This window comes from Heterodontus francisci, chromosome 9 (genome assembly GCF_036365525.1).
Source record: "Heterodontus francisci isolate sHetFra1 chromosome 9, sHetFra1.hap1, whole genome shotgun sequence".
NCBI classification, from domain to species: Eukaryota; Metazoa; Chordata; class Chondrichthyes; order Heterodontiformes; family Heterodontidae; genus Heterodontus; species Heterodontus francisci.
Genome location: NC_090379.1, coordinates 27,355,063 through 27,427,151, shown reverse-complemented (window position 1 = coordinate 27,427,151; position 72,089 = coordinate 27,355,063). Strand labels below are relative to the sequence as shown.

General features: G+C 42.6%; 1 protein-coding gene across 2 annotated transcripts; it reads left to right on the top strand.

Moving 5' to 3' along the window:
* Positions 1–15,397: 15,397 nt before the first annotated feature.
* sel1l (SEL1L adaptor subunit of SYVN1 ubiquitin ligase) lies at positions 15,398–65,298 on the top strand. Of its 2 annotated transcripts, XM_068038716.1 has the most exons (21): positions 15,398–15,668; positions 23,375–23,412; positions 24,223–24,382; positions 26,136–26,303; positions 26,744–26,849; positions 27,545–27,707; positions 29,842–29,895; positions 30,024–30,083; positions 30,381–30,462; positions 35,845–35,999; positions 36,289–36,345; positions 40,934–41,002; positions 41,093–41,170; positions 42,040–42,102; positions 48,965–49,052; positions 50,017–50,165; positions 56,389–56,554; positions 58,209–58,283; positions 59,378–59,550; positions 60,845–60,973; positions 62,870–65,298. In XM_068038716.1, the coding sequence occupies exons 1-21, from the start codon at positions 15,578–15,580 to the stop codon at positions 63,053–63,055; spliced, it is 2,310 nt and encodes a 769-aa protein (XP_067894817.1). In that variant the 5' UTR covers positions 15,398–15,577; the 3' UTR covers positions 63,056–65,298. The 2 variants fall into 2 exon arrangements, with proteins under 2 accessions (XP_067894817.1, XP_067894818.1); XM_068038717.1 differs by lacking the exon at positions 42,040–42,102.
* Positions 65,299–72,089: the final 6,791 nt, after the last annotated feature.

The following is a 72,089-nucleotide window of genomic DNA, read 5'->3' as shown; positions in this document are numbered from 1 at the left end:
GTGAGGAACACAGAGCTGGGAATGCTGAGCGGGGAACACTGGAGACATGGGGGGTGGAGAGAGAGAGGGGGAGGAGAGGGAGACAGGGAGATGGACAGACAGTGGGGGGGAGAGATAGAGACTGAGAGACAGAGAGGGGAGAAACGGGGTGGGGGGGGGGAGAGAGTCAAAGAGTCATTTACTTACAGCACATAAGGAGGCCATTCTGTCCATCGAGCCCATGCCAGCTCTCCATGGAACTATGCAGTCAGTCCCACTCCATGGCTCGATCCCCATAGTCCTGCAAGTCTCAGGTGGCCATCTAACTTCCTCTTGAAGTCACTGATCATCTCCACTTCCACCATCCTTTGGGCAGCAAGTTCCACGTCATTACCACCCGCTGCATAAAAAAGTGCTTCTTCGTATTCCCCCTGCATCCTTTGCGCAAAAGTTTCGATCTGTGTCCCCTACTCCCAGAGTGGAGGGGGGAAGGGAAAAGAGAATGAGAGAAGCAGGGCTCCTGGCGCTGGCCCGCAAAGGTGAGGAAAAGCCCACCCCCCACCCCCCGCAGAGTGTTCCATCTTTTTAAATCTAAGTTTCATGAGCCAGGATCCCCGTTCCTTTAAATACAATGATCCTGCCTCGAAGTGCTGCTGGCCACTCACAGGGCTGACAGCTCAGCAGTATCAGCATGCCACCAGGAGCAGTGGCCACTGCTGGTACTGCAGAGCCCTTGGACACAGGCCCAGCACTGGAACCCTGGACCTCAGGTAAGTGAGGCAGGGTCGTCTGGGCCAGTCTGCAAGGTCCTGGTGAGGGGATGGTGCATAACAGGGGGAGGGTGTCTCGGGGGGGTAAAGTATTTTCCAGCAAGGGTCCTCCAGGGGCACAGATTGCCCACAGAGAGACCCCTGCCCTAAGCCTGCAGGGAGTGTTGTCCCGCTCCCAGTAAGATCATTTGGCGACGGGTCCTCCGCCTCCCACCAGCTGTCGCGATTCTCCATGCCCCCCTTGCCTCCAACCCCACCTCGGGGAGGGCCCATTAAATCCAGCCCGGTGTATGAGAATTCAAATGACAGTACTTCTTTTGTTTGGAGGTTTGATTAAAAAAAAAACTACGCTGTGTGTCAGCTTTACTGTTCTGTGCACAGACTAAAAGTCATTGAAACATTTGTAGTCTCATCTTTAATGTTAGTAGTATACAGAATGGTTTAAGTTTGTTACTTGTCCTCTCTATGTATGTGTACATGAGTTTACTTTTGTGAGAAATGTGAGGCATGTTTTGATTTTGAACTAAGTCGCATGAAAGTGTGTTTATTTCCATTTAAGATTATGCACTTTCAGAATTGGAAAATAATTGAAAACTGAATTACATTTTAAATTAAAGATGCTGATTTAGTTTTTTTATTTTTATTTAAAAGTTAGTTTTGCAATTGTGAAAAGGCACTGAATAGATTGTTTTGTAAGAGATAAGCTTCAGCCTTGAAGCCTTGAAAATGTCTGGCAGAAATCCAAGTTGATGTTTCAAAACAGTTTGCTTTAATTGGACGAGTGTTTTTTTTAAAAACTGCTTGTGCTTTTATTTGCAGTTTAAATTCAAGACATGTCTTACTGACTGTTTTTCTAAATGAGATTAAGTAGCAAACATCAGGGATTGAAAATTGGTTCAAGGGAGAAAAAGGATAAATAAAGGAGATATGGGAAAGAGTCTGTCTCTTTTTCTACAACCCAAGTGATGTATCAGACAACTGACAGTGTGTTGACGAAATCAAACCTTCACACCCAGTCTATCTCTCTGTGGAAAGGAACAGTTATGTTTTAAACATCTGCTGGATTCTGGAAAACTTAGAGTGCAAAATGTCGTGTTTTGTATGCAATTGCATCACAATGACCAAAATGGGTTTTATTAATCATGTAGGACTAAACTTATGTAGATAGGATGAAATGGGGACCATGATCCCAAGATTTGGAAGCTTGGGTAGCACAGGTGGTTCATGGTGTGTAAGCATTTAGGAGGGCATTCCGTAAGCCTCAAAGCAGGGGTATGGAAGCACTCGTAAGATGGGAGAAGTCACAGAATATGCCCCTCCCTAACACTGTAGCCTCAGTGAACACAGTGAGGTACAAGTGGAGAAACTTCACCAAGATACACAAGTTTCAACCTAAAATAATAAAATGCAAACCCACTTTTATTTAGAAATAACTACCACGGTGTGACTAATTTATTTTCAGGGCAGGGCCATGCAGTCACCAATCTGATTATTTCAGCATAACAGGCAACAAAGCACACTCTCTACACATTATTTACCTAAAATCATCATATCTGGTAGCAAAATAAAACAATAAAAACTACGTATCAAAAACAAAATCTCTTCAAAAAATGGCCGGCAGTATTCTAACGTCTTAAGTTTATGTAGATTGAAAAAGAATTGGCCTTGGAGTCAGGGCTGAGAGCCCTCCTGGTATTGAATCACATGGGCCAAAGGGCCTGTTTCTGTGCTGTATAACTCTATGACATGTCAAGAATGATTCAATCAGGTGAAAGCAGAAGAAAAAGGTTGAATATATATAGATAGATAATGTAAGTAGGTATGAAAAAAAGGCTGTTACAGAAAATGGTATGGAAAGTCCACTCATTCACAAAATGTATTTAGATATACAATTACACATATGTGCGAGCTTGAACTCAGTGCTCATATACTCTATTTAACTTGCAGAGCAACGACTGATCGTAAGGAGAATTTCATTGTGGGTTGCTAGGTAGTAGAGGACATTTTATTGCTCCCGGATTTGCAAAAATATAACTGACATTTACAAAGCGGGAAGTCAGGGGTGGTGGAGTGGGGGACAGGGTGCGGGGTGGTTATCGTGTTTTATGGGGGGTTAGCTCCACTGCAAGCACCATGGAATCAACTTGATATTGGTCTATGCACTGCAGTGAGGACATCTAGCCCTGGGAACTAGTGCTATGGTTTGAGAAATGTGCATTACCAGCTTGCAATGTTCTTTCCCAGGGCCAGACTGCTCCACTTCAGACAAATTGGATTAGTTTGCAACGGAACCACTCTATGATCGCTCTCATAATTTAAATCACTCGAGCAAGGAGAAAGGTCTTGTTCAAATGACTCCTGGGCTACATGAAAACTGATCTTTTTAGAAAGTGCAGTGGGACATTTTCCATTTAAACCTGCTGTACAAATGCTACTATGTGCAAAAATCTCCCAGAAAAAGGTATTTAATTCTGGATCGTTGTCTCTTGAAAAGCAAGATTAAGGTTTAAAGAGATTTTTATTCAGTAGGATTGCTTGATCTTTATTCAGGGAAGGAAATCAATGGGAGTCATTTACATCTGCACTGCTTTGGCAGTAAACTGGTGGAGCAAATCATCAGGCTGTTATAGAACCCGAAATGAAAATTGGGCACCTTCTATAATGAATCCACTTTGCCAGTTTACTGCTTATGTGTTGAAGGTAAAAATTACCTGCACCGTTTCCTAAAGTAGGGGATCAGCAGATTTTATGGGAGAGAAATCCCTCACCATTACCAATAATTACCACTGAGGTTTATAGTACTGGAGGCCATTCAGCCCCTCGTTGGGTGTGCCAGCTCTTTGCTAAAACAATCCAAAACTAATCCTACTACCTGGCGCTCTCCTCATAGCCCTGCACCTTCCTCTGCTTCAAACCTATCCAAAAGCATCTATCTCAACCACTCCACCATAAAACATTTCATGCTCCAACCTCTGCATAGAGAAATTTCTACTAACATCTCTCCACACTCTCTCAGTGATAATCCTGAATTCACCAACTCCAAAACCAGAGGAGATAGTCTTTCTCTCTTGACTGAAAGAATTTCTTCATAATTTCACACTTCTATTAACTCTCCTCATAGCCTTCTTTATTCCTATGGAAATATCCCAATTTCCAAAGGTATGCATGGAGTGTGGACGAAGCAGGCTTACTGCTTACAGAGCTTTTATTGCTCTGATTTTTCTTACATTCTCTCTCAACCAACCTAAGATAGAAGCAAATTTCAGCTAGTTGTGTAGTGGAAGAGCAATCAGCACATTGGCATGGTTTAAATTAGAATTTGAATTACCACTGGCAAGCTCGCGGAACATGTTGTGACCAGCATTTACTGTAACAAGTGCTCTTAAAGCCAGCACACCAATTACTCTCGGAGATGGCTTCCAGATTATTTTACATAAAAATTGATCAGTATTGTTCAAATGTTTAGGTGGTGATTTTTATTTTCATTTGGGTTCAATCCTCAGTATATCTACAATTAATTTCTTGCAACAAAAAACTTTGATTCTCCTTAATTTTTACATGTACTCTGTAACACCTTAATTCAGACAAATTTTGAACAGTGTGAGCTGAGCTCTTGGCAACTGTATAAGCAACTGTTACAATAACTAGTTGGAAGCCAGCTTCACGCTTGGAAAAGTTGAAATAGGCCCAACAGCACTGAAATTAAACTGATGATGAAAATTAAATTGCCAGCAAAGGAAAAAAAACTGGGGATGGTCATAGTTGTGCTGGATGAAAATCACCACATCCTGACAAATCATTTGCTCTAATGTCACTCCTTTAAATAAATACAGAGAAGTAGTTTTACCTTGAAAATACTTTCTTCCATAATTACCTTTTCCTGTAATAAAACATGGATGCACCCTATTCTCCCTCTTGCCTTCTTATACATAACTAGTTTGCTTTCCTTTCTGCATATATTGTATTTCTTTTATGAACACCTTGGGATCTGTGTATGAGGAAGATTTTATTCAAAGCATGACAACAACAATTTGCATTCATATAGCATCTTTCATGCAGTAAAACATCTTAAGGCACTGCACAGGAGTGTCATCAAGCAAACTTTGACACTGAGCTACATAAGGAGATATTTGGACAGATAGTTAAAAACTTGACTGAAGAGCTAGGTTTTAAAGAACAGTATAAAGTATCAGTGAGCCAAGAAATGAATGAAGCCCAGATTAGTTCATTTTTAAAATATTTATTCTTGAGATATGGATAATGCTGGCTAAGCCACATTTATTGCCTACCCCTAGGTGCTCTGAGGTGGTAAGGAGGCTCCTTGAAACATTGCAATCCTTGTGGTATGCATGCAGCCAATGGTGTTAGGTAAATGTCAAGAAAACCTGCTATGGCAAAGGAGGATTTTATAATTCATCGACTGGAAACCTACATTAAACTTAAAAAAAGGAAAGCTGTAATATTACATTCAACTTTTACAAAGGTTTTGCCACCAGCTAAAAATGGCTGCTAGCATTGGCATTTGAACACCTTTCACATTCCAAGACATCAAAGGAAGATGCATGTCTGATTAGCCTTTACCCAACATAATAGCTTGCCCTAGTGATTGAACGACCTGAGATTGCTTTCATTAGCAAGACATTCAAAGCCAACTTGAGGCATTCATGAGTGGAGACGTCCTTCCAGGGTACAAACAATAACAATAACCCCTGAGAGAGGTTTTGGGCTTTAGACTTTGGACCTCAATAAAAACAAAGGGAATTGAGAAAACCATATGACAGTCCCTGTTGCTCCAATGTGCTTTCTTGAATAATAATTTTCTTTAATCCACTGACTGAAGATCTGAATTTGTATTTTTTAGAAGATTTAAAAGACAAGCTGCCAGCAAAGTCATCCTTTCAGCTTAAGATGATCACTTAGTTTGCTATACTGTATCCTAATTTGCAAAGGACTGTGAGGAAAGAGACAAAATGTCTGCTAATATCCCAGCAAGAACCAAGACCCAGGAAGTTTAAAGGAACTACCTGTTCTCTCAGCAAGCAGAGAAATACTGCTAACTGCTATGTTTGAATGACTGAGTTACTGTCATGTGGCAAGCCCCTCACCAGCAGTGCTTTTAAGCTGTTTTTTTCTCTGCAGCAGAGGAAAAGCAACTGGACTCTGACATAAGCAGACCCTAAGTGGGGGTCTCTCTCTCTCTCTCTCTCCCCAATCCAGCTCGAAAGCTTTCAAGTCCTGCTTGTTGACTGACCACCTTTGCATACTCTGGCTACAATCAGAAAACCCGTTGCAGGAAATCATCTGCAGTCGCCAAGAGACCCACCAAACCAGTTAACAATCTCTTCAAACTAAAAGCCTCAGGACGACTGAATTCAGCCAGAAGCCAGCCAAATAACCAAACACCATAGACTGTATACCCCCTTTTTTTATGAACTCTAACTCAACCAAACTACCTTTCACCATTCTGTAACCTATTTGTGTGTGTAAACCACTAGTGTGTGTGTGAGAGTGAAAGTTGGCATGTTGTTTATTATTTTTATTATTTCGGTTTAGGTACAATAAAGTTAACCTCTTTCTTTGTTAACTCAAGAAAATCTGTCCAATTGGTTCTTGTTATGATCATAGCAAGTAAGTAATCAAAAACCTACTGAATTGGCCAGTACATCCACTTTAAGAAAGAATTAAACCTGTTGTGGTCAAACAAGGAGGGAAAAGAAGGAAGACCTTTGACCCCTCCTCACCTGACCATAACAGTCCGCCACCAGGCTGTGTAAAACTGGGAGTTTTGTCACAGACGGGAGTCACGCCAATCTGTGCAGAAGCCAAAAGAGGCTTCTCTCTCTGGCTGCTAAATCCAAGACAAAGACCCAGGGAAGAAAACCCTCTGCTCAACTGTCTCAAAGATCAACTCATGTCTTTCTTGTTTAAACTCAAGAAAACCTGTCCGATTGGTTCTTTTATAATCGCAATAAAAGAAAAAGGTAAAACACTCACTGAGGTGGTCGGCATAACCACTGTTCTTTAAAAAGAATAAACCCTGTTGCAGTCAAACAAGGAGGAGGACAAGAGGGGAGCCTGGTGGCCCCTCTTCACCTGATCGTAACAAAGAATTCCAAAGTACTGACCAGGCAACAATAAGGAAATATGATATATGCCCAAATCAGAATGTTGCATGACAAAGAGGGGAACTTGGAAGCCATAATTGTCCCTCAACATTTCTGTTCTTATCTTCTTGGCAGTACAAGACAGGTGCCATCAAAGTAAGCTTGGTGAGATGTTATCGTACATCCTGTAGGTAATGCATACTGCATCCACAGTGCACAGTGGCAAAGAGGGTGGATATTGAGTCCTGGAGGGCCAATCAACTGGTCTGCTTTCCTGGATGGTGTTTGAGCTTCTTGAATGTTGTTGTAATTGTACCCAACCACGCAAATGGTAAGTATTCACCTTACACTGGGAGAACTCCTTTACTCTTCTTTGAAGTGTTACAGGATGTTTTATGCCCACCTGAGAGAAGAGATGGGGCCTCGATTTAATATCTCATCCGAAAGACGGATACACTATGGCTGGTCTCCTGGCTTGATATGATGTAGGAGTGAGGGGTGTGTCAGGCCACAAGGATACAAATCTGCCACTTTTCATGGCCCACAGTATCTCATTGATGCCTCGTTATGGGCTACTAGATCTGTCTTTACTCTGTTCCCCTTAGCAGAGCGATGGAGCCATGTAGGATACCTCTGTTAGTTAATTAGTGAACATTGAATCTTGCTGTTTACTAGGAAAATATACAGATAGAATGAAGCGAGCAAATAAGAGAAGCAAAGCGAGAGCATGAGAAAAGACTGGCAGCTAACATAAAAGAGAATCCAAAAGTCTTCTATAGGCATATAAATAATAAAAGGCTTGGCCATGTGAGCCGCATGGAAGATGGCAGGATCCCCAAAGACACATTGTACAGCGAGCTCGCCACTGGTATCAGACCCACCGGCCGTCTATGTCTCCGCTATAAAGACGTCTGCAAACGCGACATGAAATCCTGTGACATTGATCACAAGTCGTGGGAGTCAGTTGCCAGCGTTCGCCAGAGCTGGCGGGCAGCCACAAAGACGGGGCTAAAATGTGGCGAGTCGAAGAGACTTAGTAGTTGCCAGGAAAAAAGACAGAGGCGCAAGGGGAGAGCCAACTGTGCAACAGCCCCGACAAACAAATTTCTCTGCAGCACCTGTGGAAAAGCCTGTCACTCTAGAATTGGCCTTTATAGCCAGGCGCTGCTTCACAAACCACTGACCACCTCCAGGCGCGTATCCATTGTCCCTCGAGATAAGGAGGCCCAAAAGAAGAATAAGAGGGGTGGAGCTAAATAGGGCCCAAAAAAGAACTCTACACATGGAGGCAGAGGGCATGGATTAGGTACTAATTACCAAGAAGATGCTGCCAAATTCATAATGAAAGAGGAGGTATTGTGATACTGGATGGGCTAAAATATTGATTGAATATAAAATTGATTAAGAGGAGATATTATTAAGGCTGGCTGTACATAAAGTTGGTAAGTCACCAGGATTAGATGGGATGTATCCCAGAATGTTGAGGGAATTGGTAAGGAGTTTGGGTGGTTCCCACTGCTCCACTCCCACCTGAGTGTGGTTTGTTATTAGGGATTAACCCCTTTGTGTTTTATTTGTCAAATAAACAGACAGTGACAGGTTTTCTCATAGGTTTAAAATAGAAAACAAATTATTTATTGATCAATATGCCTTAACCTGAAATTGACGCAATTGCATCCACTCATGCATTTGCTTGCGCGCGCGCGCGCGCACACACACACACACAAGAGACAGATAGAGAGGAAAAGGGGTTAGCGATGGTAAGTGGGAGGTAGGTTTTGGGGGTCACAGTAAACCTGTTGAATTCTCTCGGAAGTAAAGTTCTTGATGGTTGCAGGCCTGAGGTGTTTGTAGGTTTCCATCTTGGTTGTAAGTTCAGTTGAAGATAGTGTATCACTTCTCATTCATTGCTGTATAAGTGTAGATATAAAATTCTACAGCTGGGCACATCCCTTCTGGCTGCTGGATTTTTCAGCCCCTTTAGCTGGACACAAATTTCTTGGATGCTTATTTCTGGTTGTCTCTCTCTCTCTCTCTCTTCGAGGGCTGCCCTTTTAAGGTAAAAGGTTTGTCACATCATCTTTGGGTAGGAGACGCTTTGGTCTTTCCCCCATGGTGATCACACAATGGCCCAGAATGAGAATAATCTGGTTCTGATGTTTCCACTTAACACCTTCCTTGTTTCAGAAGAACCATTCAGTATGGGAATATTCAGGATGGGTGTAGGATGAGTGCAATTGGCACCTCTTAGCTTTGAAGGTATTCCTTTGTCCCTGTTAGATGGTTTGAATATACAAAGGCCAAGTCATTTAACCTTTGGCAGACATTTTGGAGCATCTTGGTCACTTTTTAATCCAAAGGTCCATTTTTAAAAAAAAAGACAAAGTCAATTTTTATAACTCTTCTGTTTTAGTCCATAATTTTTCACCATTGCAATTTCTTGTATGCGTAACAGAAGTAAAGGTAGAAATTGCAGAAAGGCTGGTCATAATCTTCCAATCTTCCCTAGATACAGGGATGGTGCCAGAAGTCTGGAGAATTGAAACTGTTACAATGTTTTTTGAGCAAAAGTGTGAGGATAAAGCCAACAACTACAGGCCAGGTGGTTTATCCTCGGGGGTGGGAAGCTTTTAGAAACACTAATCTGGGAAAAAATTAACAGTAACTTGGACAAGTGTGGATTAATTAAGGAAAGCTAGGACTGATTTGTTAAGGGAAAATCATGTTTAACTAACTTGATTTGAGCTTTTTGGTGAGGTAACAGGGAAGGTTAATGAGGATAATGCAATTAATGTGGTGTACATGGACTTCCAAAACGCATTTGATAATTTGCCACATTTAATTGGGAGACGGTGGCATAGTGGTAATGTTACTGGACTAGTAATCCAGCAACCCAAGCTAATACTCTGGGGACATGAATTCAAATCCCACCATGGCAGCTGGTGGAATTTAAATGCAATTATTTTTTTTTAAACTCTGGAATTGAAAGCCAGTCCAGTAAAAGTGACCATGAAACTACTATTGATAGTTGTAAAAACCCATCTGGTTCAGTAATGTGCATTAGGGAAGGAAATCTGCCATCCTTACCTGGTCTGGACTATATGTGACTCCAGACCCACAGCAATGTGATTGACTCGTAACTGCCCTCTGAATTCAGTTGTCAAGGGCAATTAGAGATGGGCAACAAATGCTGTCCTTGCCTGTGATGCCCACATCCCATGAAACAAACAAACAAAAAAAAAGCTTGCCAGCAAAGTTGATGTCCAAGGAATAAAAGGAATAGTGGCAGCATGGATACAAAGTTAGCTGAGTGACAGGAAACAGACAGTACTTGTGAATGGTTGTTTTTCGGACTGGAGGAAGGTATAAATTGTAATTCCCCAGGGGCGGTACTAGGACCACTGCATTTCTTGACATATTAATGACCTAGACTTAGGTGTACAGCACACAATTCCAAGATTTGCAGATGACACAAAACTTGGAAGTACTGTGAACTTTGAAGAGGATAGTTATAAACTTCAAGAGGACATTGACAGGCTGGTGGAATGGGTGGATATGTGGCCGATGAAATTTAATACAGAGAAGTGTAAAGTAATACATTTTGACAGGAAGAACGATGGGGGTTGGGGGGGCGGGGGGGGGGGCAAAATAAAGGGCACAATTCTAAAGCTGGTGTAGGAGCAGAGAGGGTATATGTGCCCAAATCGTTGAAGGTGGCAGGACAGGTCGAGAAAGTGATTAAAAAGGCATACAGGATCCTGGGCTTTATTAATCGAGGCATAGTGTACAAAAGCAACAACGTTATGGTGAACCTTTATTAAATATTGGTTTAGCCTCAACTAGAGTATTGTGTCCAATTCTGGGCAGCATATTTTAGGAAGGGTGTGAAGGCTTTCGAAAGGATGCAGAAAAAATTTAGGAAAATGGTTCCAGAGATGAGGGACTTCAGTTACATGGATAGACTGGAGAAACAGGGATTGTTCTCCCTTAAGAAGAGAAGTTTGAGAGGAGTTTTATAAAGGTGTTCAAAATCATGAGGGGTCTGGACAAAGTAGGTAGAGAGAAACTGTTCCTATTGGTGGACGGTCAAGAATCAGAGGCCATGGATTTAAAGTGATTAGCAAAAGAACCAGAGGTGACTTGAGAAAAAACTTTTTTTAACACAGTGAATGGTTAGGATCTGGAATGCACTTCCTCAGAGTTTAGCTAACACTTGCTTGAATTTATTGATGAGTAACAGAGACGGTTGATGAGGGCAATGGTGTTGATGTGATGTACATGGATAACAGTCTGCAAACTTAGAGCCTATGGAATAAATGGGACAGTAACAGCATGGATAAAAAATTGGCTGAGTGACAGAAAACAGAGAGAACACCTTCACCTTTGTTATCTCTTGCCCCACCCCCGCTTTACTTGGTTAAAACCTTTTACATTTCTAATATTTGTCAGTTCTGAAGAAAGGTCTCTGACCTGAAACGTTAACTCTGCTTCTCTCTGCAAGATGCTACCAGACCTGCTGAGTATTTCCAGCATTTCTTGTTTTTATTTCAGATTTCCAGCATCTGCAGTATTTTACTTTTATTTTAGTGGCTATTGGTTGTTTTTCTGACTGAATCACAGAATCACAGAATAATAGTGCAGAAGAGGCGCTTCGGCCCATTGAGTCTGCACCGATGCATTAAAGACACCTGACCTGTCTACCTAATCCCATTTGCCAGCACTTGGCCCATAGCCTTGAATGTTATGTTATGCTCATCCAGGTACTTTTTAAAGGATGTGAGGCAACCCGCCTCTACCACCCTCCCAGGCAGTGCATCCCAGACCATCACCACCCTCTGGGTAAAAAAGTTCTTCCTCAAATCCCCCTTAAACCTCCTGCCCCTCACCTTAAACTTGTGTCCCCTCGTAACTGACCCTTCAACTAAGTAAGGTTTATATGGAGTTCCCCAGGGGTCAGTGTTAGGATCCCTACTCGTCGTGATATATATCAAGGCCGGAATTTTACATGCCCTAAAAGAGCAGGCTGGTGGCTGGGAGGGAGTGTAAAATGGAGTGGGAGGCTGGAGAGGGCTCATTCCGACCCGCTCCCGCCTCCGCTGCCATTTTATGCCGGGCGGCGGCGGCATACGGCCTGCCAGCCCCAGGCCAATAAAGGCCCTTAAGTGGCTAATTAACGACCACTTAAGGGCCTCCACCAGCCACCACAGGGATTTTACAGTTGGCTGGTGGGCGGTTGAGGCCTCAGAAAAGCCGCCTGATAAAACTAGGCAGCCTCCTGATCCGGCACCCTGTGCCCGACGGAATGCCACCCCAAAGCCCCAACCGCCCCCAACGTCTAACACTTGCCCGTCCCCCTAACTGATCCCCCCCCCTTGCCTCTTCGAGGCCCGACTGACTGCCCCCGGCAAGGCCCCACAAACTTACCAGTTTTCCAGTGCTCGGGGGCCGTCATCTTCAACCTTGAGCTGGGTTGCAATCCCAGCAGTGGCCAACACTCCTGGCCTGCTGATTGGTCGGCAGCTCCATTAGGCGGGACTTCCTGCGTCAATGAGGTGGAAGCCACTGAATTAACCAATTAAGGACCTGGGGTCCATAAATTGCAGTCTAGATCCCCAGGCCCGGTGGAGGTGGAATCGCCTCCGACTTCTCAGTCAGTTGACGGCTCCCCCCTCCCCACCACCCACCATAAAATCCAGCCCTGAGGCTGCGTTTGCTGATAACGCAGCCACTAGGTGACGCAACACTGGCACATGCACAAATGCAGCTTCATTGACTGCAATGTCACTGCAACATCTCAGGCAGCTGCCAGTAATAAAAATGGCACTGCTCAATTTGTCACAAAAAACAAATTAAATCCAAATCCCCTCAATGGTTGCAATCGCCGCCTCCAACCCACCCCCAACAGTACCCCACTCCCTCCTGCCATTGTGCTTCCCTTCTCGCATCCCGCCTCGCCATTGCCTCCCCTCAGCTACTCGCTCCCTGCCTCGCCGCTGCCTCCCGCTCGCGACTTTGCCGCTTCTTCCTTCTCAGTGGCTTTTTCCCCGCAATGCCCATCACCCCTTGGCCGCTTGCTGCACCCTCAGCAGCTTGTTCTCCGCTGCTTCTCGGTGCGGTTCCAGCTGGGAGCAATCAGCCAAGGAGGAGGGGCAGCCATATGCAAGAGACTGAAGTGGTTAGGAAGGGAAGTGAGCAGCCAAGGGGTGTAGCGGAGAGGCTGGCAGCGATTGGTCGGGGTCAGAGGGGGGAAGCAATTAGGCCAGTGGGTGGGGGGGGGGCGCTGGGGGAAGCGAGTGGCCAAAGCCAGGTACTGTTGGGGGGGAATGGAGGTGGCGATTGCAGCCAGTCAGCGGCTCAGACGTCATTACATCTGGCTTCATTGCGTGGTGGCACGGTGCACACACGCACAAATTCATAATGGCAAGCTGGCAAATGTTCAGACACACTGATGACGTTGGCGATCGCACTGCGCACGCTCTGCATTGTCAGGAAACACACCGATATATTAATGACCTAGACCTTGGTATACAGGGCACAATTTCAAAAGTTGGGAACGATACAAAACAGTTGACAGGTTGGTGGAATGGGTGGACAAGTGGCAGATGAAATTTAAATCATCTACCTTGTTGCGAATGCTGCATGCATTCAGGTAGAGTGCCCTTAACCTTGTCGTCTTGACATTCTGCATTCTAAGCCTGGTTGACGCTCACCTTTGTTTCACCTGCCTTCTAATGTCACTTGCTACTTTGCTACCTCCTGTTATCAGCTTTACTTCCTTCCAATTTGAGCTACCCCTCAGGTTCCAATCCCATTGACAAGCTAGTTGACACCCTCCCCAACAGCACTTGCAATGTCGTTGCTAGGATGTTAGTTCCGGTCCTGTTAAAATGTAGCCTGTCCATCTTGTACAGGTGGTCCCACCTGCCCCAGAACCGGTCCCAATGCCTCAGAAATCTGATGCCCTCTCTCCTATACCAATTCTCCAGCCATGTGTTCAATCAATCAATGCTCATATTCCTATGCTCACTAGCACGTGGTACTGGGAGTAATCCTGAAATTACTGCTTTGGAGGTCCTGCTTTTTACTTTTCTTCCTAACTCCTTAAAATCCATTTTCAGGACAATGTCACTTGTATCAATGTGGACCATAACCTCTGGCTGTTCACCGTCCCCCAGAAGGATGTTCTGCAGCTGCTCCATGACATCCTTGACCCTGGCACCAGGGAGGCAACACACTATTCTGGAGTCACGTTTACTGCTGCAGAAATGCCTGTCTGATCCCCTGACTATCGAATCTCCTATCACTATTGCTCTTCCACTCTTCTTCCTCCCCTCCTGTGCAGCTGAGCCACCTGTGGTGCCAGAGACTTTGCTCTGGCTGCACTCCACTGAGGAGCCATCGCTCTCACCAGTATCCAAAATGGAAAACCAATTAGCAAGCAAGATAGATTCAGGGAACTCCTGCATTGCCTGCCTGGTTCTCTTAGACTGCCTGGCGGTCACTCATTCTCTATCTGCCTGCATGTTCCTAATTACGGTGTGACCATCTCCCTAAATGTGCTATCCACATAGTCTTCTGTCTCGCGGATGTACAACAGTGACTCCAGCCGCTGCTTGAGTTCCAAAACCCGGAACTTAAGCTTCTGCAGCTGGTGACACTTCCTGCAGATGTGTTCGTCTAGAACACCTGGTACGTCCATGACTTCCCACATACCGCAGGACGTACATTTCACTTGGCCGAGCTGACCTGCCATAACGTAACTTTAATAACTTATTATTACAATGAGTAGCAAAATAACTTACCAGTTACTCACCAATCAGCTTCTTCCCCTGTACCGAAGAGAGAGGCAGCTACTGGAGGCTGAAAAAGGAAGAAAGAAAGAAAGGAACCCCTCCCTCATGAGCCAAACGCCCACTCTACACTATGTGCACTCAATTTTTTTTCTAAATTTATAGTTCCCCTCCATACCAAACTCCCTTCTTCACACTCTGTGCCCTCCAGCAACACTCAATGCAGACAAGCAGCACTGACAGTCCCCTGAATTTGTACTCCGAAAACAATGCTGTGTCAGCTCTGCTAGATCTCAGAAACCAGTTTATGCTAGCTATCTAACTAGTTACAGCAACTCTCAGAGTGTTAGTATACCCTTGTAAAAAACTGCAAGAAACCCAGCTTACCTCTTAACTGAAACAGGAATTTCAATTAGTTGCTAGATGTAAACAAAAAAACTAGTCTTGAGCCATTAACCCTTAAAGCCCACCACTTCCCAACTCCCCTCTTCACGCTCAGTAATGCAAAACACCTCCCCCATCTTGGGACGCGCTCGAGCCCCGCCCTCGCAGTGGGCGGGACTTAAAACGGCGACGTCTCGCGTCTCTCGGAAACAGTTCGAACCTTCGCAGCAGCTCGTGCGCCTGCGCCTTTGTTCGCCGCCGCGTGCCCGGGACGCATGATCTCATAGGTTGCCTGCTCCTCCGCCCAGTCGGCAACGCCCAATCGCTAACAGCCATGTAGAGGGACACGTGGCGTCTTCCGTTTCACCCGCCGCCGGGATGGGTGGGAGCGGCTGATTGGTCGAGGTGGTTGGTCGGTGGTGGGGGCTTTCTGGAAGTGATAAAAACGAAACGCAGCCATGGCCGAGGAGGTCTGAGTGAGGAAGTGTGCAAGCGGGAAGAGGAAGGCCGCAGTTCTTGTACTAAAGAGAGAGGGGGAAATATAGGAAGGATGGAGATGACTGGAAATCGCATCAGGAAGGTCCGTATTTGGCCGCTGTTGCTGCTGCTCCTGGTGTCGGGGCTGAAGCCCGTTTCAGGGGGTGAGTAACCACGAGAAATCCCCGGGAGTGTCGCATCTTTCTGTCCCTTTCACCTCCCCCGGAAACCGAGGCCAGACACAGGCCCGCCGAGGGCCCCTCACAGTTCCATTACCTGTGGCTGAGTTGCAATGATCAGGATCCTCTCCCTACCCCCGGATATTTAATTGACCTGTCACTGGCAGGGTTGAGGGGGCTGGGGGCTATGAGTTGGGCTGTTGACAGGTGCAGCTGGTGAGTGGTCACCACACCTCCCTCGCCCCGCCATCACAAACATTGCACCGTTAGTTGTGTTGCTGTGGCTCTTCTAACTGTATCTGTACTCATCATCCCATAACTACGGTAGTATTGTGGTTACTGAACCAGTAATCTTGGGCTGTTTAGAGCCTGATCGAATCCCATCCATGATACCTTCAGAATCATTTTTAACTTTAAAAAAAGCTGTCTGATTACCAAAGCTGCAGTTGGTTCAAAAAGACAGAAGTGCAAGGAGAGAGCCAACTGTGGAACAGTCCCAACAACCAATTTTATCTGCAACACCAGTGGAAGAGTCTGTCACTCTAGAATTGGCCTTTATAGCCACTCCAGGTGCTGCTTCACAAACCACTGACCACCTCCAGGCGCTTACCCATTGTCTCCCGAGACAAGGAGGCCAAAGGAGTTGGTTCACTAATGCACTGAAATCCAACTGCCCTCTGAGGTTAACCAGCAAGCCACTCTGTTGTACCAAACTGCCAGTGACGCCCAAATTTTTTTTTTATTCATTCATGCGATGTGGGCGTCGCTGGACAGGCCAGCATTAATTGCCCATCCCTAATTGCCCTTGAGAAGGTGGTAGTGAGCTGCCTTCTTGAACTGCTGCAGTCCATGTGGGACCCCCACAGTGTTGTTAGGAAGGGAGTTCCAGGATTTTGACCCAGCAACAGTGAAGGAACGGTGATATAGTTCCAAGTCAGGATGGTGTGTGACTTGGAGGGGAACTTGCAGGTGGTGATCCCATGTATGTGCTGCCCTTGTCCTTCTAGTTGGTAGAGGTCGTGGGTTTGAAAGGTGCTGTCTAAGGAGCCTTAGTGCATTGCTGCAGTGCATCTTGTAGATAGTACACACTGCTGCCATTGTGTGTCGGTGGTGGAGGGAGTGAATGTTTGTAGATGGGGTGCCAATCAAGCGGGCTGCTTTGTCCTGGATGGTGTCGAGCTTCTTGAGTGTTGTTGGAGCTGCACCCATCCAGGTAAGTGGAGAGTATTCCATCACACTCCTGACTTGTGCCTTGTAGATGGTGGACAGGCATTGGGGAGTCAGGAGGTGAGTTACTTGCCTCAGGATTCCTATCCTCTGACCTGCTCTTGTAGCTACGGTATTTATATGGCTACTCCAGTTCAGTTTCTGGTCAATGGTAGCCTAGGATGTTGATAGTGGGGGATTCAGCGATGGTAATGCTGTTGAATGTCAAGGGGAGATGGTTAGTTTCTCTCTTGTTGAAGATGGTCATTGCCTGGCACTTGTATGGTATGAATGTTACTTGCCACTTATCAGCCCAAGCCTGGATATTGTCCAGGTCTTGCTGCATTTCTACACTGACTGCTTCAGTATCTGAGGAGTCACGAATGGTGCTGAACATTGTGCAATCATTAGCGAACGTCCCCACTTCTGACCTTATGATTGAAGGAAGGTCATTGATGAAGCAGCTGAAGATGGTTGGGCCTAGGACACTACCCTGAGGAACTCCTGCAGTGATGTCCTGGAACTCAGATGATTGACCTCCAACAACTACAACCATCTTCCTTTGTGCTAAGTATGACTCCATCCAGCGGAAGGTTTTCCCCCCGATTCCCATTGACTTCAGTTTTGCTAGGGCTCCTTGATGCCATAATCTGTCAAATGCTACTTTGATGTCAAGGGCAGTCACTCTCACCTCACCTTTTGAGTTCAGCTCTTTTGTCCATGTTTGAACCAAGGCTGTAATGAGGTTAGGAGCTGAGTGGCCCTGGCGGAACCCAAACTGAGCGTCACTGAGCAGGTTGTTGCCAAGCAAGTGTCGCTTGTTGGCACTGTTGATGACACCTTCCATCGTTTTACTGATGATTGAGAGTAGGCGAATGGGGCGGTAGTTGGCCGGGTTGGATTTGTCTTGCTTTTTGTGTACAGGACATACCTGGGCAATTTTCCTCATATACATGGACTTCAGTGAGGCGTTCGATAAGGTTCCCCATGGTAGGCTGATGGAGAAAGTGAAGGCGCATGGGGTCCAAGGTGTACTAGCTAGATGGATAAAGAACTGGCTGGGCAACAGGAGACAGAGAGTAGCAGTGGAAGGGAGTTTCTCAAAATGGAGACGTGTCACCAGTGGTGTTCCACAGGGATCCGTGCTGGGACCACTGTTGTTTGTGATATACATAAATGATTTGGAGGAAAGTATTGGTGGTCTGATTAGCAAGTTTGCAGACGACACTAAGATTGGTGGAGTAGCAGATAGTGAAGGGGACTGTCAGAGAATACAGCAGAATATAGATAGACTGGAGAGTTGGGCAGAGAAATGGCAGATGGAGTTCAATCCGGGCAAATGCGAGGTGATGCATTTTGGAAGATCCAATTCAAGAGTGAACTACACATTAAATGGAAAAGTCCTGGGGAAAATTGATGTACAGAGAGATTTGGGTGTTCAGGTCCATTGTTCCCTGAAGGTGGCAACGCAGTTCAATAGAGTGGTCAAGAAGGCATACGGCATGCTTTCCTTCATCAGACGGGGTATTGAGTACAAGAGTTGGCAGGTCATGTTACAGTTGTATAGGACTTTGGTTCGGCCACATTTGGAATACTGCGTGCAGTTCTGGTCGCCGCATTACCAAAAGGATGTGGATGCTTTGGAGAGGGTGCAGAGGCGGTTCACCAGGATGTTGCCTGGTATGGAGGGCGCTAGCTATGAAGAGAGGTTGAGTAGATTAGGATTATTTTCATTAGAAAGACGGAGGTTGAGGGGGGACCTGATTGAGGTGTACAAAGTCATGAGAGGTATAGACAGGTTGGATAGCAAGAAGCTTTTTCCCAGAGTGGGGGATTCAATTACTAGGGGACACGAGTTCAAAGTGAAAGGGGAAAAGTTTAGGGGGGATATGAGTGGAAAGTTCTTTACGCAGAGGGTGGTGGGTGCCTGGAATGCGTTGCCAGCGGAGGTGGTAGACGCGGGCACGGTAGCGTCTTTTAAGATGTATCTAGACAGATACATGAATGGGCAGGAAGTAAAGAGATACAGACCCTTAGAAAATAGGCGACAGGTTTAGATAGAGGATCTGGATCAGCGTAGGCTTGGAGGGCCGAAGGGCCTGTTCCTGTGCTGTAATTTTCTATGTTCTTTGTTCTTTGCAGGGTAGATGCCAGTGTTGTAGCTGTACTGGAACAGCTTGGCTCAGGGTGCGGCAAGTTCTGGAGCACAGGTCTTCAGTACTATTGCCGGAATATTGTCAGGGCCCATAGCTTTTGCAGTATCCAGTGCCTTCAGTCATTTCTTGATATCACGTGGAGTGAATCGAATTGGTTTAAGTCTGGCATCTGTGATGCTGGGGACTTCAGGAGGAGGACGAGATGGATCATCAACTCGGCACTTCTGGCTGAAAATTTTTGCTAATCCTTCAGCCTTATCTTTCGCACTGATGTGCTGGGCTCCCCCATCATTGAGGATGGGGATATTTGTGGGGCCACCTCCTCCAGTTAGTTGTTTAATTGTCCACCATCATTTCCGGCTGGATGTGGCAGGACTCCAGAGCTTAGATCTGATCCGTTGGTTATGGGATAGCTTAGCTCTGTCTATCGCATGCTGCTTACACAGTTTGGCATGCAAGTAGTCCTGGGTTGTAGCTTCACCAGGTTGACACCTCATTTTGAGGTATGCCTGGTGCTGCTCCTGGCATGCCCTCCTGCACTCTTCTTTGAACCAGGGTTGGTCTCCTGGCTTAGTGGTAATGGTAGAGTGGGGGATATGCCGGGCCATGAGGTTACAGATTGTGGTTGAGTACAGTTCTGCTGCTGCTGATGGCCCACAGCGCCTCATGGATGCCCAGTTTTGCATTGCTAGATCTGTTCGAAATCTATCCCATTCAGCACGGTGATAGTGCCACACAACACGATGGACGGTATCCTCAGTGTAAAGGTGGGACTTCGTCTCCACAAGGACTGTGCAGTGGTCACTCCTACCAATGCTGTCATGGACAGATGCATCTGCAGCAGGCAGATTGGTGAGGACGAGGTCGAGTATGTTCTTCCCTCGTGTTGGTTCCCCCACCACCTGCCGCAGACCCAGTCTAGCAGCCATGTCCTTTAGAACTCTGCCAACTCAGGCAGTAGTGGTGCTACCGAGCCACTCTTGTTCAACATGGAGGAGTACTGAGTCATCAGCTGAGGGACGGCAGTATGTGGTAATCAGTAGGTTACCTTGCCCATGTTTGACCTGATGCCATGAGACTTCATGGGGTCCGGAGTCGATGTTGAGGACTCCCAGGGCAACTCCCTCCTTACTGCATACCACTGTGCCAACACCTCTGCTGGGTCTGTCCTGCCGGTGGGACAGGACGTACCCAGGGATGGTGATGGCAATGTCTGGGACATTATCTGTAAGGTATGATTCCGTGAGTATGACTATGTCAGGCTGTTGCTTGACTAGTCTGTGGGACAGCCCTCCCAACTTTGGCACAAGCCCCCAGATGTTAGTAAGGAGGACTTTGCAGGGTCGACAGGGCTGGGTTTGCCGTTGTCGTTTCCGGTGCCTAGGTCGATGCCGGGTGGTCCGTCCGGTTTCATTCCTTTTTATAGACTTTGTAGCGGTTAGGTACAACTGAGTGGCTTGCTAGGCCATTTCAGAGGGCATGTAAGAGGTAACCGCATTGCTGTGGGTCTGGAGTCACATGTAGGCCAGACCAGGTAAGGACAGCAGATTTCCTTCCCTAAAGGACATTAGTGAACCAGATGGGCTTTTACAACAATTGACAATGGTTTCAGGGCCATCATTAGACTAGTTTTAATTCCAGATTTATTAACGAAATTCAAATTCCACCTTCTGCTGTGGTGGGATTCGAACCCATGTCCCCAGAGGAATACCCTGGGTCTCTGGGTTATTAGTACAGTGATAATACCACTACGCCACCGCCTGCCCTTTCTGGTAATCCTGGTAATATTTTTTTTTCAAAGATATTGCAGTTTCAAAGTTTGCTCCATTCGAGTTTTGATTATCGGAGATGGCTCAATGGTACCAGTGCTAGTATAAGTATGTAATGTAGCACTGTGTGACCAGGCATTGCAATATGTATGCATGACAGAAAGCACTATATTGCATTTTGTTCATTTTGAATACCAAACTTGTTCAGGAAGAATGAGATAAAGAAACAAATTATGCAAATTGATTTGCTTTCCTTCCCATCTGAAAAATAATGGTTCCATGTGTGTTTTAATGTAAAACTACCTCCCATAAACCATTCATTCTATGTTTTAAGGGAGTTGTGTCTTAGTTTTGTTTATAAAATATAGTAATATGCCTCATACTATGTTAACTCAAAAACAGTTTTGTCTCCTGAGCATAATACCACACCCCTTTTATGTATAAATATTTCTGAACATACAATTCATTCGTCATGCCATTTCAGTTTACTTCAGATAATCCTGCAGGCCAGTTAGGAAATCCTAGCTGAATTGGTATGTGGATGTATCCCTAAAGGGACAGTGTGTACTTCATGTTGATTGACTAGCAACCCTGCAGGTGGATGTAGATGTCTCCATACAGTTGAATATGAGATAACTAAAAATGATTTATTTTATTGCATATAAGATATTCATTGGACAGAGGTCTCCCTCCTCAACTTGGCATCTTAATTTTTTTTGTTCTTTCTGTCAGTCTGCTTTTATTCCCTTTGTCTCCATCTCTGACTGCTTTGGCATTTTAGTTTTGTCATGTCTTTTTTCCTGTCTCTTGTAAGCTTCACGCTCTACCTGTATTGGGTGAGAGTAAACTATGGGGCCAGGCAGAGCAGCTGGTGTGATTGGAAGTAGGACCTGAAGATGTAAAGCAATTGTAAAACTACTGCGAGGGAGAGCATGGAGCTGGAGTGGGAAAGTATGGAGTAGAAGCTTGGGACGGAGGTTGATTGGCATTAACTACTGTCAGACCACCTATAAGTTAGTGTGAACATTTTAAGTGTTAGTTGTAATGACTGGAAATCTTTCATTTTTACCTCTGTTAGTAATATTGTGAGAGCTGTTGATCTTGCTGTGGAGGGAGCACTGTATTTGCACAATATTTACAATGTGGCTGAAGATTACGCAGTTAGCAATCATGGAATGGGAGGTAAATGTTACATTTTAATTGGATCACTCACCTTTGAAGGAGAATTTTCATTTTTGGTTAACTGGTTTTTACAAACCTTTTAGGACTGGCTTAGATAACAGATTTGTGTGTATTTTCAGGGCCTAGAGAAGAGTTGTGTGGAATTTAAATGTACTGTTTCCCCAATCAGTTACAATACAGTATGTAGCGATTCTAATGGATTAATAGCCTACTTTGATAAATTAATTTGGATTCAGTAGACTCTCCTCGTGCCCCACCCCCATTATCAGATTGCCTCTTCCAACTGGAGAACTCCTCATCCTGTTGAAATGGACTCGAGAGATTTTTGTTGCATAGAATGTACAGCAGAAAAACAGGCAGTTAACCCAACTGGTTCATTCCAGCTTTTATGCATCATTAGCTTCCTCCTACCCTTTTTCATCTAACCCTATTAATATAATCTTCTATTCCTCCCTCCCTCCCTCTTGTTTTACCTAACTTCCCCTTAAAAGTATCTTTTCTGTTGACAGCAATGCCTTTTTGTGGGAGCAAGTTCCACACTCTGGGTAAAGTTTCTCCTGAATTCCCTTCTGGATTCTCTTATTTATGGCCCCGAGCTTTGGTCTCACCAACAAGTGGAAATATCTTCTCTACATCTACCGATCAAATCCTTCCATAATGTTAAAAGACCTTTACTTGTCCCACACTCTGACTTTTGATATGTTAGCCTTTAAATGTTCCCTAACAAATCAACAATATCTTGTACGTATTTTTAATTAAGAATACATAAATGCAAGTTTAAATGTTTTACATGCCCGCATTAATTGTACAGCTCAGATTGTTAATTGATTCTGGATCTTCATAATGGAACAAGTCATTCTTTTCAATTGATGAACCTCCAAAACCTATTGTATCTCCCTTTTTCAATCATATGTTTTACTTTTCTAACCAGGTCCGTAACCCGTTTAGGAGCAGGAATGTGATCAGTCATGCAACTTTCCTTTGCATGTTCCTATTTAATGTTTGTTTTTCCATAATGTGACAAACATTTCTAGAACGTGGGTGTTGGACTTGCTGGATAGGCTGAATGATCAACAGAAATATTTTTGTGCTACAGATAAACATGTAAACGCAAATAATTGAACCATCTATATTTATGCTTGATTCATCTTGAAATTTTTTTGGAAAAGTTTTGCATTTTTAAATGGAGAATACTTCTCTGGCAAAAATTACATGGTGAAACTTTTTTGATCAGTCTGAGACTTGATTTTCAGTACATGGTTTAAATGGTGGATTACAGTATGACTGCTTTAAAAATAAATTGTCTGGGCTTAGCCTATGTAATAATGGTAAAGGTGTCATTACCCTGGTAACTTTTCTTTCCTCTGTACTTTTGCAGATGTGCAAGAAATAAATGGTGAATCACTGGACTCGAAGGTAATCTTTCATGTGACCAACCACGCCAAAAAAGTTGCAGAGGAGCATTTATAAGTAGTGTTAGGATCCTGTGATCATGAAGGAGGAGTGCTGAAACTGAAGTGCTTTTTCCAAACTTATTTTCTCTTTTGTAGTCACTAATACATCCAACAGGGAATTCAGGAGAAGTTTCTTACCCAAAGAATGGTAAAAATGTGGAAGGTGCTGCCACAAAGAGCAGTTGAGGCGAACAGCATAGATGCATTTAAAGGGAAGCTAGATAAGAACATAATGGTGAAAGGAATAGATGGATATGTGATGGGGTTAGATGAAGAGTGGTGGAAGGAGGCTTGTGTGGCATAAATGGCAGCATGGATAAGTGGGCTGAATGCCTTGTTTCTGCACTATAGGTTTGATGTACTGCTCCCTAATCATCATCTGCCAGACCCATCTCAGTGATGCTCTGAAGTTGTGATGTTTCAAGTTGGTGTGTTGTCACTGCCTCGCTGGCAAATGTAATAAGTCAACATTTTTTATTTTGTTGCATTAGTTTAATTTTTAATGCATTCTCTTTGCAAAATAGTGTTTTCTACCAATTACTGTGCAGTAAAGTTTGAATCACTTTCATGTTCTTTCCCTAGTATCCTTTGTTGAGACATGCAAATGTTAGAAATCTTTAGATGTTAATGTGGTTTTCCCTCTCTCCAGAGAGCCCAACTGCTCTTGGCATTTATTTATTAAAAAAAAACTAAAAATTGTATGTGAGAAGGAGATCCTGTTTTTTGAATTGATTTGAATATTTTTTTTTTTGTATGCATGTTCCCTTTTTAGACAAATGAACAGAAGGAAGATCATCCAGCTGGCTCTCGTGTAGTTGCCGGGCAGATCATAGACTCCAAAGAAGATCTCTGGCAAGATAAGGATGAAGAACACCAGCTTACTACTTCTGATGAAGAAAGTCTAACCACTGATACGGATAGTGATAAAAAAGGTAAGACTGATGATCATCTATTTGACCAGACTTCAAAGCGATCCACTGAAAACAACTTTCAATAGATCCTTAACTCCCGGTGGGTCTTCAGTGACCCAGTGACAAAATGCATTTGTTGGTGCAGAGCAAAGCCATATGGTTGAATAACTTGAGAATCAAGGCGAGTATTGATATACCAATAGGAATATAACTCGTTTGTTTTTGACTGGAAATTACTATTAAATGGATTATTATTTTGTCACTTGCTTACATGTTCATTTTCTACCAGAATTCAATTTTCAGGTTAAGCAGAATTTGGAATACAGTGTAAAGTATTAATCTGCTGAACATTGGTCAATTACAAAATGGGGTTGTGATGTATAGACTATGCATTAGCCCCTCTAATTATACCAATAATAGTGCAGAACTCGATAGATTTACTTCTAGTCTTGAAAAGTGAGGGTTTTTTCTCCTGTATTGTAGTTGTCTTAGTTCCTTATCAAGCTGAAACATGCTACTGATTGTAGCTTGTATGTATTTGACTCCATCTGAAACTCTTGCATCTAAAAATAAAATAGTTGATCATATCAGTCATAAGCTGTAATGAGACTAAGTCAGCAGTGGCTTAAGCAGGTGTTTTTCCCACCCCTTCCCCGTGATTAATGTTGTGCCACGTATACAAAGAAACAGTTTCTATAGTGTAGTATAAAGGTTGGAGAAGAAAGGCAGAAAATAAATTTGGTTTACTCGTGTCAGGATATATGTTTCTTCAAGCATTAAAATCAATCATTTTGTTCAGTTAGATGTAATATTTTAAGTACCATTTAGGATAATCTGTTAGGTGCTTATCCAGTATGGGTAAGTATGAGCAGCTGGCAAAGTGCCAACATTTTATTTGTGAAGTTAACATTTTAATTTCAGGTGAAATATTTCACTGTTTTACTGCATCTGTAGTCTTTGAAATCTTTAACTCAATATGGAAGTAGTGGAAAAGCTGAAATAAGGTAAAACGCTTGAGAACCTGAAGTGAAACTTTACCCATGCAGTTGATTTAAACCCTTTTTTATTTTTTGGCTTATTTATAACGTATACAAGCTTAAGGTTAGGGTGTCACAAGGTATTTTTATATACATTATAACAAGCTTTCAATTTAAAAGTCTTTAAAGTGTGAATAATATGCATATTTGCACACTGATATAATTTTTATATGATGCCCTTCGCGATACAGGATTTTTTTGTTTTGTTTGGTATTAACTGAATACAGCCATAAACTTTCTGGACCATCTCCATTTTGTTAAATAGAATTTTCTTTTTGTGTTGATTTTTTAATTCATTTTTGAAGCTGGTAGCTAACTGAAAAGATTACTTTTATTTGCATGAATGATTTGGGTTTTTTGTAAGGTGGAGATTTTTTTAAAAACAAATGAGTTTTAAGTAAATTGGTCTTGTCCGACATTTGTTTTCATTCAAAAATATTTTGTCACTTCTGGAATTATGATATAATTTTGTATAGTTCATACCGTTGTTTTTCTTTCCCCTTTTTTTGCTTTTTACCCTCAATTATATTAATATTTTTGACAACCACACCAGAGGCTAAAACTTGCGTACATTAATCAGCCTTTTCATGCATAATCTAAGAATATTTGAGAACTTGTTGGTTCTAAATAGTAGTGTGTGCAATCTGTAGGTATAGTGAAAATAGTCTGCTGCATTTCTTAGCTTCTATGAGGTTTTATTATCTGATATTAAATTATTTTTATTTGATTCATTTCAGATCTAACAGCCATTGGTGGCACTGCCGATGGCGAGCCCTGTGTATTTCCTTTCCTGTTTATGGACCAGGAGTACTTTAGTTGTACTACTGATGGGCGAGATGATGACCGATTCTGGTGTGCAGCAACTTACAACTACAATCTGGACCACAAGTGGGGATTTTGTGAAAGTGAGTACTTTTTTCAAGTGCAAATTACACATCTGGGTCTTGGTTTACAAGGATTTTGAACTGGGCTGGTGAAAACCTGAATATACTAAAAGCTTGAATGAAGACTGTAGATATACTTTTTCAAATTCTGAAGTACAGTGCTGGGATCGAGAGAAATCAGTAACATCCTCTGTATAACTTCCATGAGTTAATTTTTATGGCATAAAACTGGGTTCACTAGTCGAATAAATTTTGGTATTGGATCATAACTGAATTGCGTAGGCCAAATGGATTACAAAAAATTACATTCTTGGCATTGGCTCATGACAAAACCATGTAATCATGAGTTGGAGTCACTTTTTGTTTCTGAGTTAAGGGGGCTGGGATCTGAGATCTTAATTAGAAGTTAACTTGTTTCTCTGGTTTCCTGAAGTATTAAAGCATACTTTTTTATGTCCTAGCTGATGAGGAGGCCAGTCAAAGAAAAGTTGCACAAGAGGCAGAGAGATTTTATCACACTGGAATGAAAATGATCAACAGTACAAGTAAAAAGAATCAGAAAAAAGAGTAAGCATCCACACTTTAATTATAAATTTCTTCCCCTTGTAGGCTGCTTGGTGCCATTCAGCCACCTCCTTTGCCTATGAGAGTAAGATGGTCAAAATTACACATCATCTCTAGTCAACTGGTAGGGATTCAGGCATAACAAAACTCCTTGGAGGGGGGAAGTTTCCTATTTTTGTTCTTACCCCACTGAGGTGGAGTATTGTGCCAGTTGGTCCTTTTATGTTAGTGTTCCGTTTGAGGTTGTGTCTACAAATTATTAAAGCAATTAATGTCCTGGTTCAGAGCTCCTGCTCAGTGCTAGAACTGAGTGTTGTCCTGTGTTTTGTGGGCCTTTAGAGAGGTACCAGAGCCTTGTGTAAATAAATATCTTACACTGGTGGTTTTTGAACTTTTTCATGTTGGAATTAGAGCCAGGGGTCATTAAGAACATAAGTAGCTCCCAGGGACTGTTAATTGTTCAAAGGAAAATGCTGGCATCTTTATAGGAAAACCTTTGCAAGTAAGGAAAAGTGTAAGTATACAATGCTGAATTCATGTGCAGTGTGCTTGAGCCCAGACTTGATTTGCATGTTCTCCAGTACTAACAATTGCAGGATTAATGTAATGTTGCAACTGCTTGACCATCTTGCCATTGCCTTGATCATAAACCCTTTCAATGGGTGTTGGTCCATTTTTTTTCTTTTTTTTTGATCTAGAGGGTATAATATACTTGTGAAAGCAGCTGACATGGGAAATGCCAAGGCCATGGAGAAAGTGGGCTATGCCATGCTGTTGGGTGATTACCTGAAGTTGAACATTGGAGCAGCTAAGAATTTCTTTGAGACACTTGCAGAGCAGGGTTCTCCGAAAGGTCAAACAGTAGGTGTGCTTTAACTACATCATAGCTACACAATCTTTATTAATCACTGGTTCTTGCCTCAAATGATAATAGCATCCTGAATGATTTGAATGCAGTTTTAAAGAACTTGATCTGAGTTTCATAACCCCTGAACAGTAACACAATGTTGTAATGTGAATTTGTAGTATTATGTTAAATTCCCTCTAGGCGCTACAATTATATGTAGAAAATATAGGTTACTTTGTGTAATTTTGAGATTGAAGAACCAGATACCTTACTAAAATTAGCCTAGCAATTTTCCCTATAGGTGTTCCTGTATATGGTCTGAAATGCTGTATATGATGAAGTTCTTAAATTTTTTTTGGATGTTTCAGTATGAACTGAAATGCATTATAGTTCAGCCTTTTGTCTTGTCCTTGACAACTTATGTTTTTGCCTTGTTTTTGTATTTCATTCTATTTTTGGAATGATTATTATTGATCCAGATCCATTCTTCAGCTGAGCTAGTTGGCCAATAACTGATATCAGTGTTGGATTAAATTGAGGAAAGGGGTGTGAGCGTGTGGATTGAATCATCCAAGCTATCCTGTAATCAAGGAAGCCATATTACTGCTTCGCTGGTTTAGAGAATAGAAAATCTTTTTTCAGTTCTTCAGGGCTTGTATCAGGGCTTATCTAAATGTTTCCCTTGGCAACATCATCTACAGACAGAATCTGCTTCTACATAGATGTTAGTGGCTCTCTCCTGTATCTTGGTCAACCCCCTTCATTGCCTATTATCGCCCGTCATCTTTGCCCCCTGCACAAACTGTGTCTTTCCCTGACCTCTGTCCCAGGCTGGACTTCAGTATTCTGTTTGAACCTGAATTTCACAAAACTACCTATTCGCACTTCCATACTAGCAGCTTCTTTTGCCCTTCTAATCTTCCACCATCTAATTTTCAGCTCATCCAAAACTCTTTGCATGTACTATTCCATCACCGCAGTTCCCATTGACTTGACTTGTATTTAGCTCCTGGTTTCTCAAACACCTCAGTTTTTAAAATTCTATGTTTTTATATCCCTTCAGGTTTTGGTTCCTATTATTTCTCGAAACATGTCTAGCCCTATAATGCCCTCTATAAATACTCTCTTCCACAGATTCTAGGTTCTTGTGCATTTTTCCCCATTCTTAAACTTCCCTGCCCCTCCACTTTCACCTCCTTGATGCTCTCCTTAAAATCCTTTTCTTTGAGCAAGCTTTTGGTCATTTCTAATCTATCTTCCTTTTGGCTCAGTGTTTGTACAGTGCATGGTGCAGTATTGAATATTGTTAGTCAGGTGAGGAGGGGTCAAAGGACTTCCCTTTTTTCCCTCCTTCTTTGACCACAACAGGTTTAATTCTTTCTTTGAATTGGCTAGTATATCCAATTTATTAGGTGTTTGGTTCTGGTTATGATCATAGCAAGTGAGTAATCGGACAGGTTTTCTTGAGTTAACAAAGAGGTTAACTTTACTATGTTTAAACAGAGCTAATTAAAATAATCTACATGCCGGCTTTCTCAAGCTCTCTCCCATTAGGGGCTGTATTTTACCAAGCCCTCGACATCATGATCTGTGGCATGGGGTGGCCTGAAGATGAGGCCCGCCACGGACCTTGATGGCAGCAGGACCCAGGCCGATCAGCCCAGCGACAGCGAGGCTCCGGGGCGGCCCCCCCACCTCGGCTCTGCCGCTGGGTGATGGGACCACAATTTAAATATCCAAATCAATAAAATTAATACATTTTAAATACACTTACCTCCGATCTTGAGGGCCCGCCGTGATCTTCGGTGTGTCATCCGGCATGCCCGTGCCTTCAGATCCCCGCCCAGGGAAACGCGGCACCATGTTGGGGAGGGGGGAGGAGGTAAGTTTGTCAGTGCAGGGTGGGATGGGGGTGGGGGGAATGGGGTTAAATACATGTAAAGGGTGTAGGGGATGGTGGAAAGGGTTGAACCTTACACTTGGTGCACTAGTTTTGGTGGGGGGGTGGGGGGGATGGTCAGATGTAAAGGTAAGTATTTTGGGGTGGGAGGGCAAACAAGTACTGTAATTGTTTTGGTGGGGTGGGAAAGGGACATAAGAAATGTAATTTTTTAATTCTGGAGGCTCTTTCTTGTATTCCATTTCTAGGCTCTTGGATTCCTTTATGCATCTGGAGTTGGAGTCCACTCAAGTCAAGCTAAGGTACTTGTTTTATGTAGTTTTTAAAAATCTGGCCACCCAATCACCTCTCCCTTGCTGAATGTCTAATCTTGTAAGCTTACGTGCAATAAAATGCTTAATAACCTTTTTTTGCTTTCCTTTTCTTGTAGGCTTTAGTATTTTACACCTTTGGAGCACTTGGAGGGAACTTATTGTCGCACATGATTTTGGTAAGTAACTTTGCTAGTATGTTATAAATACAATGCAATTTGATTCATGTGCAAAAATTCACACTGCAATATACTTTTGATTTGCCAGCACAACGGAAAAAAATAAAATCTTAATTTTAACACCTGTATCAGTAGCATAATAGTCTCCTGTTTAGTTTTGTGCTTCATTTTATAAACTACTATAGAATGTGAATTTCTATCATCCACTTATAGCAAGTTTTGAACAATATTTGATGAATAGGCATATTTGCAGTCAGTGTTTTTTTTTCAATAATTCATCTGTTTTTAATTCCTTAGGGTTATAGATATTGGGCTGGCATAGGAGTTCCTCAGAGCTGTGAATCTGCACTAACTCATTACAAACAAGTGGCAAATTATGGTAAGCAGTCAGATGAACCTTGGATTATTGGAAGGTTGCAAATGTAGCCCGCTGTTTAAGAAGGGAGGGAGAGAGAAAACAGGGAATTACGGACCTGTCACCCTGACTAGAATCCATTATAAAGGATGTGATTAGTGGACTCTTCGAAAATAATGGTCTGATTGGGCAGAGTCAATGTGGATTTATGAAGGGGAAATCATGTTTGACAAACTTGTTGAGTGTTTTGAGGGTATTAGGAGCAGAATGGATAAAGGGGAACCAGTGGATGTGGTGTAGTTGGACTTTCAGAGGCTTTTGATAAAGTCCCACATAGGTTACTAAGCAAAATTAAAGTGTATGGAGTTTGGGGGGTGCGGTAATAAACTAGCATGGATTGGGTAACAGAAGAAAACAAAGTAGGAATAAATAAGTCTTTCTCAGGTTGGTAGGCTGTGACTAGTGGGGTACCGCAAGGATCGGTGCTTGGGCCCAAGCTGTTAACAATCTATATATTAATGATTTGGATATGGGGACCAATTGTAATGTTTCCAAGTTTGCAGATGACACAAAACATGGTGGGTATGTGAGTTGTGAGGAGGATGCAAAGAGGCTTCAGGGGGATTTGGACAGGCTGTGAGTGGGCAAGAACATTGCAGATGGAACACATTTTTCTATATTGTAAAGTTATCCACTTTGGTAGTAAAACAGAAATGCAGAGTAGTGAGAGGTTGGGAAGTGTTGATGTCAAAGGGATCTGGGTGTCCTTGTCCAAAAGTCACTGAAAGCTAACATGCAGGTGCAGCAAGCAATTAGGAAGGCAAATGGTATGTTGGCCTTTATCGCAAGAGGATTTGAGTACAGGAGCAAAGAAGTCTTGCTTCAATTGTATAGAGCATTAGTGAGGCCACACCTGGAATATTGTGTGCAGTTCCGGTCCCCTTGCCTGAGGAAGGATATACTTGCCATAGAGGAAGTGCAGTGGAGGTTCACCTGACTTATTCCTGGGATGGTGAGATTGTCTTATGAGGAGAGATTGAGGAGACTGGGCCTGTATTCTCTGGAGTTTAGAAGAATGAGAGGCGATTTCATAGAAACTTACAAAATTCTTAAAGGGAAAGACAGGGTAGATACAGAAAGGATTTCCCCTAGCTGTGGGGTCCAGAACCAGAAGACACAATCTCAGAATGAAGGGTAAGCCATTTGGGACTGAGATGAGGAGGAACTTGTTCACTCAGAGGATGGTGAATCATTGGCATTCTGTGCCCCAGAGGGTGGTGGAAGCTCAGTCACTGAGTAAGTTCAAGACAGATCGATAGATTTCTAGTTGCTAATGACATCAAGGGTTATAGAGATCGTGCAGGAATATGGCATTGAGGTAAACAATCAGCCATGATTTAGAATGGCAGAACAGGCTCGAAGGGCTGAACGGCCTACTCCTGTTCCTACGTTCCTATTATGTACATGTGTTTTTTATCTATAGAAATGAGAAACTATTATATACTCTTGAATAAAAACAGAAAATGCTGGAAATGCTCAGTAGTTCGAGCAGCATTGTGGCGAGACACTGACATTTCAAGTTGATGACCTTTCATTACAACTGGGAAAAGTTATGTGTGAAACAAGTTGTTTTTTTTAAGCAAGTGAAAGGGGTAGGGGGCTGGGGAGGGATGTAATAGGATGGAAGACAGGAGAGATTAAATAACGACAAAAGAGTTGGTGGTGCAAGGCCAAAGGGAGTAATTGGACAAATAAAGAAACCAGGATTTCCAGTGTCAGCAGTATTTTGCTTTTGTATTTATAATACTGTTTCTGTGGTCCCAGGTAAATAAGTCCTATGTTTTCCGGAAGTGATGGGTTCAAATTTTCATCATTGCTCTGTACTAAAAGTGAGGGGCTGTTAAAGTGATATTTTCATTGCTGCTAAGAATTAAAAGCTTCTGGCCTCTTTACACTTTCACCAGCTTTCTGCAGCTAACTTGTTTGCTGACTTGTCAAAGTTGGTGATTTTTGACCCACCTCTCCAATAGTAACAAATACAAAGCAGAGTGAAAGCTGGCATGTATTTTGATCGCCAATGATCTACATACGAATTAGGAGTAGGCCAGTCGGCCCCTCGAGTGTGCTTTGCCATTCAATAAGATCATTGGTGATCTGATTGTCACCTCAACTCCACATTCCCGCCTACCCCCAATAACCTTTCACCCCCTTGCTTATCAAGAATCCATCTATCTCTGCCTTCAAAAATATTCAAAGACTCTGTGCTGAATTTTTCCAGCTTGCTGTCGATCTCCACAATGAGCTTTTTAAGCAGTAGGGCACATGCGCAGAATTTGCCCCACTGAGCCGTCACAATATTTAGTGCAGCAGCTCATTTACGTGGAGGGGTGGAGCGCCTGCACCGACGACACAAATCGTGGTGGGCGCTCCGTCCTGGGCAACTGCATCCGGCGCTACTGCACAGGCACCGGCTTCATTTTTAAAGGGCTTCAAACCCCTCGGGTCAACTGAAATGTCTAAAGGTTGGGGGGAAAAAAATTTAAACTTTCAGATTCAGTCCCCTCTCCCACCCCTGCCAATGACTAATCAATCTGTAAATACCCTTTTTTTTGCCCCCCCCCCCCCCACTTTCTCCACTTTAACCTTGAACCCCTTCCCATCATCCCCTCCTCCCATCGCATTAGTTTTCACTGTTTCCCCTCCCCACCAATGTTCCGCCTCCGATCTCTGGGACGGCCAGTGGAGTCAGGTAGGTGATCCCTTTATTAACATATAAATTAATATATTTTAATTAGGACCCGTTGCCAAGGGCAGGTGGCCGCCCCGAGGCCTCACCGGCAGTAATATGGGGCGGGGCCTTCCCAGTGTCGTGGCCCGTGGCGGGCCTCTCCTGGAGGTATTTCCTGCCCCCCCCTGCTACAACCCCCAACATCGGGGGGTGGGGGCTGGTAAAATCCAGCCCTGTATTTGCACTGCCTTGAAGAGAGTTTTAAAGACTCACGACCCACTGAGAGAAAAAATTTCTCCTCATCTCTGTCTTAAAAGGTGACCCCTGATTTTTAAACAGTGACCTCTTGTTCTAGATTTTCCCACAAAAGGAGACATCCTTTCCACATCTGAGGTGTATTTGCTTAGTTGTTGCAGTCTCTGGATTAAATATCCTTTTTTTTTTTCCTCACTCCCGACTGCATATGGATCTTTTCCATTTTAAAAGTTTACATTAACTAATATAGTATTTCCAGGAAATGAGTTTAAAATAAAAACTATAATTTCTAAAATTTTGGTGCATAAAGAATACTGAAATCATTACATTTCCCTAAGTATATATCTGATTGAACCTTCTGTCAAAAAAATAGAAATGCATGTACATTGAAGTTGCAGCACAGAAACGGTCTGTTTGGCCGAACAAGTCTGTGTCAGCATTTACTCTATATAAGAGCAAACCGTTCTATTCACCACATGATCTCTCATCCCTTCAGTGCCTACCCAATCTAATCTTGAATGTTGATCTAGTTTCTGTCTCCACTACTAATCTGGAAATGGATTCCACCCAATTGTAAAGTTTCTCCTGCCCTCTTCTAAATTTTTTCAATTTAATGTTGTGTTCATGATCAGTGCCTGCAATTTATTTTGGCTAATGCAATAACCCTATTGTCTAAAGGCTTGAAGACCCTGACATTTTAAAGGAAAATTTTCCAATATGTGAAGGGTGACACAGTGGATTAATCTTTCTCTTGTACATGCAAGAAATTGTGAAGGCTTTTGAATTGGAGTTATAGCTATTGTTGGATCCCATTAGTTGCACAATTGGTCTACAAACTTCTGCAGTTTCTTGGTGTCGGGGCCTGATTGGGGTACTGCCTTGTCACCTTCTCCTCTAGCAGTTTCTCATCCCCCTATCTCCTTGGACCGTTAGGCTGATTGTTATACAATAGGCTACTATTAGGCAGTCTGCAGCTGTCCTGTTAGTTTCTGCTTGTTAGTCTACTTCATAACTTCAGGGCTGCAGAGGCAGCTTATCAGTAGAAGTCATTTCTGATAACCTCGGAGCTGCAGAGACAACTTAATTTGTTAGTAGGCTATACTTAATTGATTAGTTCATTTTAAATGTGGGCGGCACAGTGGCGCAGTGGTTAGCACTGCAGTCTCACAGCTCCAGTGACCCGGGTTTAATTCTGGGTACTGCCTGTGTGGAGTTTGCAAGTTCTCCCTGTGTCTGCGTGGGTTTCCTCCGGGTGCTCCGGTTTCCTCCCACATGCCAAAGACTTGCCGGTTGATAGGTTAATTGGCCATTATAAATTGCCCCTAGTATAGATAGGTGGTAGGGAAATATAGGGACAGGTGGGGATGTGGTAGGAATATGGACCCTCATGGGCAGTGAGTTCCAGGCTATTGCCACTTGCTACATTTTTAAAAAATAAATGAATTCTTCCTCACATTCCACCTGCAACTCTAGCCCAAAACCTTCAATCTGTGTCCAGCTAGTCCTTGTGCCAACAGTTAATAGGAACAGTTTTTCCTCATCTAACTTATCTAAGCCTGTCGTAATCTTGTACACCCCTATTAAATCTCCCCTCGATCTCCTTTGTTCCAACGAAAACAACCCCAGCTTTTCCAACCTAACCTTGTAACCAAAATCTCCTATCCCTGGAGCCATTCTTGTAAATCTCCTTTGCGCCCCTGCAAGGACCTTCACCTTTTTCCTAAAGTGTAGTGACCAGAACTGGATGCAGTACTCTAGTTGGGGCCCAGCCAGAGCTTTATAAAGAAAGGTTCGGCATAACTTCCCTGCTTTTGTACTCTATACCACTATGAAGCCCAAGATCCCCTATGCTTTGCTAACTACTCTCTCAACATGTCCTGCCACCTTCAAAGATCGCTGCACATGCACCCCCAGGTCCCTCTGTTCCTGCACACACCTTGAACTGTGACATTAAGTCTGTATTGCCTTGCCTTATCCCATCTGCCAAAATGCATCAGCTCATGCTTGTCAGTATTAAATTCCATCTACCAGCCCTCTCCCCATTCTGCAAGCCTATCTGTGTCCAGTTGCAGGCAGTTCATATCCTCCTCACTGTTTGTCACTCCTCCAAATTTGGTGTCATTGGCAAATTTTGAAGTTCTACTCTATTCCAAGATCCAAGTCATTTATACGTAGCTAAAAAAAGCAGTGATCCTAGCACTGACCCTTGGGGAACATCATTGTCTACCATCCTGCAGACTGAGAAAGATCCATTTACCACGACTTGCTGTTTTCTGTCCTTAAGCCAATTAACCAGAGGTTTTTATATGATCACTAAATTTAGAATGACAGTAAAATAAGGTGCTATTTCTAGAGCCTATCCTTCAAACATATCTTGTGTTGAAGTAGTTCAGTAATTTTTTAAAATCTAATTTCTTCCTTAGTTGCCAATGACATATCTTTGACTGGTGGTAATGTTGTTCAGAGAATTCGTCTCCTTGATGAAGCTGAAAACTCTGGTGTTGGTAGTGGAATGCTGGAAGATGATTTAATCCAATATTACCAATTCCTGGCTGAAAAGGGAGATATCCAAGCACAGGTAGGGTATTGAAATGGTCTGAGTGAAATAATCTAAATAAAAGTCAAGAATTGTTTGGTACGAAAGTTTAAATCTGAATTTCCCATGTAGCTAAACATGTTGTACTTGATGTCCTTTAGCAACATTGCCATGCAACATTGGTGTTGTATATTTGTATAATGCACTTTTGGCATTTTTTGTATTTTAATTGCTGCAAGTTAAAACTTGCTAACAAGACAGACCTTCAAATGGGAATCTTGAAGAGAGCAAAGAACCCTGTAAACATAAAATTTTTTTCATTATTTTTAAGGTTGGACTTGGTCAATTGCATTTGCATGGAGGACGAGGTGTGGAACAAAATTTTCAGGTAGCTGTTTCCAAAAGCCCTTGAGAAATTGGAATTCTCCTTGAGGTGTTTCGAGCAGTGTGTGGTTTCTACTGTATTTTATAGATGTAGCCTTTTTTAGCTATGCAGACTTTTTTGTCCTTTTCCAGTGTTTATTGCTAGTTTAGCTTCTAGAAGGATTACTTCAGTGATGAGGGTTTGAGACCATTTTATTTAGAAAAAGAATGATGCCGTCATGTCTTGTGTTGAATAGTGATTAGACAAAGAGTGTGTTGTGATCAACTGAGAAATAATGAGTCTTAACTGTTTAAAGCTTACTCCAAAGGATACTGTTAGGGGGAATGGCCTGTCAGGGGAAAGCAGCAACAGCCCAATTCGTTGCACAGGGAAGGAGTAAAAAAATGTGGGAATGCAATAGTTATAGGTGATTCAGTTGTAAGGGGAATAGATGGGCGTTTCTGTGGCTGCAAAAGAGACTCCAAGATGGTATGTTGCCTCCCTGGTGCTAGGGTCAAGGATGTCTCAAAGCAGTTACAGGACATTGTGAAGGGGGAGGGTGAACAGCCAGTGTCATGGTACACATTGGTACAAACGACGTAGGTTTTTTAAAAAAAAAAAGGATGAGGTCCTAAAAGCAGAATATAGGGAGCTAGGAAGTAAGTTGAAAAGTAGGATCTCAAAGGTAGTGATCTCAGGATTACTACCAGTGCCACGTGCTAGTCAAAGTAGAAATAGCAGGATATATCAGATGAATACGTGACTGAAGAGATGGTGTGAAGGGGAGGGTTTTAGATTCCTGGGACATTGGGACCGGTTCAGGGGGAGGTGGGACCAATACAAACTGAAGGGGTTACACCTGGGCAGGACCAGGACTGATGTCCTAGGGGGAATATTTGCTAGAGTGGTTGGGGAAGGTTTAAACTAAAATGGCATGGGGATGGGAACCTTTGCAAGGAATCAGTGGAGGGGGATCAAAGACCAGAACAAGGTATGAGGCGCGAGTTGGCTATGACTGATTGGGAAAGGGATACTTAAAGGGATGACAGTGGATAGGCAATAGCAAACATTTCAAGAGCGCATGGATGAACTGCAACAATTGTTTATCCCTGTTTGGAGCAAGATTAAAAAGGGAAAGGTAGCCAAACCATGGCCTACAAGGGAAATTAGAGATAGCATTAGATCCAAGGAAGAGGCATATAAATTCGCCAGAAAAAACAGACCTGAGGATTGGGAGCAGTTTAGAATTCAGCAAAGGAGGACCAAGGAATTGATTAAGAAGGGGAAAATAGAGTACGAGAGCAAGCTTGTGGGGGAACATAAAAACCTTTACAGTCAGTTTTTATAGGTATGTGAGGAGAGAAAGATTGCTGAAGACAAATGTAGGTCCCTTACAGTCAGAAACAGGGGAATTTATTATGGGGAACAAAGAAATAGCTGACCAACTGAATACATACTTTGGTTCTGAATTCACAAAGAACAAACAAAGAACAGTACAGCACAGGAACAGGCCATTCGGCCCTCCAAGCCTGCGCCAATCTTGATGCCTGTCGAAACTAAAACCTTCTGCACTTCCGGGGTCCGTATCCCTCTATTCCCATCCTGTTCATGTATTTGTCAAGATGCCTCTTAAACGTCGCGATCGTACCTGCTTCCACCACCTGCCCCAGCAGCAAGTTCCAGGCACTCCCCACCCTCTGTATAAAGAACTTGCCTCGCACATCCCCTCTAAACTTTGCCCCTCTCACCTTTAAAGCTGTGTCCCCTAGTAACTGACTCTTCCACCCTGGGAAAAAGCTTCTGACTATCCACTCTGTCCATGCCGCTTATAACTTTGTAAACCTCTATCGTGTCGCCCCTCCACCTCCGTCATTCCAGTGAAAACAATCCGAGTTTATCCAACCTCTCCTCATAGCTAATGCCCTCCAGACCAAGCAACATCCTGGTAAACCTCTTCTGTACCCTCTCCAAAGCCTCCACGTCCTTCTGGTAGTGTGGCGTCCAGAATTGCACGCAATATTCTAAGTGTGGCCTAACTAAGGTTCTGTACAGCTGCAACATGACTTGCCAATTTTTATACTCTATGCCCCGACCGATGAAGGCAAGCATGCCGTATGCCTTCTTGACTACCTTATCCACCTGCGTTGCCACTTTCAGTGACCTGTGGACCTGTACGTCCAGATCTCTCTGCCTGTCAATACTCCTAAGGGTTCTGCCATTTACTGTATACTTCCCACCTGAATTAGACCTTCCAAAATGCATTACCTCACATTTGTCCGGATTAAACTCCATCTGCCATTTCTCCGCCCGAGTCTCCAACTGATCTATATCCTGCTGTATACTCTGACAATCCTCTTCACTGTCCGCAACTCCACCAACCTTTTGTGTCGTCCGCAAACTTACTAATCAGACCAGCTACATTTTCCTCCAGATCATTTATATATACTACAAACAGCAAAAGTCCCAGCACTGATCCCTGCGGAACACCACTAGTCACATCCCTCCATTCAGAAAAGCACCCTTCCACTGCTACCCTCTGTCTTCTATGACCGAGCCAGTTCTGTATCCATCTTGCTAGCTCCCCTCTGATCCCATGTGACTTCACCTTTTGTATCAGTCTGCCATGAGGTAAGGTGATGTCAGGAGTGGGAGGAGGACACAAATATCATACCAGAAATGTTGGGGAACACGGGGCTTAGTGAGAGAGAGGAACTGAAGGAAATCAGTATTAGAAGAGAAGTAGTGTTGGGGAAATTGATGGGATTGAAGACGGAAAAATCCACAGGGCCTGATGGTATGCATCCCAGAGTACTTGAGGAAGTGGCCCTAGAAATAGCGGATGCATTGGTGGTCATCCAAGATTCTATAGACTCTGGAACAGTTCCTACAGATTGGAGGGTAGCTAATGTAACCCGACTATATTTAAAAAGGGAGGTAGAGAGAAAGCAGGGAATTATAGACCAGTCAGCCTGATGTCTGTAATGGGGGAAAATGCTAGAGGTCATTATCAAAGATTTTATAGCAGACCACTTGGAGAACAGTGGTAGAATCGGGCAGAGTCGGCATGGATTTACGAAAGGGAAATCATGCTTGACGAATCTACTAGAATTCTTCGAGGATGTAACTAGTAGAGTTGATGAGGGGCAGCCAGTGGATGTGGTTTATTTGGACTTTCAGAAGGCTTTCCACAAAGTCCCACATAAGAGATTAGTATGTAAAATTGAAGCGCATGGGATTGGGGGTAGTGTACTGCAAAGGATAGAAAATTGGTTGGCATACAGGAAACAAAGAGTAGGAATAAATGAGTCTTTTTCCGAATGGCAGGCAGTGACTAGTGTGGTACCGCAGGGATCGGTGCTAGGACTCCAACTATTCACAATATATATTAATGATTTAAACGAGGGAACTAAATGTATTATCTCCAAATTTGCAGATCACACAAAAATGGGTGGGAAGTGAGTTGTGAGGATGATGCAGAGAGGCTTCAGGGTGATTTGGACAAGTAGAGTGAGTGGGCAAATGCATGGCAGATGCAGTATAATGTGATTAAATGTGAGGTTATCCACTTTGGTAGCAAAAACGAGAAGGCAAATTATTATCTGAACGGCTATAAACAGAGAGGGGTATATGCATGGAGACCTGGGTGTTCTCGTATACCAGTCGCTGAACGCAAGCATACAGGTCCAACAGGCGGTAAAAAAGGCACATGGTATGTTGGCCTTCATAGCGAGAGGATTCGAGTACAAAAGCAGGGATGTCTTTCTGCAATTATACAGGGCCTTGGTGAGGCCACACCTGAAATATTGTGTGCAGTTTTGGTCTCCCTATTTGAGGAAGGATGTTCTTGCTATAGAGGGAGTGCAGCAAAGGTTTACCAGACTGATTCCTGGGATGGCGGGACTGACATATGAGGAGAGATTGAGTCGGTTAGGATTATATTCGCTGGCGTTCAGAAGAGTGAGGGGGGAATCTCATAGAAACCTATAAACTTCTAACAGGACTTGACTGGGTAGATGCAGGAAGGATGTTCCCGATGGTGGGGGAGTCCAGAACCAGGGGTCATAATCTAAGGATACGGGGTAAATCTTTCAGGACTGAGATGAGCAATTTCTTCATCCAGAGAGTGGTGAGCCTGTGGAATTTGCTACCACAGAAAACAGTTGAGGCCAAAACATTGTATGTTTTCAAGAAGGAGTTAGATATAGCTCTTGGGTCTAAAGGGATCAAAGGGTATGGGGGGAAAGTGGGAACAGGTTACCGAGTTGGATGGTCATAATGAATGGTGGAGCAAGCTTGAAGGGCCAAATGGCCTGCTCCTATTTTCTATGTTAAAACACACACGCTTCCTGGATGCAGTGTTCTCGCACCGTTTCAGTCTAGTATCTCATGACATATAACCTATTAAATTTGTGCTTGCCAAGCCCTCTGTGGGTTTGTTAGATCTATTCTGCAGTTTTCACCTATCCAACTTCCTGTTTTCAATAGCAGGAATTCTTCCCTCGCTGATCTGTAATACTTTTTTTTAAATTGATTACTCAAGGGAGCAACTGGCAACACTGAATCCAAGTCGAAATCTGAATTTATAATGCAGTGAGTTTATTTTCCTTTTCAGAGAGCCTTTGATTACTTTAACCAAGCAGCAGCTACTGGAAACTCTCAAGCAATGGCATTCCTAGGAAAGGTAAATGTATAAGATGATATACTTCATAAAATTCAGACTCCGACTATAATTGAGAATTTTTAAAACCAAACTTTTATTTTTTGAGAACAGATGTACTCCGAGGGTAGTAATGTTGTGCCCCAGAACAATGACACTGCTTTTCATTACTTCAAGAAATCAGCAGACATGGTAAGTTGTTGTTTTTTTTTAAAAAAAAGCTCCAATTAATTTTGCTTATGATTTTTCTCTTTTCCCATTAAAACTGATTTAACCTTTCAAAGACTGAAAGTATTTAAATATGTAATGTAAATATCCTGCATTTTTTTTTTCTCTCCTTGAGGGGAAAGATGTGTTGATGAATGGAAGCTCCCTCTCCCTTGCGACTGCTCATATCTTTGTGCCTCCAGTTTGATTTTATTTTCCCATTCTGGTTATCCTTGGAAGATAAATAGAGTTTCTTAGTTCAGTTGTATCCAAGACTACATACCTAGATGTAAGATTGGAACCAGTTCAACTGACAAATTTTCAACTGCTGCCTGAGCCATGGGTAGGATCATTGGATTTCATTAATGCAGTAGGCCAACTGATCAGACTAGACTCATCACAGGGAGGAGGGTACTGGTTAATCAGCAAGTCAGTGTCTTTATAGCATGTTTTGAATTGGACAAGCAGTATCCAGCTCCAGCAATAGCCCTGTACATAGTGGAGTGCTAAGGGGGATGGAGAGGTGTGGTGTATCGCTGGAGATTCTATATCCAGTAATCTCATATCAAATCAATAGCTTGGTTTAGAGATTCTGAATGGTGGTTTCAGTGCTTGCTAGACTCCTAGTTGTTATATTGAATTTGGGTACACCTTTTTTCCATGAATTGGTGATCATACTGAATATCAGCAAGTCCACAAAAATTTGCAATTTCACTCGTCCAATTGCTGTATGCGTGTGACCGAGATTGGGTAATCTTGTGGAGAAAATCATCTCCACTTGTTTCACTCCACTGATCACATCTGAAGATTAAAAAACATTGTTTGGCAGCCACTGACTCTTTGTTAATTTTCAGGGTAATCCAGTTGGACAGAGTGGTCTTGGAATGGCTTACTTGTACGGAAAGGGTGTTCCAGTGGTGCGTATTACTGTTAGTTCATATCTGCTTGCTATGGCTACTTTGAGAGAATAATCTTGATCAGAGTGGGCAGGAGAGCCCAATTTTTGCATCAATTTTGCATTTGATCAGTTGGTTGTGAAGTCTTGACCCTATGGAGAGACTATTTGGCCCTCTAAGCTGAAGGAAGCTGCCAAAAAGCAAACTGGGAGAAGCTATGGGTTATGGCCTCCTGCTCTGTAAACAAGCAATCTACATGCTCAAATGTGCTTGATTTTCTACCCAAACAGCTGCCCAGTCAGTTGAGTATATACAATTTTTAAAAAAGAGGTCAACATATCAAAACTCCCTTAAAATTGCCTGTTCTGCTGAAAATCTCTAAACCCCAGAGAGACATCCTCCACAATTTGCATTTTTTTTAAATTGAGCTTGTTTTGGACTTGCCTTTCATGTGATTTTTTTTTTTATTGCCCTCTGTATGCCCACCAAGATTACCTCTTGAACGTAGAGAGCTTTATCTGTAACATTCTCAAACTTCTGATTTTGAAAAATCTTTGATCAAAATTTACTAAAAAATAAATAATGCAAGACTGCATAAGGAACTAGTTTTTAAATTTTAAAAAAAATGAAATAAACTAATTGAGTGATTGTAATGCCATACAGGAGGGGAAAGGCTTGGAATGGAATTGCCCTCAGTGCCAAAACCAACTGACTTTGATTCTGAATGAATGTTAATGATGCCCATCTCTTCCTTTTTGCCTCCATCTTTTAACCCCTCCACTGTTGTCAGACTCTGTTTGACATACAGCCTTAGACGAGCTGCAATTCCCTCAAGTTAAATATTGGAAAAACAGAAGCCACAAATTACGTTTCCTTGTCACAATTCCATCCTTTCTCATGCTCTGTCAGCTGAAGCACACTGTTTTTGGTCTCAGTATCCCATTTGATTCTGGGTTGAACTTCTGATCCTGTATCCTGTCTATCACAAAGACTGCCTTTGATTCACCTCTGTAACATTGCCTGTGTTTCCACTTATGCCTTAGCCTACCTCTTGCTGATGCACTCATCCATGCATTTAGTCATAAGAGCATAGAAGGAGGCCATTCCTCCCATCGAGTAAGTGCTGGCTGTCTAGAGCAATCCAATTAGTCCCAATTCCTGGCTCAATCCCCATAGCCCTGTATATTTGTTTGTTTCCCTTAGTGCACATCCAGTTTCCGTTTGAAATCATTCATCTCCATTTCCACAATCTTCATACGCAATGAGCTCCAGGTCATTACCACTAACTGCATATTTAAAAAGAAAGCTCTTACCCCTCGGTCCTTTTGTTTTCCCCCAGTCCTTGTACCATTCGCTAATGAGCATACGAATTAGGACCAGGAATAGGCCACTCGGCCCTTCGAGTCTGCTCCACCATTCAATAAGTTCATGGCTGAACTGATTACTCCACATTTCCACCTACCCCCAGTAACCTTCCAGCCCCTTGCTTATCAAGAATTTATCTCCCTCTGCCTTAAAAATATTCAAAGACACTGCTTCCACTGCCTTTTGAGGAAAAGAATGCCAAAGACTCAAGACCCTCTGAGAGAAAAAAATTCTCCTCATCTCTGTCTTAAATGGGCGACCACTTATTTTTAAACTGTGAGCCCTAGTTCTAGATTCTCCCACAAAGGGAAATGTCCTTTCCACATCTACTCTGTCAGAACCCCTCGGGGTTTCAATAATGGAAGCAGTTTTTCTTTGTTTACCTTATCCAAACCTGTCCTAGTCTTGTACACTGCTACCAAATCTCCCCTCAATCTCTTTTGTTCCAAGGAAAGCAGCTTCTCCAACCTAACATTCACATCCTTCCTGAAGTGTGGTGACCGGAACTGGATGCAGTACTCCAGTTGGGGCCTAACCAGAGCTTGATAAAGATGCAGCAGAACTTCCCTGCTTTTGTACTCCTACCACTATTTATGAAGCCCAAAATCCCATATGATTTGCTAACTACTCTCTCAATATGTCCTGCCACCTTCAAAGACACATGCACGTGAACCCATATGTCCCTCTGCCCCTGTGCACTCTTTAGAACTGCACCATTTAAGTCTGTATTGCTGCTCAATCCCTTTTGCCAAAATGCATCCCCTCACACTCTTTGTATTAATTTCCATCTGCCACTTGTCTGCCCATTCTGCTAGCCTATCTTATGTCCTGTTGCAGTATCATCCTTACTGTTTGCCGCACCTCCAAGTTTGGTATCGTCTGCAAATTTTGAAATTTTTCTGTGTTCCAATATCCAAGTCAATGGTCCTAGCACTAACTCTTGGGGCACATCACTGTCTACCATCCTCCAATCTGAAAAACAACCATTTAGCACAACTTGCTGTTTTCTGTCCTTAAGCTAATTTTTTTTAATCCAAGCTGGCACGGACCCTCCTATTCCATGAGCCTCAATTTTGTATTCCAGCCTTTTATGTGATACTTTGTCAAAGGCTTTCTTAAAATCCATATAGGCAACATCAATTACTTTCCCTTCGACTTTATCTGTTACTTCACCAAAAAAATCCAATCCGATTAGTCAAGCAAGATCTGCCTTTCACAAGTCAGTGCTGGCTATCCTTAATTAACTCAAACCTCTCCAACTGCCTGTTGACTTTCTCTTTTCCCCCCTCTCCTCCTCAAATATTTCTAAAACCTTACCCACCACAGATGTTAAACTGACCAGTCTGTCGTTACTAGGACTGTCCTTGCACCCTTTCTTGAATAAGGGTGCCACATATTAATGGAGATGAGGGAATCAAATGAGAAAAGAAGTGATAATTCAGAGAGAAGGTAGGAGAGTAAGGTAGCAATAAGGATGATAATCAGTGTACAAACTTGAATGCTCCAGCAGATAAGGCTAGAGGTTGTGAAAATAAGACAAATAAAGGCACTCTATTTGAATGCACACAGCATTCGCAACAAGGTAGATGAATTGACTGCTCAAATAGAAGTAAACAGGTCTGATCTAATTGCCATTACGGAGGCATGGCTGCAGGGTTATCAAGGCTGGGAACTGAATGTTCAAGGGTATTCAACATTTAAGAAGGATAGTCATAAAGGAAAGGTGGGGTAGCGGTGTTAATAAAGGATGAGATCACTACATTAGTGAGAGGGGACCTTGGATCAAAAGAGGAAGATGTAAATCGTGGGTAGAGCTGAAACAACCAGGGGCAGCAAACATTGGTAGGAGTTGTTAATGGGCAACCAAACAGTTGTGGTAATGTAGGGCACGCTTTAAATCAGGAAATTAGAGGTGCATGGACTGGGTAAACCTAATCATGACTAATGCTGTAGAGGACAAATTCCTGGAATGTATGCAAGATGGTTTGCTAGAACAATATGTTGAGAAACCAACCAGAGAACGGGCTATTTTAGATATGCTATTGTGCAATGAGAGAGGGCTGATCATCTTCTTGTGAAGGAGCCTTTAGGGAAGAGTGACCGTAATAGAATTTTACATTAAGTTTGCAAGTGATGTTATTCGATCCGAAACTTAAATCTAAACAAAAGAAACTACAAAGGTGTGAGGGGCAGGTTGTCTGGTGATTGGGAAACTACATTAAAAGGTATGACAATGGACAGGCAATTTAAAGAATTAATACATGGTTTACAAGAAATTTATATTGCTTTGAGGCACAATAAAAAGCAGGAAAAGTCATCCAACCAGGGCTAATGAGAAGATCTAAATACAATCTTTAACAACGGAAGAGGCAAAACATTTGCCAAAAAGGTAGTAAGCCTGAGGATTTTAGACTTTAGCAAAGGAGGACCAAGAAACTGATGAATAGAAAATTGAATATGAAAGTAAACCAGCAAGAAACATATAAAAATGGATTGTAAAAGCTTCTGTATGTATGTAAAAAAGAAAACATTAGCAAAGACAAATGTGGGCTCATTACAGGTAGCGACAGGGGAATTTATAATGGGGAATAAGGAAATGGCAGAAAAACTAAAATACTTTGGGCCTGTCTTCAGAGGAAGATACAGAAAACCTCCCGGAAATACTAAAGAACCAAAGGATTCGCGAGAATGAGGAACTGAAAGAAGTTAGTATTCGTTTTTTTAAAAAAAAAAGTAGTACTGGAGAAATTATGGGACTGAAGGTTGTTCCCTGAACCTGATCTACATCCCAGAGTGTTGAAAGAGGTGGCTGTAGAGATGGTGGATGTTTTGGTGATCATCTTCCAAAATTGTATCGATTCCGGAGTGGTTCCTGAAGGTTGGAAGGTAGCAAATGTAACCCCACTATTTTAAGAAAAGAGGGAGAGAGAAAATAGGCAACTACAGACCTGTTAGCTTGACCTCGGGAGTAGGGAAAATGCTAGAATCTGCTATAAAGGATGTATCAACTGGACGCTTCAAAAATGTGATTGGGCAGAGTCAACATGGATTTATGAAAGGGAAATCATGTTTGTCAAACCTGTTTTGTGAGGATGTAACTAGCAGAATAGATAAGGGGGAAACCAATGAATGTGGTGTATTTGGATTTTAGGAGGCTTTTGATGGGGTCCCACACAGGTTAGTAGGGATTGGGGATAATATACTGACATGGATTGAGAATTGGTTAACGGACAGAAAACAGTAGGAATAAACGGGTCATTCTCAGGCTGGCAATCTGATTAGTGGGGTACCTCAAGGATCAGTGCGTGGGCCCCAGCTATATCAATGATTTGGATATGGGGACCAAATGTAATATTTCCAAGTTTGCTGGTGACACAAAACTAGGTGGGAATGAGTTGTGAGGAGGATGCAAAGAAGCTTCAAGGGGACTTAGACATGCTAAGTGAGTGGGCAAGAACATAGCAGATAGAATTATAATGTGGAAAATGTGAAGTTATCCACTTTGGTAGGAAAAACAGAAATGCAAAGTATTTCTTAACTGGTGAGAGATTGGGAAGTGTTGATGTCCAAAGGGACCTGGGTGTCTTTGTTCATGAGTCACTGAAAGCTAACATGTAGGTGCAGCAAGCAATTAAGAAGGCAAATGGTATGTTGGTCTCTATTACAAGAAGATTTGAGTGCAGGAGTAAAGTCTTGCTGCAATTGTATAGAGCCTTGGTGAGACTGTACCTGGAGTATTAGTATACAGTTTTGGTCTCCTTACCTAAGCAAAGATATACTTCCATAGAGGGAGTACAATGAAGGTTCACCGACTGATCCCTGGGATGGTGAGATTGTCTTGTGAGGAGACTGGGCCTATAGTCTCTAGAGTTTAGAACAATGAGAGGTGATCTCATTGAAGCAAAAAAATTCTTACAGGGCTCGACAGGGTTGGGGCAGGAAGGATGTTTTCCCCTGACTGTGGGGTATAGGACCAGGAAAGAGCCTCAGAATAAGAGGTAGGCTTTTAGAACTGAGAGGAGGAATTTCTTCAGAGGGTGGCGAATCTTTGGAATTCCCTACCCCAGAGGGCTGTGGAGGCTCAGTCATTTGAGTATGTTCAAGACAGAGATTGATGGTTTCTAAATATTAAAGATATCGGGAGATAGTGCTGGAAAATGGCGTTGAGATAGAAGATCGCCATGATTTAGTTGAATGGCAGAGCTGGCTCGGGGAGCTGAATGGCCGACTCCTTCTATTTCCTATGTTGTCACACTCTAAGCTCCTGACTCCTTTTCCCCATCCTGATACGATTTATTTCAATACTCTCCTAGCCAGCCTTCCCACTTCCACCCTTTCATATTGATGTTTATTTCAAACTCTGCTGCCATAACCTATCCAGTGCTAAGTCACGTTTACCCATTAATTACCCTGTTCATTAATCTGCATTGGCTCCCAGGATGGCAATGCATTGTTTTTAATTGTCATCCCTGTGTTTAAAACCCTCCATGGCCTTGCTTTTTCCATAATCTCCAGTGCGACAACCCTCTAAGAACTTTGGGCTCTTCACCACACTGGTCACCACACCACCAATCAAATGCATCCACAATCTTCAAATTAGGAGCAGAAAATGTCGATGAAAATTCAATGAAAAATAAATTGTAAATTTAAACGAGCATTTAAAAAGGCTTCCTCTGGTTATATTTTTGACTGCGTTTACTGACAACGCAACCACTAGGTGGTGCTGCGCTGGCACATGCCCAATGCAGCCTGTTCCACTAAAACGTCTCAGTCTGTGACGTTCAGGCAGCTGCCAGGACTAAAGATGGAGCTGCTCAAATCACAAAAAGCAACTTAAACCCATGGCAGCGCACAATGGTTGGAGAGAGCGGACGGTGGGGGTGGAGTGTGGAGAGAGCAGGCGGGGGGTGGGGGGGGAATCAAGCGGGCGGGTTGTAGGGTGAGGAAGAGAGCGCACCCGCCGCCACCACCACCACCAAGGTCTTCAGCCGCTCACTCCCCGCGTTTCGCAATGACGTCATCTGCGCATGCACCAACCAGTCCTGGCAATGCGGAACGCAGCGCATGCGCAGAGAGCAGGAGCCGTTTGCGCATGTGCGCATCTTGGCCACAGTCTGACGTTAGCGGCTGGCTGCGTTGTCAAGACTCACTTTGTATTTTTTTAGCTGAGACATCCAGCCTGTGAAAAACAAATAGCACAAAATAACAAATTAATCTATAGTTTCAGAATGGAAGGTTGATCCACCATTTAAAAAAAAAAAATTGTGTATGTGTACATGCAAACTCCATCCTCATTTTCTGTTCGCAATTACACAGTAAATGTTTGGAATACACCTGAGCAATGTGATGGAGGCACAAACATGGGTAATGCAAACACGGTTGAGCACTATGTTGGGTGATTGCTGTGCTAAGTGGCTTTTCTCATCCTAATCTCATTTTTGTATTTTTGATGAAAACCTGGTATAGTACATGTGTGATTGAGTGGAAATGCAGGTTATCATTTTTCCTTCTTTAATAGAATCATGAATTGGCACTGAAGTACTTTCAGAAAGCTGCTGAACAGGGTTGGGTGGATGGACAGCTCCAGCTGGGTTCCATGTATTACAGTAAGCCATAGTTGCAAATCTTTACTATTTATACACATATCTAGAAGTTTCCTGATCTTCTATAATTGATATACAACTCATAGCTTGTTTTTATATTTAAAATATGACAGGACATAAATCACTTTTTCTCTTCTTCCTTCCCCCTGCTCTGCCCCTCACCAGCCCAGTATCTTGCTTTTTGTAACTTATCGAAGTATGACCCAACAAAAATTGATGCAATGTCTGCTATTGATGATTCAATGAATGAGAAGAATACAACAGCTTTATTATGAAGCTAGTGCTTTGAATATGCAGGGGGTGAAGGATATTGGAATTGATTTTTAACCCTCTTCATCTGTCCTTTCCTATTAGAATTGAGATCAACAAATGAAAATTATGGGCCGTGTTTTGAGCATTTGTCACTTATAATCTGAAAAGTTGCACTATCTTCAAGCAGTTGCAGTCTTTAATCATTTCTGCTTCAGTGTGCTTTTCAGATTAACAGTTGGAACTCTAAGCAATTAACCATTTTATCCAGGCTATGTATACATATGGCAGTTTTTTTTTTAAAGTCAAGGCTTTTCAATCGAAACCTTTTTGTTCTGCATTATTCAAGTTCTTGGCACAATTTCCAACAAGTAGTAGCTGCATTTTCTTTAACTACCTCCAGTGAGCAATCTGTAACTTAAATTGCTTGTTCTCCCCTATTCCCTTAAGACATTTAAACATGTCCAAGTGGCCATATATGAGGGTGAAATTCATCTTTGGACAGTAGCACAGAGGATAATAGCAAATCTGAAGCCCATTTTATGCTGTGCTCAGATAAAGAATCAGGCGGAGAGTAATTGAGCTGATTCGCTATCGCTGACTTTCCGTTACTACCCAAGATGAATTTCACCCCATTACTTTTTTTATTTGTAGCTCATCATTGAGGCTTAATTTTAATGAAGTATATTTTTATAGCAGTATCTTTTTGTTTTTGTAGATGGTGTAGGTGTGAAGAGAGATTACAAACAAGCCTTGAAGTATTTTAACCTCGCCTCACAAGGTGGACACATACTGGCTTTTTATAACTTAGCTCAAATGCATGCAATAGGCAGTGGTGTGATTCGATCTTGTCATACAGCTGTTGAGGTAAGAATTTATAACTGGAAATATTCTTGTGATTTTAAAAAGTCTGCATGTAAGCATTTAAAGTATAGCGAGAGTTATATGGTTATGAAAATTTAAGGTTACTATCAACATGATTATTTATGTTTGGGTTGCAAGTCTGCTGTGGTTATGTGACAGCACAGCTCTGATTCATAGGGCTCTGCTGCAATTGGTAGTATGCCACTAAATTACTATCTTCAGATTCTGTCACTGCAAGGAATCTAACTCCACACACATTGGGCTGGGTTTTGTTCCCAACCCGACCATCAGATTCTGTGGTGGGGGGGGCCGGAAAATAGGAGTGGCAGCGGCCGCCACGGAACCCGGCGCCAGGATTGTCGGGCCCAATCTTCCCGGCACTGGGGAAGCTCCTTGGCGGCCCTTCCGCCACTCTGCAACAGGACCGGACTTAGCATATTTAAATAACATAGTTGCATGAATTAAAATATAAACTGAAGCAAACTAACCTTCGTTTCCGATCCTTAGCGTGACCAGCTGCACTCGTGTGCGTCTTCACTTTCCCGTCCAGGGAAAGCTCACACCACGGAGGTGGGGATGGGGGCGCGGGGGAGGGGTGAACTCTGTTATGGTGTACTGTTTGCAGGGCTGGCAGCCTTTTTAAAAATGGGGCCAGCACCTGTTCCTTCAACAGGTGATGCTGTGAATATGTAAAATAGCCACCTGCCACATAATCACGGCTGCGGGAATACAAAATCTAGCCCATTGACTTTTTAAAATCTAACTCCTGCCACTACAGGTTTTTCGCTTTCTCTTTCTCCTATTTGAGTACCGTTCCACAAGTGGTAGAAGTCTTGTACTTTTTTTCTTTGTTCAAGTGACTCCTCTTCATGTGAGTCTTAACATTTGAGTTTTGGCAGACTTTGTTTGGCACAACTGAGTCCAATCTATAATAAAAAGCAAAATACTGCGGATGCTGGAAATCTGAAATAAAAACAAGAAATGCTGGAACCACTCAGCAGGTCTGGCAGCATCTGTGGAAAGAGAAGCAGAGTTAACGTTTGGGGTCAGTGACCCTTCTTCGGAACTGACAAATATTAGAAAAGTCACAGGTTATAAGCAAGTGAGGTGGGGGTGGGGCAAGAGATAACACAGGAGGTCTAGATTGGACCAGGCCACATAGTTGACCAAAAGGTCACGGAGCAAAGGCAAACAATATGTTAATGGTGTGTTGAAAGACAAAGCATTAGTACAGATTAGGTGTTAATACACTGAATATTGAACAACAGCAAGTGCAAACCTGAAAAAAAAACAGTGGATAAGCAAACTGAACAAACTAAGATGAAATGAAATAAATGCAAAAAACAAAGATGGTAAAAAATGTAAAAAAAAAGGAAGAAAAAATAACTAAAAATGAAAGTAAAATGGGGGGCTGTCATGCTCTGAAATTATTGAACTCAATGTTCAGTCCGGCAGGCTGTAGTGTGCCTAATCGGTAAATGAGATGCTGTTCCTCGAGCTTGCGTTGATGTTCACTGGAACACTGCAGCAATCCCAGGACAGAGATGTGAGCATGAGAGCAGGGGGGAGTGTTGAAATGGCAAGCAACCGGAAGCTCAGGGTCCTGCTTGCGGACTGAGCGGAGATGTTCCGCAAAGCGGTCACCCAGTCTGCGCTTGGTCTCCCCAATGTAGAGGAGACCACACTGTGAGCAGCGAATACAGTATACTACATTGAAAGAAGTACAAGTAAATTGCTGCTTCACCTGAAAGGAGTGTTTGGGGCCTGGGATAGTGAGGAGTGAGGAGGTAAATGGGCAGGTATTACACCTCCTGCGATTGCAGGGGAAGGTGCCATGGGACGGGGACGAGGTGGTGGGGGTAATGGAGGAGTGGACCAGGGTGTTGCGGAGGGAACGATCCCTTCGGAATGCTGACAGGGGAAGGGAGGGGAATATGCGAGTGGTAGTGGCATCACGCTGGAGGTGACGGAAATGGCGGAGGATGATCCTTTGGATATGGAGGCTGATGGGGTGAAAAGTGAGGACAAGGGGAACCCTGTCACAGTTCTGGGAGGGAGGGGAAGGGGTGAGGGTAGAGGTGCGGGGAATGGGCCGGACACGGTTGAGGGCCTTGTCAACCACAGTGGGGGGAAATCCTCGGTTGAGGAAAAAGGAGGTCATATCAGAAGCACCGTCATGGAAGGTAGCATCATCAGAGCAGATGCGTCGGAGACGGAGAAACTGGGAGAATGGAATGGAGTCCTTACAGGAGGTAGGGTGTGAAGAAGTGTAGTCGAGGTAGCTGTGGGAGTCGGTGGGCTTATAATGGATATTAGTTCCGAAGAAGGGTCACTGACCCCAAATGTTAACTCTGCTTCTCTTTCCACAGATGCTGCCAGACCTGCTGACTGGTTCCAGCATTTCTTGTTTTTATTTCAGATTTCCAGCATCCGCAGTATTTTGCTTTTATTTTAGTGTTTAATTCACTGCCACTTCTCTTCCAGGAATGCCTACCTTGAAGAAGTTCTGCTCTTCTCTCCGACGGGATTTTCATTTGTCTCTTTTACCTTGTTCACCTTCATTGCTTTCTATTTCCCTCCTGGTGTTTGATAAGGTATCTACCAAAACTCGTTTTCACAGCCACATCTCCTTCCTCAGTGACTGTCTCCGGCTCCGACTTATTCCACGTGGATTCCAACTGCAGTTTCACCCATCATGCTTTGAAACCACCCAGGATCATAGGTATCTCCGAGAAATACAAAGTTTCTCGGACTGCTACTCGCCGCATCCTGAGATCCACACTCAGTGCTATGCACCGCCACAAGCATACACTGGACCTCTCTCTTCAGCAGCCCCGCCTCACCTTATCTCAAAGCTGTTCTACTCCGCAGTTTCATTTCATCTTTCGTCTCATCCGACGCATTAACAAAAAACTTTTTTTCTTCCTTTCAGGTGTTAAGGAGCGCAAGCTCCAGCAGCTGATGGGGACTAATGCCCCTCCAGATCCTCCTTCCGCTTCACTTCCCTCTGACCCCACCCCTTCTGATCTGACCCCTTGCCGTGTATTCACTATACCCTCTGACCTCCCCCTCTCTGATGCTGAGCGTTCTGTACTCAGCAAAGGTCTCCGTTTTATCCCCTTACGCCCCCACCTCAATGAATTTCGCGCTTGACATGACGTTGAGCTCTTCTTCCTCCGCCTCCAGGCTCACTTCTTTGACCAAGAGTCCTCCCCCCGACCAGCAGACCCATTCACCCGCCTCCAGCATTCTCCCTCTACCTGGACCCCTCCACCTGGCCTCCTACCCGCTCTTGATCTCTTCATTGAAAACTATCAGCGAGACATTGGTCATCTCAATTTCTCTGCCCCCCTCACTCACTCTAACCTGTCCCCCTCTGAACTTGAGGCACTCGTTCTCTCAGGTCTAACCCCGACATGGTCATCAAACCTGCAGACAAGGGGGTGCTGTTGTCGTATGGCGTACCGACCTCTACCTTGCAGAAGCTCAATGCCAACTCACGGACACTTCTTCCTACCTCCCTCTGGACCATGACCCCACCACCGAACATCAAGCCACCATCCAAAGGACTGTCACTGACCTCATCTCCTCTGGAGATCTTCCCTCTACAGCTTCCAACCTCATAGTCCCACAACCCCGGATAGCCCGCTTCTACCTCCTTCCCAAAATCCACAAACGGGACTGTCGCGGCAGACCCATTGTGTCAGCCTGCTCCTGCCCCACTGAACTTATTTCTTTCTATCTTGACTCTATCTTTTCTCCGCTGGTCCAGTCTCTTCCCACCTACATCCGTGACTCTTCTGACGCCCTACGTCATTTTGACATTTTCCAGTTTCCTGGTCCCAACCGCCGCCTCTTCACTATGGACGTCCAATCGCTCTACACCTCCATCCCCCACCAGGATGGCTTGAGGGCTCTCCGCTTCTTCCTGGAACAGAGGCCCAACCAGTCCCCATCCACCACCACCCTCCTCCGCCTGGCTGAACTTGTTCTCACATTGAACAACTTCTCCTTCAACTCCACGCACTTCCTTCAAGTAAAAGGTGTCGCAATGGGTACCCGCATGGGTCCTAGTTATGCCTGTCTTTTTGTGGGATATGTCGAGCATTCTTTGTTCCAGTCCTACTCAGGCCCCCTCCCCCAACTCTTTTTCCGGTACATTGATGACTGTATCGGTGCCGTTTCCTGCTCCCGCCCCGAACTCGAAAACTTTATCAACTTTGCTTCCAATTTCCACCCTTCTCTCATCTTTACATGGTCCATCTCTGACACTTCCCTTCCCTTCCTCGACTTCTCTGTCTCCATCTCTGGGGATAGGTTGTCTACTAATATCCATTATAAGCCCACCGACTCCCACAGCTACCTCGACTACACTTCTTCACACCCTACCTCCTGTAAGGACTCCATTCCATTCTCCCAGTTTCTCCGTCTCCGACGCATCTGCTCTGATGATGCTACCTTCCATGACGGTGTTTCTGATATGACCTTTTTCCTCAACCGAGGATTTCCCCCCACTGTGGTTGACCGGGCCCTCAACCGTGTCTGGCCCATTCCCCGCACCTCTACCCTCACCCCTTCCCCTCCCTCCCAGAACTGTGACAGGGTTCCCCTTGTCCTCACTTTTCACCCCATCAGCCTCCATATCCAAAGGATCATCCTCCGCCATTTCCGCCACCTCCAGCGTGATGCCACTACCAGTCGCATATTCCCCTCCCTTCCCCTGTCAGCATTCCGAAGGGATCGTTCCCTCCGCGACACCCTGGTCCACTCCTCCATTACCCCCACCACCTCGTCCCCATCCCATGGCACCTTCCCCCTGCAATCACAGGAGGTGTAATACCTGCCCATTTACCTCCTCACTCCTCACTATCCCAGGCCCCAAACACTCCTTTCAGGTGAAGCAGCGATTTACTTGTACTTCTTTCAATGTAGTATACTGTATTCGCTGCTCACAGTGTGGTCTCCTCTACATTGGGGTGACCAAGCGCAGACTGGGTGACCGCTTTGCGGAACATCTCCACTCAGTCCGCAAGCAGGACCCTGAGCTTCCGGTTGCTTGCCATTTCAACACTCCCCCCTGCTCTCATGCTCACATCTCTGTCCTGGGATTGCTGCAGTGTTCCAGTGAACATCAACGCAAGCTCGAGGAACAGCATCTCATTTACCGATTAGGCACACTACAGCCTGCCGGACTGAACATTGAGTTCAATAATTTCAGAGCATGACAGCCCCCCATTTTACTTTCATTTTTAGTTATTTTTTCTTTTTTTTTTTTACATTCTTTTTTACATTTTTTACCATCTTTTGTTTTTTGCATTTATTTCATTTCATCTTAGTTTGTTCAGTTTGCTTATCCACTGTTTTTTTTTCAGGTTTGCACTTGCTGCTGTTCAATATTCAGTGTATTAATACCTAATCTGTACTAATGCTTTGTCTTTCAACACACCATTAACATATTGTTTGCCTTTGCTCCGTGACCTTTTGGTCAACTATGTGGCCTGGTCCAATCTAGACCTCCTTTGTTATCTCTTGCCCCACCCCCACCTCACTTGTTTATAACCTGTGACTTTTCTAATATTTGTCAGTTCCGAAGAAGGGTCACTGACCCCAAACGTTAACTCTGCTTCTCTTTCCACAGATGCTGCCAGACCTGCTGAGTGGTTCCAGCATTTCTTGTTTTTATTTGAGTCCAATCTATTCTTGGTGGCTCTGTACTTTCCACTTCTTCTGGTCAATGGATTATGACCAAGTGCAGGATCTCTGCTTTCTTTCCCAGCTTAAATGCTGAGGTCAATTGTACCACCTCAACATCTGGTATGAGTGAAAACATCTAACTTGGCACTGGCTGAGAATTGAACCTGAAACCTTGTGGTCTGAATTTTATTTGTGGTTAAACAACTGAGTTACTGAAGAAATTTTAAAGTGTAAAATGGCATGAACAGCAGTCGTCATGCTGTTGTGTATCTACAGTTAGCATTGCATTTTGAGTTCTTGAAATGGTAAATTATTCCGTTGAATTTATACATAAACCCAAATATTAAACATGATGTCAGAGAGTAATTGTTAAATCTTTGTTCTGGGTTGCCTCTCACCAGTTCTTAAAAGCAACAAAGACTGAAGCAATTGTAAGAGTACAGATCTTTTTTTAAAAAGATTGTATCAATTTGATTTTTTCTGTTTTGAGTTTGCATTGACTAACTTTCTGAAACATTTTCTACCTTTGCAGTTATTTAAAAATGTCTGTGAGCGAGGTCGCTGGTCAGAGCGGCTAATGTCTGCGTACAACAGCTATAAGGAGGGAGACACTGATTCTGCATTGGTACAGTACTTGTTGTTGGCTGAACAAGGCTACGAGGTGGCCCAGAGCAATGCTGCATTCATTCTGGATCAAAGTGAGAACAAAGCCCAGTCTAGCAGTGTTTCAGCTGCCTACTTCAAACTTTTGTTCGTGTTTCTGAAACGTACTGGCTGGAATTTTACGTGCCTGCCCCCCCCCCCCACCCCCCCACCTCCCCTCCACTCCACAGGAGCGGTCTGGTGGTGGGAGTGACCATAAAATTGAGTGGGAGGTGGGGGGGCCATTTCTGATGCCTTCCCACCCCCGCTGCAATTTTACGAGAGGCGGCAGCGAGAAACTCCTGTCTGCCTCAGGCCAATCAAGGCCCTTATGTGGCCCATTAACTGCCTCTTAAGGGCCCCCTCCCACCGCTGCTGGTATTTTCCAAGTGGCGAACAAGCAGATCAGACCCCGAGAATACCGCCAGGTAAAACTTGGCAAGGCCTCCTTTCAGGCTGGTTGGGCGGGCTCTCCTGTTCGAGCACCCTGTGCCCCACAGAGGACTGCTCCTGAAGCTCCATCTGCCCCTGCCCACTTCCTCTTGCTTTGCCGGGGCCCAGCAAGGCCCCAAAAACTTGACTGTCTTCCAGGGCCGTTGTCCCCCTTGTTGCTGTGGCTGGGTTGCAGTCCCAGCAGTGGCCACCGCTCTGTGGTGCTGCTGGCCCGCTGATTAGCCGGCAGCTCCATTCGGCGGGACTTCCTGCCTCGAGAGGTGGAAGCCCTGGCCAAAGCCAATTAAGGGCTTGGGAAGTGTAAAATCCCGGTGTGGCTCTCCAGGCGCGGTGAAGGCGGGCTCGACCCCAACATTTTGGTCGGTGGTGGGCCATCCCGCCCAATGTAAAATTCCGGCCACCAATTTTTAATTAGTCCTAATCTGTGATCTGTCACTTGTCTGCGAAATGTACTGCAAAACAGGTGGCCCGCATGGATTTAAAGCAGGAAGAAGTCACATTTTTGGTATATCAGGCAGCATCTGTGAAGAGAGAAGCAGAGTTGACATTTCAGGTCTGATCAAAAGGTCACAGACCTGAAATGTTAACTCTGCTTCTCTCTCCACAGATGTTGTCTGACCTGCTGAGTATTTCCAGCACTTTCTGTTTTTATTTCAGATTTCCAGCATCTGCAGTATTTTGCTTTTATTACATTTTTAGTACTCTACTATCTGCTGAGATCAGCAAACTAACTTAGATTTAATTCAAAGGAATCAATGCTGCTGTGCCACAAAGTGGTGGTGAGGCTGTCAATAACTGACTTTTGCAAGCTGATAATTGGCATCAGCAAACTTTGGTAAATGTAATGGCCACAGATATTGAATTAGTTGCAATCTCACTTCAGAAAAAAAACTTGTTCGGAGTTGCGAAATATTGTGCACAGGAATTTAAAATTGTATAAAAATGTTTCACGGTCCTAGGTATTGAAAGAGTGCATTGATAACTCATATTCATTGTAGAATTATTTGTTTGTTACTTGATTAAATGTATTTGCAGTACGGTTAGGTGAGTTAATGGTGGAAATTACTTTATTGAAAAGAGGATTTTGGAAATCAAGATCAAATGAGTCCATATTACTGAGTTTAAATGGTTCATTGGTCAGTTATGAAAAGAATGTCTTGCAGAAGTTTAAGTATGTACTTGTTGGACAAAGCTCCTGGAAGATCAGTAACAGAACCAGTAAATCCTTCACTTGCATTCATTTTATTCTAATTGCAGAGGAAGCTAAAATTTTTGGTGAGAATGAGACTTATCCACGAGCCCTATTACACTGGAATAGAGCGGCAGCACAAGGTGAGGTTCCAAGACCAATAAAGCGAAATAGCACTGCACTGAGATTCATGGAGCCAGCTTATTACAGTTGATTTTGCTTGTTAAATGCTAGTGGAAGAGAGAAAAGGGACATTGGTGCATATCCTTGATTTTTAAGCAGTTGCTTGTCATTCAAAGTATCTGGATATGTCCCATCTACTGTGCTGTTTGCACACATTTTAGAATGCAAATTCAATACCCGAGCCACAGTATAGGGTGACTTCTGCAAATGCTTCAATACATGATGTGCACCTTTTTTTTTGGAAGGTGGCTGTGAAGTAGCACTGCAAAAATCCTGTAACTGGGGAGACTTTTTATGCAAAATCTAAATGTACATTTTTCAAGATTTCAGCTCATTGGTTTGATAAAAGTAGGTCTTGTATGAAATGATACTTATAGCAATCAGTCTGGAACTTTGCTTTACAAGCCATAATTATATTTTAAAACACACAAATTTAGCAGTTGATTTTAGCCTCTTCAGTGCAGTCGTGAGCGGATGTTGCATTGCTGAGGCGCCTTCTTTCAGATGGCCCTTTCTTCTGATCCCACTTTTTTTTTTCTCCCATTTTTATTTGCAGATAGTGACGTCAATTTAAAATGTTCCTGAAAAACTTTTATTCATCCGTTATAAACTGCTTAAAAAATCAAGCCAACATGTTTAAAAAATATAATGCCTTGAACTATAGTTCTGTGCTGATTCTAATTTAGTTAATACAGAAGTATTGTTCAAAAATTAAGGAAAACAACAAAATCCCTTTTCTCTCAGCTTGGTTAAAAGAAATGTTCTAAGTAATCATAATGGGGACCAGAACCAGATGATTCAGAAGAGTGAACTGAAGAGATGCTGCCATCTAGACGACTGAATGGGAAATTGCAATAGAAAATTCTGCATTTCTAAATATGAATATAAATTCAGCATACTAGAAGCATCATTATGTTCCGATGACTGTTGTGGCATCATTAATTATTTTCCTGAAGAGACTGGCATTAATAACACCCATGTGAGGGAAATAGAATTGCTATCCATAATGAAGGTCATAAAGTTCTGTAAATATTTAATTTTTTTTTTATTTTAGGTTATACTGTTGCAAGAATCAAACTTGGAGATTATCATTTCTATGGTTATGGCACGGACATTGATTATGAAACCGCCGTAATTCATTATAGACTCGCTTCTGAGCAACAGCACAGTGCCCAGGCCATGTTTAACCTGGGCTACATGCATGAAAAGGGTTTGGGCATTAAACAGGTATGTCTTAGAAAGTACAACGGACATTATTTTCAAACACGCTTGTGTGGTTTTTTTTTAAACTAAACGAAATACTGACTGTCCTTTTGAGTCTCTGCTGTCTTTGCCAAGGTCCAATAGCTGCTTTGGATGCACCAATTGCATGCTATTTTAATCACTGCTGTTGGTCTGCCAGTGTAGTTTCCTATCCATATAACTAATATTGTAATGAGCCTGAGGGTTGGTTGTCTGTCATGTGACCAAGTTTCTATTTGTATAGAGCCTTTAATGTAATAAAATGTTTCAAAGGGGCATTATAAAACAAAATATGACAGCCCTGTAAGGAAATATTGGGGCAGATGACCAAAAGCTTGGTCAGAAGTAGGTTTTGGGGAGTGTCTTTAAAGGAGGAAAGCGAGGTGGAGAGATGGAAAGCTTAGGGAGGGAATTCCAGAGCTTGGGGCCTGGGCACCTGAAGGCATGGCCACCAATGGTGGAGCAATTAAATCGGATGCTCAAGAGGCCAGAATTAGATGAGCACAGATATCTGATTGTGGTGCTTCATTAATCTTTGGTTTATTTTCCTGTTAGAATTATTTTTTTCACTATTTTTGCCATGGAGTGCCTTCTCTTGCATTGGTTGAAACTAATGACAGTTGCGCTCTGAAGGGATATTTTTAGTATCATGTTTTATAGTGAAGGGCAATAAATTTCATTTTAGTACTAAATTGTGACAGCAGGTGTTCTCGAATTCCGACATCATGAAACTTTTGATTCCACTGTTTTATTTAGGGTGTCTCTATTCTGCAGCTTCTGTGTTTTATTTTGTTACAATGCAGAGTTAGTGCAAACCCTGGAAATAAAGATTGAGAATTGTTGTCTGAAGTTTGAGATTACTGTAGGAAGCTGGCTCTTACCTGTTTAGTTTCACTACACAAAATGTAACTACAGTGCAATTTCAAAACCTGGTTATTAAAAATTGTTCCTGGCGCTTTTATGCCTTCCTGTATTGCATTTAAATGCTGAAGGGGTGTCCAATTCTAAACATGTTAACCTTTTAACCAAAGGAGAGTTATTTGCTATGTATCTATGTAACCATGCATATATACAAATGCATTTATTTTAGGCAGAGGAATTGTGTTTCTAGCCAGGTGGTAGTATAAAGAGGATATTGCCTAGCTGGAACTAGTCTTGTACTGATACTGCAGAATCTGTACAGCATCAATATGCTACAGTATTTTTGGTAATTAAAGTAATGTGTAGTTGACCATTTATATTCTAATGGAAAATGTTTACTATTGCTTTTTGTTCAAAGGATATCTATCTTGCAAAGAGATTTTATGATATGGCTGCAGAGACTAGTCCTGATGCTCAAGTCCCTGTCTTCCTAGCACTTTGTAAACTAGGCATGATGTATTCACTGGACTACCTGAGTGAAACCAAAGTAAGTAACCACATGAATGAAATAGTGTGAGGAGCTTTTATTAATAAAATCTTTTTCTTGGTGTCCTTTTCCCCATACAATTTATCCTTTGCATACAGGGAATCTTGCGCTGCCATCTCTGATTAAAAAATCAGAAGTAATTTTTAGGGCAGAATTTTTCTTTACTCGCCGCCCCCCCCCCCCCCCCCCCCCGCCCCTTCCTGTGCTTCAGGATTAAATAGAGGTTCCAAGCCCGCAAGACCTTCACGTGGTTATCCCCAGAGGCAGCATGTTAATTGGCCACTCCAAGCTTGCCACCCAATTAAGGATAGCGGGTGGTCTCCCAATACTACTGCCAGCAATCAGAGCAGGAGAGGTGGGCATAGCTAATGCAGGTAGGAGATTGAGGTGCCCTTGGAAGGGTAAGTTTAAAATTTGGAGAGGCCAAGCAAGCAGGCCACTTGGATCAGATGGGGACGTCCCTCTGGATGGCTAGTGGGGGCTGTCTTTCCTGTCCATGGGTTTCTGGCAGGGAAACTTTGGGTTATGGCACCCTCCACACCAGGCTGCCTCCATTAAGCTGGCAGCCTCCCCACGTGGCAGGGGAACTGCCCTGCTGCCAGCAAGCTGGTAATCATCCCTAATTGTAACAAATTTGCTAATAGGCTCCCCATTTGTGGTCAGCGGGCAGCTGATCAGTCTTCCTGCCTACCATTGGGAGCAGAAATGCGTTAGAGAGCCATTCCAACCTGGCCCCCACCCTTTCCCTCCAGCCTCCAAACCTACCACCCTGGGGCTGGGAAAATTCTGCTATTAGTATCTTGTTAAAAATCTTGGAAGTGTAATGAAATAACCTATGTGCTAAATTTGCCTGATGTATATTCATAGTCAGGAAACTTTCCTTCGTCAGTGTTGAATGATGGTCCATATTTCCAACACATGCTGGGAAAATCACTCCCCCATAGTGTGGAACCCAATTTTTGTAGACTGATGTCAACGTAACTGGAAAAAAAATCTTCAGTCTGTTCAAAATGTTTCTATTTCCTTCCGAACCACCACCACCCCACCCCCCACCACCCCACAATAAAATCTAATCAAAAATATAGAGGCAGTAATATCCATCAAAGCTTTTCTTGAGCTGTTTTGACATTTTAATGGGTAGTTTTTTGTACACAAAGGCAGTGGGGAGCTTTGCCTGCAGGAGCACATTATAAAATTCTTGGCAGTGAACCACTGTTGTGTAGTTGGGGAACATGACCTCCTTTTAATCTCTCTGGTCCCACTCCCCCAAGTATAAAGAGTTGAACTCGCTTGATTTCTCATTTTTTAAATTTCTTTCCCCCCACCTCAGCGATCATACTTTTCCTCTTGGGGCTTCTGCAGTGGGATCAGTTACAGGAAGGAATCCTCTCCCCAACAGAGAGCCTGAAAATTGCTTCACAGCTTTGCTCAGAGGGTAGTGAATCTTTGGAATTCTCTACCCTAGAGACCTATGAATGCTCACTGAGTATATTCAAGAGTGAGATTGATAGGTTTTTGGTCAGTAAGGCCATGTGGCATACTCCTGCTATTTCTTGTATTTAAGCTCAAAATATTTCTGCCAGAAACCTGATTTACTACAATTGGGTGGGTTCAGATAAATTTCCTGGTTGCTTCTAAAGTTGTATGCTTCACTATTGTAACCAGAGGCTTATTAAAGTAGGAAAAATCCTACTCCAAGGTTTCCACACTACCCAAACTAGCAGTAACCTGTTTTGCTTCACATTACTGTGAATTGGAGAAAGTTACGAGCATGCAAAAGTGGGGAAAAATTATGCAATTTTTGTTGGGACTTGATGTTTGTACAGCTAGAGATTTAGTTGGACACCAATGCAATTTTTTTTGTATGAACAGCACTGTACTCTTGCTTTCTTGCAGTTCCGAGAGTTGTGGATGCAGATTGACTTGGACATGCTGCTGGGCCCTGAGTGGGATCTTTACCTCATGACAATACTTGCTCTGCTATTGGGTACTGTGATTGCTTACAGGCAAAGACAGCAGCAGCAGCCTGAACTGCGGGTACCAGGCCCCCAGCAGCCAGAACCTCAACATGAGCAACAATAGCAAAGATGCAGTTGGTGCAGGTGTCTTTTTTTTTTTTTCTTCCCACTCTCTTGCCCCCTGCAAACTGTTCATGCAACAAGAAAAAGTTGAACCCTTGACTCGTATGAAGTGCACACTTTCTGAATAAAACGAGGCCTATTTTCAGGCTACTGAGTTTTTAAGCTATTTTGATCAGCATCAGAAGAATAGTTTTATATGAAGTCTACAAAAAACTTCTAGTCTTTGGAACTTTAAGAAAACACTGTTGATTTACTTGGCATTTTCCAGCAGTTTATGGATTAAATTTATCTGTTTTGAGCATACAGCTGATTTGTTTTTCATTTGAAGATTTACATATTTAATGAACCCTACTGAATCCTGTAAGAGGGTTATTCTTCTAGAAATGTGCCACTACACAAGAACAATATTGCACGGCCACATAATGAAGCACTGCAGATCTTTGCCAGTACTTCAGCTCGTCTATGAAGAAATTAAATAACTTTTTTTTTTCTCTTTGGTGAATTTGTCAACCAACTGACCGAGTTTTGAAAAGACTGCTGCATCTGACAGCCTTATGTCCTTGTGGTGCTTTATTGGATACATTTGTAGGAAGGTGGGTTTTTATTTATTCAACTGTGGGAAAAAGTTTGAGGAGAGTTGATAAGTACAATAATGCCTATAAATCTATTTCCAGATTTACTTTGCAAATCTGGGAGCAGTTACCTAATTAAAAGGAAAATGTTTCAAAATAAAAGTTGACATTCTATAGATTACTTCAATTCCTCATAGAAAAGGGATTCTCATGATATTACTTTTAGTTATTGTCAATTTAACTTGCGTGAATTTGATCTTTATGAAGCAGAGATCAAAAAAATCCTGAAACTAGCATGGATTTTTTTTTGAGTGAACCATTTTGTTGTAGTCTGATGGGGACTTTTTTGGTTAGAATAATTAAATGTGCAGAACCAAAGCTGAAAAAAGCCAGCTGTCGGTTTGGCCTTGACAAAGTTGATCATATTAATAGCTGGAAGTAGAAATGTACTTCTGTTTATGATTTAACAGGTGACAATATGTTTGCAGTGGGCTTTCTTGGAGCCTGTCTAGCTGAGTGTGCTGGCACTGGCGTTTAATGATGGATTTGAATGATTAGTAATGGCAGAGTAGAAGGTGGAATTACAGCTTGGCTTATGATGGTGAGACACTATTAAGGCACAGATATGGCAGAGGTGGGGGGTGGGAGATGGTGGGGGCTCTACCTCAATTTAGGCAGTTAATGGAAATATGATTGTCTAGTCAAAAGACTAAAGCGAGCTCTACTAAAAACTTTTTTTTTTCCAGGAGAGCAACAGCTTACAATGGCGGCACTTTGTTTTCGGGACTATAGCTTGATTTTGAAAGTATGCGTCCCTTTTAAAACTGCCATTGGGGTTCTTGGCTGTATTGTAAATGTACTATATTGTAAATGCAATAAGGAGCTGTGTAAAATTGTTTAAAAATGTTAATAAGGTGTACAGACTTTTTTAATGTATGGTAACCTTTTGTGAATTTAAAATTCTAGCCCACTTAGCCAAAAAACTGTATATTTGTGCTTAAGTTTTAATAAAGTGTCCAGTTGCTGTAGACTTTTTTTTTTTTTCTGCATTCATTTAAATAATGTTCTAGGTGCACTCCAGACATCATGGTATCAGGAGTGCTAAAAAGCAGACTATAATCGAAGATGACATTCTAAGGGAAGAGTCAACCATTTTGCCTTTAAGAGAACAAGAAGCTTAAAATTTCAAATGAGAAGTCGTCCCTTGGTCAATGGCTCCTAGCCTTTCCACAACTCGTGTGGAATCTACCAGGGCAATGGCACGCTACCAGATCCATTTTAATCCTTGAGCAATGAGCTCCAAAACTGCTGCATCCAAATAAACTTGGAAAAACAAGGAACAAAGTTGCCTTTTGTTACATTTCAGCAATGAGATATGAGCTTATGAGATATTTCTGAACTTTTTATATCTACAGATCTTTACTCAATTTATCAAGCTTGAATCTTAAAATAGAGGTCACTGCAATTACCTCAATTATATTTATATTTCCATACTTGTGGTTGTTCTTTAACTTGAGAATTTTCATTTGGGAACTAGAATAAATGTAAAATAAATTCTAAGAGTCACCCAGGTTTTCAAGTAAAATCAAGTAATATGTAAGCAACTTTAATACAGTGGGTTTTACAAGCCTGTGCTGTCTCCTACTCACTTTAATAAAATTAGTTGCCTTGTTTATGCTGTCCATGAGTGGCCATCATTTCAAAGTTGCCCACCTGGAAGTGGAAAAACTAGATTTATAAAATCACAGCTATTAGAGGATTACGTAACTACGATATTGTTTGTTTTCTATCCACAATAGACTGGGATAAATGTTTTTGTATAGAATTTTAAAGTACGATTACTTAAATTTTGCACTATATACTGTCTTTATTGATTTACAGCAGTTGTACTAGGCATTTACCATGGAACCTATTTCCATTTTCACGTGGAGGCAACTAGAGCTGTTAAAAAGCTAAGCTGTGGACATTGTCCCAATTATACTGTCATAAGGATTTTTAATAAAATGAGTTCAGCATTTAAGGCCGGATTTGTGTCATTTAAACAATGAAAATAATGAGTATTACTGGGGAAGAAAAAGACATACTGTCGAAGGGTTTCATCTTGCACTCATCAGGATAGATGTAAGAATGCCAAATTTCGAAAGGAGCAACAATTTATATTGGATGAGAAAAGGGTGCTGATTGCTTGTCAAGTCAACTCTGGTTGAGGCATTGCCATGGAGAATGCACCAGGGACCAAGTTTTTGTTAAATTCAAACAAGGTACAATGCCTATGCATGTTCCTTTTGCTGGCAGAGGACAGGGCCCTGCTTATGACTATATGTAGCTTCTAGCAAGCATAAGTGAGTCAGTGTGAGACTGGCTGATAATCTTAAGTTGGTTGGTCGGTCGGTCGGTCGTGTAATTAGCACACTCGGGATTGTTCAGTAGTGCTGTCCAATCACAGGATCACATCTAACATGAGACATTGTATTAATTTTGTAAGTATGGGCTGCTTGAGTATAGTCAGTACTCTGCCTATTGTGAAAACCAAAGGGATGTGCTGTTTGAGGCGATCTGCCAGTCATTGTGATGTATGGCCTTGTAATGTAATGTTTTGAAATTGCAGTTACATTGTGCTTTGTGTACTCTAGAGGCTGCTGTAGAATACATGCTAACAAAGGGAAAGAGAAACTGAAACAAGAATAAAGACTATAATATGTTCAACAGCTTGCTGCATCTCTTAATTTCTGCTTCATATACTAAGCTCAGCTAAATCTCACTCCAGTCCCAAGGACATCACAATGGCAACCAGGTAAGAAAGAAAAAGATGTTTTTAAAAAAAAACATTGCTTTCGGTTAAGAAAATTTTGGAAGGCTTTTTTGTCTTTTACAGAGTGCTTTAAATTGGAGACTGTTAGATACATACGGGAAGCTTGTTACGTTATGCTCATACACAGCTCTCCAAAATAACCATCCAATAAAAAAAAACTTGAACCAAGGCAGAGAAGTTTCCTCTAAAAGGAATATGATGCCAGATCATTCACTGCATTGCTAATCAATATTGCATTGTCTATGCCCAACCTACCACCTTTTGACATGCAGTCAGAGATATCATCTGTATTCCCATATTGGCAAAAGTGGCTGCAATGTTTCGAAGGCATGATGGTAGGTTTTGCAACCACAGATGACACAATGTAAAAAGTCTATGCCATGGAGGTAAAGAATTAGAAGATATCTTTGGGCTACTTATACCTGCGCAAAATGACAACAACTCAGCAAAACATGCACTGACAACTACTAAGACTAATAATAACAGAAGGGTACCATGTATGTGTAACACAGCAAAAAGGCAAGAAAGTGTAGCCAAAGTGGAGGCGAATGACCCCGAACATACTTTTGTCATCTCTCTGAGACACAGCAACAACCGCATGCGACAATGACCATTGGCTGCTTGGACATAGATGCTCTAAGACACAGGAACATCTGTCAATGTCATGGGAGACAAAACATTCAATAAACTTTAACGTTGCCCCACTCTCTGCAAACCAGGTAATACAAACATTTTCCCTTAAAGCGGAAGTACATACATATAGATGAAGTAGGAGTAGGCCCCTTGAGCCTGCTCCACCATTCAATAAGATCATGGCTAATCTGTAACATCAATTCCACATTCCCACCTACCCCTCCCCCCAATATCCTTTCACCCCCTTGCTTATCAAGAATCTATCTACCTCTGCCTTAAAAATATTCAAAGACTCTGCTTCCACTGCCTTTTGAGGAGAGTTCCAAAGACTCAAGACCATCAGAGATAATATTTCGCCTCATCTCTGTCTTAAATGGGTGACCCCTTATTTTTAAACAGACTCCTAGTTCTAGATTTTTCCACAAGAGGAATCATCCTTGCCACATCCACCCTCTCAAGACCCCTCCGAATCTTGTATTTCAATCAAGTTGCTGCTTACTCTTCTAAATTCCAGCAGATACAAGCCTAGTCTGTCCAACTTTTCCTCTTAAGACAACCTGCCCATTCCAGGTATTAGTCTAGTAAACCTTCTCCAATCTCCTTCTAATGCATTTACATCCTTCTTAAATAAGGAGACCAATACTGTACACAGTACTTCAGATGTGGTCTCAACAATGCCCTGTATAGCTGAAGCATAACCTCCCTACTTTTGTATTCAATTCCCCTCACAATAAATGATAATATTCTATTAGCGTTCCTAATTATGTGCTGTACCTGCAGACTAACATTTTGTGATTCATGCACTAGGACACCCAGATCGCTCTGCATCTCAGAGCTCTGCAATCTCTCACCATTTAGATAATATGTTTCTTTTTTATTCTTCCTGCCAAAATGGACAATTTCACATTTCCCCACATTATACTCCATTTGCCAGATCTTTGCCCACTCATTTAACATATCTATATCCCTTTCTAACCTCCTTATGTACTCTTCGCAACTTACTTTCCTACCTATCTTTGAGTCATCAGCAAATTTCGCAACCATACCTTCGGTCCCTTCATCCAAGTCATTTACATAAATAGTAAAAGGTTGAGGCCCCAGCACTGATCCTTGTGGCATAGCACTCGTTACATCTTGCCAACCAGAAAATTTTCCATTTATGTCTACTCTCTGATTCCAGTGAGCTAGCCAATCTTCTATCCATGCCAAAATGTTTCCTTCTACACTATGAGCTTTTATTTTCGGCAATAACCTTTGATGTGGCATCTTATCAAATGCCTTCTGGAAATCTAAGTACAGTACATCTACCAGTTCCTCTTTATCCACAGCACATGTTACTTCTACAAAGAACTCCAATAAATTGGTTAAACATGATTTCCCTTTCACAAAACTATGTTGACACTGCCTGATTACCGTGAATTTTTCTAAGTGCCATGCTATAATATCTTTAATGCTAACATTTTCCCTATGATAGCTAACTGGCCTGTAGTTTCCTGCTTTCTGTCTCCCTCCCTTTTTGAATAAAGGAGTTACATTAGCTATTTTCCAATCTAATGGAACCTTCCCCAGCTCTTAGGAATTTTGGAAAATCTTTTAAGACCCCAGGATGAAGTTCATCAGGACTCGGGGACTTATCAGCTCACAACTCCAACAATTTGCTCAGTACCCCTTCCCTGGTGATTGTAATTTTCTTGAGTTCCTCCCTCCCTTCCATTTCCTGATTTGCAGCTATTTCTGGGATGTTATTTGTATTCTCTATGGTGAAGATCGATGCAAAATATCTGTTCAGTTCATCTGCCACCTCCTTATTTTCCCTTATTAATTCCCAGACTCACATTCTATAGGACCAATGCGCACCGTGTTAGCTCTTTTCCTTTTTAAATATCTATAGAAACTCTATCTGTCTTTATATTTGTCACCAGCTTTCTCTCGTACTATAATATTTCCCTCATTAATCTTTTAGTCGTTCTTTGCTGCTTTTTTATATTCTGTCTAATCTTCTGATCTGCCACCCATCTATGCTTTTTCTTTAAGTTTGATACTAGCTTTAACTTTTTTAGTTAACCACGGATTTGGGGTCCTCCCCTTGGAATTTTTCTTTCTCATTAGAATGCATCTATTCTGAAATATCCCCTTAACAATTTATATCAATTACTTCGAGGAGGGGAGCGATTTTAATGATTATAATCTTGAATAATTTTAATAATTTTAATTTAACTGACACCAGTACTGGGCAAAGTGGCGGCTGTACCATTGGGGGCGGTCTACACCTGATCCATGCTGGGGCCAGTGTTCTAGTGAGCGGCATAACTCGGGATGTAGAGAGGGTTTTAAACTGAATAGTGGGGGCAAGGGATCAAATTTAGGAAGATATGGTAAATCAAGGAGTAGAGACAAGGCAAGAGAGAAAGGTATTAATATGGGAAATGATAAACAGACTGTGACAGGAAGGCACAGACCATACAAATCTAAGAGTAAATCAACAGATAAGGCTAGAAGTTACAAAAAAGATGGAAGGGCAAAAATAAAGGCTTTGTATCTGGATGCATGTAGCATTCGAAACAAAACAGATGAACTGAGAGCGCAAATAGAAATAAGTAAGTACGATCTGATAGCCATTACAGAGACATAGCTGCAGGATGACATAGATTGGTACCTGAATATTGAAGGGTACATGGCATTTAGGAAGGACAGGTAGCTAGGAAAAGGTGGAGGGGTAACTGCTAATTAATGATGGTATTAGCGCAATAGAGAGGAATAACCTAAGTTTAGCAAACCAGGATGTAGAAACAGTTTGGGTAGAGATGAGAAATCATAAAGGCAAGAAGTCACTTGTGGGAGTGGTGTACAGGCCACCTAACATTAACCACAGTGTTGGACAGGATATAAAGGAAGAAATAATGGCAGCTTGTCAGAAAGGTACAGTGATAATTATGAGGGATTTTAACTTACATATAGACTGGAAAAAACAGATGGGCAGAGGTAGCCTAGAAGAGGAGTACAGTGAATGATTTCAGGATAATTTCTTGGAACAGTACATTATGGAGCCAACCAGTGAACTGGCTATACTAGACCTGGTATTGTGCAACAAGTTAGGATTAATTAATGATCTCATAGTTAAGGTGACCCAAGATAGCAGCAATCATAATATAATTGAATTTCACATTCAGTTTGAGGGAGGGATGAGTGGGTCGAAGACTAGTATTTTAAACGTAAACAAGAGCAATTATGAGGGCATGAAAGCAGAGCTAGTTAAAGTGAACTGGCAAACTGGTAAAGGGATAGGTCAATAAAGATGCAGTGGCAGACATTTAAGGGGATATTTCAGAATACACAGAATAGATACATTTCAACGAGAAAGAAAAATTTCAAGGGTGGGACCCACCATCCGTGGTTAACTAAAACAGTTAGAGATAGTATCAAACTTAAAGAAAAAGCCTATAATTGCAAAGATGGGAGGCAGGTCAGAAGATCGGACATAATATTTTTTAAAAATGACAAAAAAGATTGACAAAGAAGGTAAAATTAGAGTATGAGAGAAAGCTAGCTAGAAATATAAAGACAGATAGTAAGGGTTTCTATAGATATTTTAAAAAGAAAAGTTAACAAAGTGAGCACTGGTCCTATAGAAAGTGAGTCTGGGGAATTAATAATGGATAATAAGGAGATGGTAGATGAATTGAACAGGTATTTTGCATCGGTCTTCACTATAGAGGATACAAGTAATATCCCAGTATTAACTGTAAGTCAGGTAATGGAAGGGAGGGAGGAACTCAAGAAAATTACAATCATCAGGGAAATGGTACTGAACAAATTGTTGGAGCTGCGGTCTGACAACTCCCCAGGCCCTAATGGACTTTATCCTAGGGTATTAAAAGAAATGGCTAGTGAGATAGTTGATGTGTAAGTTTTAATTTTCCAAAATTCCCTAGATTCGGAGAAGGTTCCGTTAGATTGGAAAGTAGCGAATGTAACTCCTTTATTCAAAAAGGGAGGGAGACAGAAAGCAGGAAACTACAGGCCAGTTAGCTCAACATCGGTCTTAGGGAAAATATTAGAAGCTATTATTAAAGATGTTATAGCAGGGCATTTAGAAAAATTCAAGGTAATCAGGCAGAGTCAACATGTTTTTGTGAAAGGGAAATCATGTTCAACCAATTTATAGGAGTTCTTTGAGGGAGTTACATTTTCTGTGGATGAAGGAGAACTGGTAGATGTATTGTACTTAGATTTCCAGAAGGCATTTGATAAGATGCCACATCAAAGGTTATTGCCGAAAATAAAAGCTCATGGTGTAGGGGGTAACATGGATAGAAGATTGGCTAGCTAATAGGAAATAGAGAGTAGGCATAAATGGGTCATGTTCTGGTTGGCAAGATGCAACCAGTGATGTGCCACAGGGATCTGTGCTGGGGTCTCAACTTTTTGCAATTTATATAACGACTTAGATGAAGGGACCAAAGGTATGGTTGCTAAATTTGCTGTTGACACATAGATAATTAGGAAAGTAACTCGTGAAGAGGACATAAGGGGGCTACAAAGGGATATAGGTTGGTTAAGTGAGTGGGCAAAGAACTGGCAAATGAGTATAATGTGGGAAAGTGAGAAATTGTCCACTTTGGCAGGAAGAATAAAAAAGAAGCATATTATCTAAATGGTGAGAGATTGCACAGCTCTGAGGTGCAGAGGGATCTGGGTGTCCTAGCGCATAAATTGCAAAAGGTTAGTATGCAAGTACAGCACATAATTAGGAAAACTAATAGAATGTTATTGTTTATTGCGAGGGGAATTGAATACAAAAGTAGGGAGGTTATGCTTCAGCTATACATGGCATTGGTGAGACCACATCTGGAGTACTGTTTACTGTACTGGTCTCTTTATTTAGGGAAGGATGTAAATGCATCAGAGCAGTACAGAGAAGGTTTATTGACTAATACCTGGAATAGGCGGGCTGTCTTACGAGGAAAGATTGGACAGGCTAGGCTTGTATCTGCTGGAATTCGAAGAGTAAGAGGTGA

Excerpts from the sequence above, each read along its gene's own strand:
- sel1l (XM_068038716.1), top strand. The coding sequence starts at position 15,578 with ATGGAGATGACTGGAAATCGCATCAGGAAGGTCCGTATTTGGCCGCTG. Across the intron at positions 15,669-23,374 it reads GCTGAAGCCCGTTTCAGGGG|ATGTGCAAGAAATAAATGGT; the intron begins GTGAGTAACCAC and ends GTACTTTTGCAG. Across the intron at positions 26,850-27,544 it reads AAAAAGAATCAGAAAAAAGA|AGGGTATAATATACTTGTGA; the intron begins GTAAGCATCCAC and ends TTTTTGATCTAG.